Source organism: Cinclus cinclus, chromosome Z, assembly GCF_963662255.1.
Source record: "Cinclus cinclus chromosome Z, bCinCin1.1, whole genome shotgun sequence".
Lineage (NCBI taxonomy): Eukaryota > Metazoa > Chordata > Aves > Passeriformes > Cinclidae > Cinclus > Cinclus cinclus.
Genome location: NC_085084.1, coordinates 84,844,074 through 84,900,280, shown reverse-complemented (window position 1 = coordinate 84,900,280; position 56,207 = coordinate 84,844,074). Strand labels below are relative to the sequence as shown.

Genomic DNA, 56,207 nt, shown 5'->3' with positions numbered 1-56,207 from the left:
TCCAGCAGGAAACAGGTCCAGCACTATCTTTACAGCAACATTTCGGATCTTCCGAACATATTGACACAAAAAACACAGCAGAATTTCAATTGTCCCCAGGCCAAAATGGTCCCAGTGACTGGGAACAGAAACTTAAGTTGTGGCAATAAAACCCACTTGGATTTGCAAGATATTTAAACCCCACAACAACCCTCTGTTTATGGTAGCAACATTCCCAGCTTGCCAAGCACTTTCATGATTTTAGAGCTGAGGTTTTCTTATCGGTGAAAAGGTCGTGTTAAATAAATAACCAAACACTCCTTGTGGATTATCCTGTGGAGCTTTATGCTCTGAACTCACCCCAGCTCAAACCAGAGCTCTGATTTAGAGGAGCATGAACACACGAAAACAGGCAGGATTTGTGCAAGAACTATTTTTAAATATATGCGGTTTTGTGGCGTATTTTATAGTTATACACACATTCTTCTACCTTGAGGTACCCAGTAATATTTGCATTTTTCACCAGTCTCTAAACCTATTTCACAGCACTTCAGAGGGAATAAATCTGAATTAGGATAGGAAAATAAAGGTCAGCCTGAATGGGAGTGAGGTTCCCAACTCCACTTGCGATGGATACAAGGAACCAACAGGCAAACCAAACAACGGGGAGGTTTTCCAGCCCTGTCCATCCAACCCCATCCTGGCAGTGTCCAAGGCCAGGCTGGACAGGGCTGGGAACAACCTGGGATAGAGGGAGGTGTCCCAGGTCCCTCCAGCCTGGACACTTCCAGGGATGGGCATCCACAGCTTCCCTGCGCAACCTATTCCACCAGAAATTCCATGTAAAAACCACGGGATTTGTTATTCTGTTTTATGAGTGCTGCCACCCTCTGCAGCCAGAGAACTGTGGAAAAAAGGGGGAAGGGAGGGAGCAAGAGCAGGATAATGAATGGCTAAGGATTACACACGGCTCCCGGGAGGCTCCCGATGAGTCAGGGATCAACTGTGGGGTTTGCACAAAATCCACATCACAAAATCGGTAGTATCTCATCAAATGACCCTTCCCACTAAAGCAGCTCACTTCTGGCAGCCCACTGGTCCATCTTCATTAAAAGCCATTTAATTAAGACCTCAGATTTAATGATCAGGTTCAATAAAGACCAAAAATCTGCGCTGTAAACCACACCTGGCCCTGCAGAGTTAATTGTTATGCAATGCTGGATCAATTGCTCTGTCTGCACCATCACAGCACAGAAAGAGAAATTAATTCAGCATTTTAAAAAACAGGGTGACAAACAAAGCACTACAATTAAACCAGGCTTGATTTGCAGGGAAATCATCAAAAAAAATGGAATAAAAGCAAGAAAAAAAGTGTCCAGATGCGACAGAACAAAATGCAAATATCAACAAGAACAAAACCACCCACAGCAAACAGAAATACCCATCCATTTTTTGTGAGGAAACAAACCAAAAATGACTAAACCAGAGCTGAAAAATGCCAATAGGCAACACAAAAATCCCTTCCCACTCCTCTGCTACCCTACTGGTCCCAGTTTAAGGAACAAGTCACAGTGTTTCTGTGTCCCCTGGCTGTCAAAAACAGCTGCATTTTTTAATAAATACAGAAACTCCTCTACCGGGGCACAGAATTACTGCTTGAGATCCTGCATTTAATGATTCTGCATTTAAAGCTACTTCTGAACACTTCCAAACCCACAGCACTCCGATTAAAGGGAATTTTCAAAAGGAACATATAGGAGGATATTACAACATACAAGAGCATTAGCACATAACTAACTTAAGAGATTCCAGATTTTCCATGCAGAAAACACATTATCACCCCCCTGATAGTCCCATTTCTCAGAATATTTCATAGCAAAGCTCTGGGAGAGAGAGGAAAAAGAAAAACTACCTCTTTCCTTCTAGTTTTTGACTATGGCAGCGCAAGGCCTTCATAAAAAACTTCATTTTCAGGAAAAGCCACATTTTAATTCCCCAGGAATTTGGATTCCAGAGCTTAGCCCCGGCAAACTCCAACTGCAGCCCCTGCCAGCACCAAAATCCCTTTTTGTCTGAAAACAATCAATAATTCCATTTTTTGACATCAGTGATGACAAAGTACAGGAGCAAATCAACACTGTGCCAGTGCCAAACGGGCCCAAAAACAGGCAGGGAAATCATTCCGCACCAATTCCTACAGAACTGCCCCAAACCCACTATTTCCTGCAGAAAAAGGGAACTTGGAAGTGCAAAATGGAGATGCCACGAGCAAAGCTCTTCCTGCTCATACTTCTGCCTCCATGGGGTAAATCTGTCTCTATCACTTCCACAAGTGCCAAAATCCTGGTTTTCTTCCCAAAACACGATAAAGCAGATTATCCTGTGATTCCATGTACGTAGGGATATACAGACATATCGATCTATCTAATCATCTTTGTATTTATTTCCTTCACTTTAAATTTTCTAACATAAAACCTTGCAAGTAACACGAAATAAAGAACACGGAAATAATTCTGATTTTACACATACAATAAGTGCAGGGATGTGGGAATGCACATAACACCATACAATAAATAGAACAAACACAGGGATGTGGAAAAACACCTTCCCGAAAACAGGATTTTTATAATATTTAAACAGAAAGCAATTATTTAAATGAGGAAATGAACCAAAAGAATGTTAAATAATGTGTTAACCTGACAGAATAATCCAGTGACTCTTTGAACTGCTCTGCTTAAAGGTGGGGTTTAGGCACATTTAATAATCCCAGATCAATCCTATTTCAGTCAAGCCATTAAACTGATTTTTCAAGTACAAGCTATTAAATACTAAATCCAAGACTCAACTAAACACCTTTTCAAACTGTCAACCCAGAAATCCACAAGGTGGATTTTTACAGTCAGAAAAGCCCCCAAAGAACAGATCCATGAGAGGAAGAGGTAAAACAAAGCAACTCTTCCCAAAAATTTGTATTAAGTAAGGAATTTGTCTCAGGATATGTGTGCACCCTCCAATAATCTGCCCCAAAATACTACTAAAAACCACAAAATAGTGTTAAGTAGTATAAAATAGCTACAAAGGAGCTATTTGTGCATTTTAGAAAAATCAAATTATTTTATTATTTTATAATTACAGGTTAGACTTTCTATTTATTATTTAGGGATGGAGAAAAGGGACCATCGAGGGAGTGAGAATACAACAAAAACACCTTCCCTGGGTATGCAGGAGGTTCCAAACCCAAACAGAGAAGGAAATAGTAATTTGGGACACGAGATTGGAGTTAATTAACACCTTTGGAAGCCACTTGCAGGTTTCCCTGGTGCTTAATTTGATGACACACTGAACCCAGTGTAATTTTTCCTGTTTCAAGCTGTCACAAAGAACAGTTACCCAAAGCAGCTGGAGAGCTCCAAATCCCATCCCGGGGTGCCAAGAGCACCGTGTCTAGCACAGGAAAGGGTAATAAAAGTGCGGAAGGCTGCGAGGTAGTAAAAAATTGGCATTAAAATGAATTTAAGCCCCCCCACATGGGGGAGGGCGAGGAGCCTGTCCTTAGGAAAGATGGAAACCAACGATAACCGGGTGCTCGTCTTGAGGTGAAACCTGATGAAATTCTAAACCAAATCCTGCTCCGTTAACAGCGCGGAACCGGTCCCGCTGTCCCGGGATACCTGGGCTCCTGGCCCCTCGGGCTCCTGGCCCGCCGGGTCTCGGGATCCCTGCATGCGCCTCCCGGTGCCGCAGCCTCCTCAGCACTGATGCTGAGGGGGCCTACGGAGCGAGCCCACCCCTCCCGCCGGGAGCCAGCCGTTCTCCCGCCCCGTCCCCGGTCACACCTTTTCGTTGCCGGTACTGGTCCCGGTGCTGGTCCCGGTGCCGGTCCCGGTCGCCCTCCCGGCCCTTCCGCGCCCCGGGCGCCGCGGCCCCGCCGCGCTCGGTGCGGCAGCGGCCGGATGACACCGCCTCTCGCGACACTGGCGTAAAGCGCCGGCCGGCGCACTTGACGGCAGGCGCTGCTGCCGTGGGAACTGCTGGGTTCCGCTGATTACTTGCTTATTTGATTAGCGATCACCGTGAGGTTTTTAAATTACAACAGGCGGGAGCAGAATGCTGGGGATATTCCTGGGTTTTATTGCGAAAAGCGGAAATATGGGACATCTTGAAGTGACATTACGTTGTGTTATAAAGTACGTTGGGAAGTTGTCAGGAATGACGCTGCAAATGGGGTTAGAGAAAGTCCTGGGTTTAATTTCGGGTTTATTTTGTGGTTATTACAAGCATTTGCTCGTCTCTCATTTCCCCCCTTTTTGCTTTTAATTTAAAAATTAATTTTAATTTTGTCAAAATTATTCTCAGTGTCGCAACAACTCAGCTTTACTAAGAAGCATGATTTAAGTAAGGTTACGAAAATTGACACCAGTCCTGCCTGCAAGACAGAAGGGTCATGCCCATAACATCACTAAAAAAACGAATTCATGACGAAACCAACACTAAGTTTTTATTTTCAAATTTCAAGGCGCGTCTCCCCTCACGGAATTCCCGCGCTTGCCCGTTCCCAAAATGGCCGCCGGCGTCGCGCCCTCACGCGCTGCCCGTTCCCAAAATGGCCGCCGGCGTCGCGCCCTCACGCGCTGCCCGTTCCCAAAATGGCCGCCGGCGGCGTCACCGCATCCCCGCTGCCCTGCCCCAAGATGGCGGCAGCCGGGCGGGAGCGGAGCGGGGCGGCCGCGCCTGCGCCCGTCCCAGCGGTGCATGCCGGGCGTCCTGCCCGCCGTGACGCTGCACATCGCACCCGGCACCGCCACCGGGGCCCGCGGCCATGGCGGGGGTGAAGGTGATCGCCAACGACACCGAGTTCCAGCCCGAGCTGAGCGCCGCCGGCTCCCGCCTGGCCGTGGTGAAGTTCACCATGAGGGGGTGAGTGAGGGCGGGCTGCGGCTCCCTGCGCGCCGGCTCCCGATAAGAGCTCCGGTGTTTCCGCGTTTTTATTCGGGCTTCCTGCGAAGGCGCCGAGCGCGGTTCCCCGGCGCGGTTTGCAGCGTTTGGGGCGCTCGGTGTAGTCACAGCATCTAAGTTACATTCTTTTCAACACTGTTCCCAGTTGCTGGAATAAATTCCCATTTTCCCGCCGATCCCACTGCCCTGCGGTCCAGCCAGCCTTCAGGCGCTCTGAGGGAACAGAGGCTGCGCTGGTTTTAAGGGGAGGAAACCGATGGGAACAAGGCACGGACAACCCTAAAAACACCTAAAAGCTTGGGAAAACATCTTTTGCCCCCGTAAAACTTGGCTGGATCCGCACCCATTTGCCCAGGACAAGTCGATAATCCCCTTTCCCCTCCGCAGCAGGGAGGTGCGCCTGTGATGAAATCGGGATGAGTCTGTCACCGAAGAAACCTCAACATGTGAATTATCGCCATTAATTTGTGAAATTGGGGAGAATAGTGATGATCTCGGGAGTTCGGGGCTTCACAGGGTACCTCATCATTGTCTGGCTGCTGCCTCTTAGTTGTGGGGGAGTTTTTTGCCAGTTTTCTACATCGGGGTTTTTTGGTTTGACTTTTCATTTCTCTTTCCCAATGAGAAACTCCCTTTACGGGAATTGGTGCAGCTGAGCACTTCCTGCACTTTTGCTGACGCAGAATAAGTAAAAAAATCATCCAGGGCAGTGCAATTAAATCAAAAGAAGCCAGCTCCGTCCTCATAAATAAATATGGGAAGAGGTTACAAGTGTAAATGAGATTTATTGTGGGAAGAATTTTATGATCCCTGAAGCTTTGATGCATCTGGACCATTAAAGTTATGCGTAAATACAGTTTTTCCCCAGGAAGGCGGTAACATGGACTAATGATACGATCTTTGTTAATAGTGTATTTTTGCTTATTTTGCCCTCTTTTGTGAGACTTTATCAAACAGGACTGTGGTAAAATGCTGCAGGTGGAGAGTTTGTTTTTACAGCGGGTTATTGGGAACCTTCTGGTTCCGTTTGGGGCAGGCATTGAGAAATAAAAGCAAAGTGGAATAAAAAGTGTCACTTTTTGCTCAGGTGTGGCCCTTGCTTGCGGATCGCTCCCGCCTTCAGCGCACTGAGTAACAAATACCCACAGGCAACGTTCCTGGAGGTGGACGTGCACCAGTGCCAGGTCTGTGCTCCAAAATCCTGCTGCTGTCCAGGGAGGGGCTGGGGAGGGAGCAGGGAGTGGGGAGCTGTGCTGGGTGACTTAATTAAAACCAGCCCTCCCGGCCAAACATCGGTGCAATTGTTGAAGTCAAAAGGCAAACGTGAAATGAGTGGATTTCTTGGTGGGGCTGGATAGCTGCGGGTGGTGCAGGTGGGAGTGACCCAAAGCAGTGACCGGGACTCGTTTGTGCTGCCAGGGCACGGCTGCCACCAACAACATCTCGGCCACCCCCACGTTCCTGTTCTTCCGGAACAAGGTGCGCATCGACCAGTACCAGGGAGCAGACGCCGTGGGCTTGGAAGACAAAATCAAACAGCACCTGGAGAACGATCCCGGCAACAGCGAAGACACAGACATCCCCAAAGGATACGTGAGTATCTCCCCAGAGTTTTGTTGGGATGCTTGTGTAGCTCAGCTGGTAAAACACCCTGGTTTTCAAATGTGCTTCAAGTCAAATCACTGGGTTTTAGGCAAAGCTGCCCGAGAAAATCACACGTCTGGGTTTTCTTTTCCAGAAAAAAATCAAATATTGACACGTACGCATTTGTTAAGAATGTAAAATCTCCCTAGTCATTAAAATGAATTTTTCTGGGCCCCATGATAGACGTTTTCCTTCTCAGCCATCCCAGCCTGTGTTCCCAAACATTTCATGAAGTGAAAGAAGCCTCTTTCCTTCTTTTCCTAATGTTTGCCAGGGTAGGATGGTCCTGAATGCATTCGCTTTGTGTTTCTTTGTGCCTTTAAAAGAACAAAAGTTAAAAATGATGGCACAGGAATACTTGGGAAAGGTGATGTGCCTGCCCTGAGTGGCACACAGGAATTACTTCCTGCTGATCATGACTCGATTTATTGCTAATTCATCCCTCTTTTATGAGCAATTATTATTGCTAATAGTTCCCTCTTCAAAATGCCTTGGAGGGCTGTCAAAGTACGGCTGATAGGTCACTGAACCTGTTCAGTGTTGGTACCACCTGAGGGTTTGTGTGTCCCTGATCCCAGTGGGGTGTGCAGCTCCCCCATTCCTGTGCTCTCCCATGGGAGCTCTGTGATCCCAGTGGGGTGTGCAGCTCCCCCACGCCAATGTTCTCTGTCCCCAGATGGATCTGCTGCCGTTCATCAACAAGGCTGGCTGTGAGTGCCTCAACGAGAGCGACGAGCACGGCTTCGAGAACTGCCTGCGCAAGGATTCCTCCTACCTGGAGTCAGACTGTGATGAGCAGGTGCTCCAGGGCAGGGATTGCCTGGGGAGCTGTCAGTGCAGGAGCTGCAGGGCAGGGATTGCCTGGGGTCACAGGGAGCAGCTGTCACTGCAGGAGCTGCAGGGATTGCCTGGGGTCACAGGGAGCAGCTGTCACTGCAGGAGCTGCAGGGATTGCCTGGGGTCACAGGGAGCAGCTGTCACTGCAGGAGCTGCAGGGCAGGGATTGCCTGGGGTCACAGGGAGCAGCTGTCACTGCAGGAGCTGCAGTGCAGGGATTGCCTGGGGTCACAGGGAGCAGCTGTCACTGCAGTGCAGGGATTGCCTGGGGTCACAGGGAGCAGCTGTCACTGCAGGAGCTGCAGGGATTGCCTGGGGTCACAGGGAGCAGCTGTCACTGCAGGAGCTGCAGGGCAGGGATTGCCTGGGGTCACAGGGAGCAGCTGTCACTGCAGGAGCTGCAGTGCAGGGATTGCCTGGGGTCACAGGGAGCAGCTGTCACTGCAGGAGCTGCAGGGCAGGGATTGCCTGGGGTCACAGGGAGCAGCTGTCACTGCAGTGCAGGGATTGCCTGGGGTCACAGGGAGCAGCTGTCACTGCAGGAGCTGCAGGGATTGCCTGGGGTCACAGGGAGCAGCTGTCACTGCAGGAGCTGCAGGGCAGGGATTGCCTGGGGTCACAGGGAGCAGCTGTCACTGCAGGAGCTGCAGGGATTGCCTGGGGTCACAGGGAGCAGCTGTCACTGCAGGAGCTGCAGGGCAGGGATTGCCTGGGGTCACAGGGAGCAGCTGTCACTGCAGGAGCTGCAGGGCAGGGATTGCCTGGGGTCACAGGGAGCAGCTGTCACTGCAGGAGCTGCAGGGATTGCCTGGGGTCACAGGGAGCAGCTGTCACTGCAGGAGCTGCAGGGCAGGGATTGCCTGGGGTCACAGGGAGCAGCTGTCACTGCAGGAGCTGCAGGGATTGCCTGGGGTCACAGGGAGCAGCTGTCACTGCAGGAGCTGCAGGGCAGGGATTGCCTGGGGTCACAGGGAGCAGCTGTCACTGCAGGAGCTGCAGTGCAGGGATTGCCTGGGGTCACAGGGAGCAGCTGTCACTGCAGTGCAGGGATTGCCTGGGGTCACAGGGAGCAGCTGTCACTGCAGGAGCTGCAGGGATTGCCTGGGGTCACAGGGAGCAGCTGTCACTGCAGGAGCTGCAGGGCAGGGATTGCCTGGGGTCACAGGGAGCAGCTGTCACTGCAGGAGCTGCAGTGCAGGGATTGCCTGGGGTCACAGGGAGCAGCTGTCACTGCAGTGCAGGGATTGCCTGGGGTCACAGGGAGCAGCTGTCACTGCAGGAGCTGCAGGGATTGCCTGGGGTCACAGGGAGCAGCTGTCACTGCAGGAGCTGCAGGGCAGGGATTGCCTGGGGTCACAGGGAGCAGCTGTCACTGCAGGAGCTGCAGTGCAGGGATTGCCTGGGGTCACAGGGAGCAGCTGTCACTGCAGGAGCTGCAGGGCAGGGATTGCCTGGGGTCACAGGGAGCAGCTGTCACTGCAGTGCAGGGATTGCCTGGGGTCACAGGGAGCAGCTGTCACTGCAGGAGCTGCAGGGCAGGGATTGCCTGGGGTCACAGGGAGCAGCTGTCACTGCAGGAGCTGCAGGGATTGCCTGGGGTCACAGGGAGCAGCTGTCACTGCAGGAGCTGCAGGGCAGGGATTGCCTGGGGTCACAGGGAGCAGCTGTCACTGCAGGAGCTGCAGGGCAGGGATTGCCTGGGGTCACAGGGAGCAGCTGTCACTGCAGGAGCTGCAGGGATTGCCTGGGGTCACAGGGAGCAGCTGTCACTGCAGGAGCTGCAGGGATTGCCTGGGGTCACAGGGAGCAGCTGTCACTGCAGGAGCTGCAGGGATTGCCTGGGGTCACAGGGAGCAGCTGTCACTGCAGGAGCTGCAGGGATTGCCTGGGGTCACAGGGAGCAGCTGTCACTGCAGGAGCTGCAGGGCAGGGATTGCCTGGGGTCACAGGGAGCAGCTGTCACTGCAGGAGCTGCAGGGCAGGGATTGCCTGGGGTCACAGGGAGCAGCTGTCACTGCAGGAGCTGCAGGGCAGGGATTGCCTGGGGTCACAGGGAGCAGCTGTCACTGCAGTGCAGGGATTGCCTGGGGTCACAGGGAGCAGCTGTCACTGCAGGAGCTGCAGGGATTGCCTGGGGTCACAGGGAGCAGCTGTCACTGCAGGAGCTGCAGGGCAGGGATTGCCTGGGGTCACAGGGAGCAGCTGTCACTGCAGGAGCTGCAGGGATTGCCTGGGGTCACAGGGAGCAGCTGTCACTGCAGGAGCTGCAGGGATTGCCTGGGGTCACAGGGAGCAGCTGTCACTGCAGGAGCTGCAGGGCAGGGATTGCCTGGGGTCACAGGGAGCAGCTGTCACTGCAGTGCAGGGATTGCCTGGGGTCACAGGGAGCAGCTGTCACTGCAGGAGCTGCAGGGATTGCCTGGGGTCACAGGGAGCAGCTGTCACTGCAGGAGCTCTGGGAAAGGAAACCTGGGGTACAAAGCTGGTAGTGTCAGTGCTCTCCCCACAGAGCATTCCCAAGGGAGAAGTCCCTTTTCCCTGCTGGCGTGCCAAGGGAATTCCAGAATGTGTGTGATACATCCCTTATCCCTATTTCCTGTGCTGAGGTGCTTTCTAATGGTGAAACTGTTACGTAAATGTGTTTTTTTCTCTCCACAGCTCCTTATCACTGTAGCTTTTAGTCAGCCTGTCAAGCTTTACTCTATGAAACTGCAGGGGCCAGACAACGGTGAGTGCTGCAGACAGAATTATTTATTTTTGATTGATAGGCGAAGATTATAGCTTGATATACAAATAGAAGTGTTTATTATACCTTGATGCACAAATAGAAGTGTTTCTTGTCATTTGATACACGAATTGAAGTGTTTGTTATACCTTGATACACAAATAAAGTATTTATTGTAGTGTGATGTCCAAGTATAACTCTTGATACTTTGATCCCCTGCAAAGAGGCACTTGGGTGTAACTCCAGGCTGAAGTGGGCCTCGCCTCTTTCCTTTTGCATTGACTCAGCTTACATTGCACAGTGGCATTCCATTTCCTCGTGACACGGAATTCTGCAATTCCCTGTGCAGTAATGCACACAGGGAACCCCATCCCTCTCTTTTATCCCAGGGCAAGGACCAAAATACATCAAGATGTTCATCAACCTGCCCCGCTCCATGGACTTTGAGGAGGCAGAACGCAGCGAGCCCACCCAGGCCCTGGAGCTGGGCCCCGAGGACATTAAGGAGGATGGGATCATCCAGCTCCGCTATGTCAAATTCCAGAATGTCAACAGTGTCACTGTGAGTGCCTTTACCCCGAGGGAGCACGGGGAATTAATTCATAGGGACCTGCCCAGGAGGTGTCTCAGTCAACACCAATAAATCGATGTTCATTCAGTTCCTGGTCGGATCCCAGTGAAGCTGTGACTTCTTAGTGAATGTGGGAAAATCCCAGCTGGGGGAGCTTGAGCACACTGCCAGGACAACAGCAGTGTTCTCTAAATGATCACTGAAATGAGCACAGAGATGTAACTGTGATTGGGAATTACAATTCTGTTAACAACTGCAGCAGCTGATGCTTTAGGTATTAATGCAGGGGTGAAACTCAAGTAGTTTTTTGGTGTTTTTTCCCTCTGCAGTTGTTTGTGCAGTCCAATCATGGTGACGAAGAGACGACACGAATCACGTATTTCACATTTATTGGCACTCCAGTGCAGGCCACCAACATGAACGACTTCAAACGAGTGAGTGCCTTGCTGACCCCCCCCAGGGAGCAGCTGGAGCCTGCCAAACATGGGGGGACACAATTCCACTCTTGGGGTGCTTGGGGGAAAGGTGCAGCTCTGTCCTGCATTTTTCTGAGCTTTCTGTGAGGCTTTAATCATCAGCTTGGTCAAAAGAAATGGTAAGGACTGAAAGCATGAGGGCCTGGCCAGTCATATGCACCATTTTTTAAATAGCTGTGAGATTTAGATCTCGGCTTTGGGATTCTCTTTACTGGCAGCTTTCTTGTAAAGAGTCCTAATTTAAAATAAACTGCTTCAATAATGAGTTTATGGTACAAATACCCTCTAATTTCAGAAGGTCAAAAGCACTAACACCAACATGGCACCTACTTAATTTTTAGCAGCAAAACTTGATCTTAACTAAACTCAAAATTTCATTTATCTGCTGTTAATAAGTTAATAAAGGAGCTTAACAGCTTTTACTGCCCTTCACTGCCACTCAAGGTCATTAAAAAATTGTTTTACAGTCCTAAAATAAATACAGATTTTAGACCCCCTTCGTTCTCCTCAGACCAGAAACACTTGAATTGAATTTTTATCTTTTTCCTTCGGGCTTCTGTGGCTTTTTAAGCTGCCCGGAGAAGGTGTCAGGGAATGGTGCTGGGAAGGAAAGTGCAGGAGCAGCAGTGGATTGGGAGCTCAGTCACCCCCTCATGGACAGTGTGGAATGGTCATATTCCTGTTTTCCTCCCTGCACATGGAGTGTGGGGAGAAGGGAGGCCTTTGCCTTGCTGGAGAGCCTGCTGCTGGTGTGCTCAGAGAGCAGAGATCAGTACTGGCTGAGGGATGCTCGTGTCCCCTCTGGAGTCAACCCCTGCCTTCTCAGAGCTGCTCCTTTGCAGCACACTTTGGACACGTCCTGCTGCTGCTTTGGTTCTTGGAACGCTCCTTTTGTTTGTTTTCCAGCTTAACTCCCCATTCCCAAAGAGCTAAGCAGGCAGAAGAAATGAAAAGTCATGGTGGCATTGGTGTGGCCCCGCTGTCCTCCCTCCCTCTGCTCAAATCCTGCAGCATTTCACCCCCTGACTCACCAGCTCAGCTTCCCCCTCCTCTCCCTGCTCAGATCCTGCCTTCAGTGCTCCTCTTCCCAAATCCTGTCCCGTTTTTGTGCTGCCTTTGCCATTGGAAGGTGCCACCAGGCACCCGGATCCTGCCTGGATCCAGCCTGGGCTGGACCTGTGGGACCAGCAGTGCTCTTTTAATGTCCTGCTGGGAAGGGAGGAGCATGGATCTACCTGGGGGTGGGATGGAGAGTTTGGGGTGGGATGGAGAGTTTGGGATGGGATGGGGTGGGATGGGGTGGGGTGGGATGGGGTGGGATGGGGTGGGATGGGATGGGATGGGATGGGATGGGATGGGATGGGATGGGATGGGATGGGATGGGATGGGATGGGATGGGATGGGATGGGATGGGATGGGATGGGCAGCAGTGGTGGGGGTGAGCTGAGATGCTGAAGTATCCATACCCATATCCATATCCGTGTGCTGAGTTTTCCAGATAATACACATGGGCCACTTGTCCCTCTCTGCCTCCGACTGGTACAGAATATTTCTGTTGATGTTCCATACTGGCTAACACCTAATCCTTAATCCTTTAACTCTGGTGTTCCTTTCTTCCCTCACTCCTTCACCTAATCTGTGTGAGCGCAGTTTGGAATCACACCGGGAATAAACAAATTCACAGGAATGCCAAATTTAACTCTGGCAGCGGGCTTTAAAAGTGCTTTTCCTAGCAGCTGCTAATGATTATGGGGTGGAGAACTCAGCTGGACAGGGAGGGTCCTCCCTCCCGAAGGCTGAAGCGAGGAAGGAGCAGAGCAGAGCTTCCATGGTTACGGTTATTGCGCGCTGCTGCGGTTCCAGCAGCTCCACGAGGTTCAGGCCCGGGAGGGTCGGGTGTTTGTTTTGAACACCTGAAGTGCAGGCATTTCCTCAGGCTCCCCCAGGAGCCGCACGGTGAGGCTTTTACTCCGAGGCAGGCCCTGGCAGAGATGCCAAGGGGAAGGAGCCTGGAGCGGCCGGGGGGTTGTCCCCGTTGTGTCTGTCTGTCTGTCTGTCTGTCTGTCGGGCTGGTTAGGCGTTCAGCTCTCCTGGGCCAGCCCCTGCCGTGTGCCAGCACCGAGGCACTGAGCAGCTGCGTGTGCTTTTCCAGCCCCGCGCCCCGCAGCGATGGCGGGTCCCGGAGCTCTGCCTGGCCGAGGGCGTCCCGACCCGCGCGGGGCCTTTATTCCTGCTTGCTTTTCTTCCTCTTCCAGGTAGTTGGCAAAAAAGGAGAGAGCCACTAGGAAGCAAAGCCACTGGAAAGCCTTATCCCAGTCCCAGGTTCCCACTTTGCTCTCCGACTCCTGGATGATTGCTTGACCGTAACCAGAGACTGTCCGTTTGATTTCCTGCCGTTTCCAATAAATCATTGCTTTCAGCTGGAGTGTGTTCCTGGTGTCATCCTCCTCCTCCTCCTGCTGCTGCTGCTGCTCCATGGATTTGTAAATAAAATTCCTGACTTTTGCCAAGTTGCATTTTGTTATTCCAGGAATCGAGGCTCTTTCGTTCCATTCAAAGTTCCCAACTCTGCTGAGAGTTTCAGATGTCAAATACAAGTAAGATTAGAGTTTCTTTGGATTGTTGTTCCCACAAAATACAAAATACTCTTGGGTAGGAGTAACTTCACATGTTTAATTCCCACTTCCCTTTAAAATCAGAGCAGAGGAAGCAGATTTGAAATCATCATTCCATGAATTTCCACCAAATTCCTGACTGTTCCAACAGTTCGTGTAACACATTCCTTGTTTTCCAGGCAAGCTGGAATTTGGATGTTATTCCTTCCTTTTATTGCATGTTTTTCCTCTCTCTGATTTTAGTAAGGGAATATTTAATTTTCCATCCTAATTGGAATTTTTGTACTAGTTAGGGCACATTTCCAAGGAGATTGACCAAATTAATGTTGGTAAATCAGGCACTGATCAGCACCATAGCCACAGAATTCTGTAAATTCCCAGGAAAACTTGCTAAGTGTTTAATTGCCATAATTAATCTCTTAGTAAAGTTACATTTACTGCGTTTTCAATTACATAAATCCCATTAAAAGGTCAATCCTGGCCTAACTGCTGTTCCTTGGACACAACGGGGAGGTTCTTTTCTGCCTTGCCACGTTTGGGTGTTCGTCCCCGGCACGTTTCCCGCTAAAACCAGGATATTTTTCCCAACCAAAAGTGGGAATAGTGCGAGAATCTTCCTTTTTTGGGAGGCAGGAGCTTTGCCATGCCTGCGAAACCTGGGGCGCTGCGGGCACGAGGTGAGAGCCCCTGGTTGCTCCCCCCTGGGTTCTGGAGTCACAGAATAAAATCAGTGTGACACAAACCCCTGTGGAGTCACGGAATGAAATCAGTGTGACACAAACCCCTGTGGAGTCACGGAATGAAATCAGTGTGACACAAACCCCTGTGGAGTCACAGAATGAAATCAGTGTGACACAAACCCCTGTGGAGTCACAGAATGAAATCAGTGTGACACAAACCCCTCTGGAGTCACAGAATGAAATCAGTGTGACACAAACCCCTCTGGAGTCACGGAATGAAATCAGTGTGTGACACAAACCCCTGTGGAGTCACAGAATAAAATCAGTGTGACACAAACCCCTGTGGAGTCACAGAATAAAATCAGTGTGACACAAACCCCTGTGGAGTCACAGAATGAAATCAGTGTGACACAAACCCCTGTGGAGTCACGGAATGAAATCAGTGTGACACAAACCCCTGTGGAGTCACGGAATGAAATCAGTGTGTGACACAAACCCCTGTGGAGTCACAGAATAAAATCAGTGTGACACAAACCCCTGTGGAGTCACAGAATAAAATCAGTGTGACACAAACCCCTGTGGAGTCACAGAATGAAATCAGTGTGACACAAACCCCTGTGGAGTCACAGAATGAAATCAGTGTGTGACACAAACCCCTCTGGAGTCACAGAATGAAATCAGTGTGACACAAACCCCTGTGGAGTCACAGAATGAAATCAGTGTGACACAAACCCCTCTGGAGTCACGGAATGAAATCAGTGTGTGACACAAACCCCTGTGGAGTCACAGAATAAAATCAGTGTGACACAAACCCCTGTGGAGTCACAGAATGAAATCAGTGTGACACAAACCCCTCTGGAGTCACGGAATGAAATCAGTGTGTGACACAAACCCCTCTGGAGTCACGGAATGAAATCAGTGTGTGACACAAACCCCTGTGGAGTCACAGAATGAAATCAGTGTGACACAAACCCCTGTGGAGTCACAGAATGAAATCAGTGTGACACAAACCCCTCTGGAGTCACGGAATGAAATCAGTGTGTGACACAAACCCCTCTGGAGTCACGGAATGAAGTCAGTGGGGATTTTTTTTTTGTTTTGTTTTGTTTTCTGGGGTTTTTTATTCCGTTTGCTTTTTTCTTTTTTTTTTTTTTTTTTTTTGCAATATTTTTTCTTTTTTGTCTCTTTACAGGCTTGGGTTGCTTTGGTGGTTTGGTTTTTTGTGGGCTTTTTTGGGTTTCTTTGTGGGTTTTTTATTTGGTTTGGGAGTTTCTGGTGCCTTTTTTCTTTAATTTATTTATTCCTTTTTCTCATTTTAGGTCTGGGTTTGTTCAGAGGGTTTGGTTTGTTGTTCTGTGCGCTTTTTATTTTGGATTTTTCTTTGTTTTGGGGGGCTTTTCCTTTTGTTTTCTGTGATTTTTGGGGGGTTGTGGATTTTGGGTCTGTGATTTTTTTTTTTGTTGAGGTGGGGTTTTTGTTTGAGGTTTTTTGTTGGTTTGGTTTGATTTTTATTTTTTTGATTTTTTGTGCGTTTTTTTAAACTATTAATTTAATTTTTAAAATAATTTAAACTTTTTTCTTTTGTTTAATTTTATTATTTTTTAACTTTATTATTTATGTAATTTAAGATTTATTACTTGTTTAATTTATTATTTTATTTATAAAATATATATTATTAGTTTTCTTTAATTTAAAAATTATAATTTTATTTTCAATGCAATTTTTAATTATGGTAATTTTTCTTCATTTTATTTAGTTTAATATTTAAATTATTTCTTCCCTTAAAGTATATTTTAAAATTATGTTTAAATTAAACAATTATACTTATTTGAAGATCTAATTTTTCGTTTATGTTAATACATTTATGTTTTATTTTCCCTTTTTTCAGTTTAATTTTATTTTGTTCCATGTTTGTATTTTCTGTTCTGTTACTGCGAGGTGTTTTTCCAGCAGCTCCGTCCCGCGGGACACCACGAGGTGGCGCTGCGGAGCCGCGTTTGTGTCACCTGCGACCGGGTTTGTGTCACCTGGGACCGGGTTTGTGTCACCTGTGTTGGTGTCACCTGTGTTGGTGTCACCTGTGTTTATGTCACCGGGGACCGGGTTTGTGTCACCTGGGACCGGGTTTGTGTCACCTGTGTTGGTGTCACCTGGGACCGGGTTTGTGTCACCTGTGTTTGTGTCACCGGGGACCGGGTTTGTGTCACCTGGGACCGGGTTTGTGTCACCTGTGTTGGTGTCACCTGGGACCGGGTTTGTGTCACCTGTGTTTGTGTCATCTGTGTTTGTGTCACCTGGAACAGGGTTTGTGTCACAGCCGCTGTCACCTGTGGGACAGGTGACAGGTCCCACCAGGGACCCGTGGTTGTGTCACACCCTGGCTGCAGGTTTGTGTCACCTGTGGTTGTGTCACCTGTGGTTGTGTCACCTGTGGCTGTCCCTGGCTGCAGGTTTGTGTCACCCGTGGGGTCACAGCCACCGCCCCGTTGTCACCTGCCCGCAGGACCGAGTTCAATCCAGGATCCCAAAGAAATGTGCAGGTTCCTGATGGTTTTTCCCATTCGTGACTTACCTGAATCCTGAGTTGTAATTGAATTAAAATTAATCCTTCCCCTGGTGTCCCCTCGAGCACCTTAGGGAATCTCTCCCGAAATTCCTGCTTGTGTTGGCGGCTTGGGAATGTGTTGTGGCCTTTAACAACCGCTGAGCACTGATTAATTAGCACATGATTACCTTGGGGCTATTATTAGGATTAGGGTGATATTTAGGGAATACATCTGGGGAAAGGTGAGCCCCTACACCAGTGGCTCCACGGAAATTCCCTCAGTAAAGAAATGAGGTTTTGGAGATGCAGGGATGGATAAAATGCCCCAGAGTCTTCACCCCAGGGCTGAAGCTTTTGGTAGTTTTACATTTTTAATTTATTGGTTTTATTCTTTTTTTTTTTAATTAATATCAAAATTAGCACACGGGGTAATTCACACAGAAAAAGAAAAAGAAAAAGAAAAAGAAAAAGAAAAAGAAAAAGAAAAAGAAAAAAGGAAGTTTGAGGTGGTTTCTCTCTTTTTAATGTGGATAGAAAAAAAGGAAGAAAAACGATGGCATTTGGTGAAACTGCCCCGCTTCTGACCAGCAGAATTTAAAATGTTTACCCTCCCCAGGCAGCTCCAAGGGGAGTAAAGACGTTTTTTCCTCCTCAGCTGTGCTCAGAGCATGGAATGGCTCCAGGTGTTCACGGAAAACAACGCGTTCTCCCAGGTTGATTTTCCTGGGAGAAATGGCTTTTTAGGGGCATTCTTTCCTGGGAAATTTCCGGGGAAATCTGAAATATCCACACGCAAATGCTCCAGCCTGCATCTCTTGCACGGCCCCAGGTAAACGCGAGCCAACTCCTCGTCTTCCAGATCAATTAGCCCTCGATATTTTCTCCCAGATCAAACCTGCCGTGCAGCGATCACCGGTAGCCGTTGAGGTACGGGCCGGATGCCGCTCTCCGGCGGGGACGGCGGAAGGCTGGCAGCAGAGGGGCCTTTCCTTTGGAGCGTTCCGGGCCGGGTGCGGGCGCCCCGGAGGGCTCATCCCGCAGCCGGAGCGGGACAGGGTGACGGGCGCTCCCGGGAGAGCCGCCCGCAGCAGCCGGGGCCGGGCCCGGGGCTGTCAGCTCCGGCTGCGGGAGCCGGGCTCGCCCTGCAGTTTTCCTGCAGTAATTGGTCTCTCTGTGAGTTTTTAGGCTCCGGGTCGTGTTGTGAAGGCAGCGTGTTCGACAGCGGTACCTGCCGGGGGAGGATCCGCGGCGGCCGCGCTTTTCATGCCGGCCGCAGGAAAAAATGGGACGTGGAGCTCGGGAAGGGCGGGGGGCAAGGCGACGTCCGGCGACAAGGAGGGGCCCAGCCGGGTGGCGAGCGCCGCTGCGGGCCCTGGGAGCCGCGGGCAGGGCGGGTTTCCCGGCTGGACTCACCTGCGGCTGCTCCGGGCGCGGTGAAGGTGCAGGGAGGGATGGGAACAAACCTGCGGTGCCGTTCCCTGAGCGATTCCCTGCTCCTAACGCTGCCGCCGGAGTCATCCCACGTGTTTGGGACCTGTTCTAGTGCTGAGGGAACGGGAGCTGCTGCACGGACACCGGCCCTGGGCTGCGCAGGGACGGAGCGGAGCCCACGCTCAGCTGCAATTCCCATCGGCTGGAACTCAGAAATCGTCTCGGAGCGTTGTCATCCATCACCCCCAAATTGCTCAGCGACTTGCAGGCCGGCGGGAGGGGGAGCGCATCTGCTGTGCCAAGGCTGGGATGTGGAGTGCGGGCAATGCAGCGTCCCAGAGACGTGCTGCACGGAAAATCGACTCCCGAAGGCGTCGCAGCACGCTGCAACTCTGCAAGCCCCCCGTTTGTAGGAATTGTAACCAAATACCGTTTGTGACAGGAATGAAAGTAACAGCTACAGCTCCGGGGATTTCACGGCTCCAGAGCCGTTCCATAAAAAATCTGTAATCCAGGCGGGAATTCTGCTGGCTCTGCGCTGGGATATTCAGGGCAAACGTGGCCGGTTTTTTTTTCCCAGAGTTTCTCCTGGCAGGAGCCAGCAGAGCTCCCTGGAGCCCTGAGGAGAGGCCGTGCCTCAGTTTACCTGCGGGCCGACCTCGGCGCGCCCTCTGCCCTCGGAGCACCCCGAGCTGCCAGCTGGGGGCTGCCGTTCCTGCCGCGGGAAATGCCAGCCTGCCCGCGCTTCCCATCGCTAGGCAACGGCTCCATCCCGCTCCCGGCGCTCCCAGCTGGCACCTCCCACCATGTTCTTGCCGTGCCGGGGATGCAAAGCCCGGTTTCTATCTTTGGGCACCGCGCGAGGACAGGGAAATCGCTGGCACCGAGCGGGCGGGTGACACGGGCACCCCGCGCCTGGAGCTCCTCGGAGCGGGGCCGGGGGCTGCCGAGCCCAGGCCAAAAAAAGTTGGGAGGGTTTTTTATTTAATTTTTTTTTTTTTTTTTTGTCACATCCCAACTCGGAGCTGCTCAAAGAAACAAACACTTTTAATGGAGCATATGCGGGCGCCGGAGAAGGAGAAGCCTCACAATGCATCTGCTGCGGGACCAGAAGGCTCCGCCGAGGTGTGAAGTGGGAGGAGAAAAATTCCGAGTGGATGATGCCAGAGAAGATCGCAGAAATATTAAGCAGAAGGAATGTAAACACGTGGAGCTGGGAGGGCTGGCACAAAGAGCCACGGGGGGATGGCCCCCGTGCCAGGACACCTGCGGGGTGCTGGGCTCCCACGCTCGGCTCGTCCAGCGCGGACCGGCGCGAGGCCTCCCTTCCGCGGCAGGGCTGGAACAACGCCATCCTCGAGATCCCCGCCGAGCCAGAGCACCCCCAGAGTCCGGGAGCCTCGCAGATTGATTCCCATTTCCCGCAGGGAACAAGGACTTCGGCGTGGCATCGATTTCCGTGCACACAGAGACCCTGGGCTCCTTATCGGCGGGGCTGTCTCCTCACCACCCCTGCTCGGCAGGCAGAGCCTGCTGGCCTTCTCTCCCCCGGCCACCGGCCACGCTCTGCTCTCCCTCGAGCCTCGGAGAACCCAGCGAGGCTGCGTGCTCGGAGCCGGGAGAGGGACCTGCAGCTCTCATTCCTTCATTCTTGGGAATAAAGGAATATTTCCCAGTTTCAGAGCTGCCCTCCTGCCCCGCTCTGGCGTGAGCAATGAGGCAGCACCGGGGTGTCCTGGAAGGGTCTCTGCCCCTCCTCGGGTTCTGGTGCTCTTTTTGGGAACTCCAGCACGGTTTTTGGGGCTCAGCCTCTGAGGCTCAAGCCCAAACTGAGCCGAGTTCAAAAAGAAAGCCGAAGGGTGGGATTGGAGCTCCCGAAGTGGAGTTTGCCCCAGTCAACCAGCAGTGCCATGGCTGGCTGCCGTCCCAGACCCACCCTCGGTCAGGAGTGACTCCCATCCCCGCGGCTGCTGTTTCCCATCCCTTCTCCTGACACCCCCGGGCCGAATTCCTGCTTTTCCCTGTGCTGGGAAAGGTGACTGTCTCCTGCTGCCATCCTGCTGGGGCTGTGGCTGCTTGAGGTTCTGGCCACGGAAGAGCCAGTGGCATCTGCCCAGGTGGCCAGGAGACAATTTAATGTATTCCTCTGACCTTTCCAGGCGCTTTCCAGCTGCCTGCTGGCCCAAGAGGGAAAGAAAGGAGCAGCTTCCCAAATGCTCCGAGGCACCTGGAATATTTTCAGTGACCCCCCACCCAGCCCACCGCCTGTGGATCAAAGGTGGCTGGTAACTGGGATTAACTGGGATACAGATATTCCAGTGTGGTTCTCCAAGGTCACACGTGCAGTACAGACCTGGCTTCCCAGCGCTTTGGGGAAGGAAAGCTAAAATTCCCAGAGGCAGGATGCCAGTGGAATCTGTTTCCCGTGTGCATTGATCCCATAGCGCGTGGCTGGGGCTCCCAGCTCCCCCCGCCAGGGCTGGGATGGCTGCAGCTCCCACGGGCACATCCAGCTCTCCTGGCTGTGGATATCACCCCGGGTTGCACCACGAAGCTGCAGCACGTTCGCAGAATTCCAGAGGAATAATGAAGGGAAGACGTGAGCCTCATTAGGAATGAGTTCTGAGCCATCAGGAGCGAGAGGTTCCCCAATTCCTTTAATATCCATCGTGGGCAGCTCCTGGAGAGTCATTGCAGCACCTGCACACGGTGATGGCTGCTGCAGGCCCTGCTCACACCACACCCCAGAACCGTGCCCCTCCCTCCAGAGGAGCCAATGGTTTTGTGGGAAGCAGGTAATGACTATTCCCATCTCAGCAGCCTCCTAATGCAAGCTCATCCTGAGAAATATGACACATCCACCTCCTTTGGAGGCAGCTCATTAGAGGAGGAGGCTTTGCACTCCCACTGCTCCAGGAAGATGGTGCCTTTTTCAAATTTCATTCCTAAACCAATTAGTTTTCCATCCTCTAAATGCCTCCTTTATCCCCTGCACATTATCCGTCTGCTTTAATGGCAATCATTATTTGAGCTGCGCTGCTGGGGCTGGGGTGTGTCAAGTACAAATGGAGGTGGCATTTCCAGAGGGGGCCCAGCCCTGGATCCCACGGGATCTGCCTCAGGGTGCCCAGAGCAGCCGTGGCGCCCCTGGCTCCCCGGCAGTGCCCAGGGCCGAGGGGCTTGGAGCAGCCTGGGGTAGTGGGAGGCGTCCCTGCAGCGGCAGGGCGTGGGATGAAGCATTCCTTAAGGTCCCTTCCCACCCAAACCACTCTGGAATTGCACAGCCCCACGAAAACAGAGCCCTACCTGAATCCTCATTAGCAGCGGACGCTGAGTCTGTTCATTGGAGCCCTGGAGTCAGATTTGAGCCAGGAGCCAGATTTGCCTTCCCTTGCTGCCCTCGGGAATGGTGTCCAGAATGTCATGAATAACTCAAGCAGCAGTAGGTGCCTGCGGAGGGAAAATTAATTCCTGAAAGCAGGACACACATGGCACCCCGTCCACCCCCTCGGAATTGTTTCTGTGCTCAGCTTTAGCTGAACTCAGCAGGTCCCCGCTAAAAACCAAACTCCACTCGGATTGATGCTTCCCTGACCTACAGCCACAGTTTCCTGCTGGAAAAAGAAATAACTCATAATGTAATAATGAATATAAACTCGTAATACAGAGTTTTATTCCATATAACTTCATGGTATCGATAACATTTTACATAACCATACAGAGACACCTTACTACCCCTACACACACACACACCATAATTTGATGAATTCCAAACTCTTTCGTTCGAACTGCTGCTCACCTGGAGTTGTCCATTTGGAACAAATCCAGGCACTGAAAACCCTCTGGAAAATCCTCCTGGGCACAGGAAGCTGTTGGTGTGTCCATACCTGATAAATCCATATTTTAAAGGGCTACTGACTATTTCTGGGGCTCAAAGGTTCCCAAACACCTCCTGCACTTCCCAAAATCAGCTCCTGCGAGCGTGTCATGGAAGTACCTTTGGGAAAGCTGGCTTCAGGTGGACATGTACAAATATTTTGCTTCTCTGCTGTTTCATTCATGGACACAGACAAACCCAGAAGCGGGAGCAGACACGGGACAGGATATTGGGACATCCCAGAAGTCATGCTGCTTATTCCCTGGAAGGTGCCAGAGCCAGGAACCAGGTGTAAATAAAATCCAGGTTATTAAAGCACTGTAGTGTGGTGGTAAAGAGCTGAGAGGCTCTGGAATTAAACGTGCCGGCAGCGGAACACCGTCCCAGCCATGGAGCAGGACATTCCTGGAGCAATCCAGGAGCAGAGGTGCTCTGCCCAGGACCATCCCTCTTACTCAGTAACTCCCAAATCCCCCAACAAGGCAACAACTCCCCCCTCTCATCCAGAGCACCCTTTGGTCTCCAGGTTTTGTGTCCTCCTTGTGCCACCCGACCCAGGGAGCCAAAGCCGGAGCGACTTTGGGAAGTTAGTGCTGGGCTAATCAAGGACTTGGCAGTGGGATTTCTGGGAGAAAACCAGATCTTGAGGGACCAGAGATGATGGGACTGGAGATTATGGACTGGAGATTGTGGGACTGGAGATTGTGGACTGGAGATTGTGGGACCCGGAGATTGCGGGAGCGGAGCCTGCAGGACTGGAGCCCGCTCGCGCTTTGCCCCTCGCAGGACCGGAGCCCGCTCGCGCTTTGCCCCTCGCGGGACCGGAGCCCGTTCGCGCTTTGCCCCTCGCGGGACCGGAGCCCGCTCGCGCTTTGCCCCTCGCGGGACCGGAGCCCGCTCGCGCTTTGCCCCTCGCTGTCCGAGCAGCTGCTGCCGCTCGTCCTCCCTGCAGGTATCGCACTGGGATCAGTGCCGCTTCGCCTGCTCGCGCGGCACAAGAAGCGATGTGCAATTGCATTACCCACGGCTCAGCTCCCCGCGCTCCCCGGCCCCCGTGGCTGGCTGTGCCCCCATCCCGCGCGTTTGCTCCCTCCCCGCGTTTATTTTCCAGCCCGATGTCCCCGTTCTAGGTAGGAAGCCGTACACCTGGCAGCACCTTCCAGCTTTCTTGCCGGGCGCCCCGATTTGCAGCCTGCTGGTTCCTCTTGCAGAGGAAATCTGCTGCTTTTCCAGCCCATCTGGGACCGTTTCCAGCACGCACCGCAGCGCCTGGGACAGGGAGGGGGTTTTGGGTGATGCCTGCTGCACCTCAGGAGTCTCTGGTGGGTGAAAATCTTGGGATGAAAACTTTGAATGAGAACCTCGTGCCCCTCACGGTGAGTCACGTGCGGTCACCCCCCGAAATCCACAAAATTTTGCGCGTTCCCGAACTCGCCCCCACGCTTCCCAGTCTGCGTTGCTGAGTGTCCTTGATTAAATCAGATTTGTTTCACAGCTCCGTCCTAGGAAACCCGGGATTTGCCTCCATCAGAAGCAAACAAGTCTCAGACCTGGGGATTTGCTGCGAGACCGTGTTAAGTTTTCCTAGGGATGATGCTGGATTCCGAGCACAGCTCCCAGAGTCTGAGAGGCCTTTAACCAAAACAAACGCACGGCCCCGCTGCCATCCCCACCCCGCTGGCCGGGAAGCAGGGAGAAGCCCGGACCCGGGGGTCTCTAGCCCCCCTCGCTGGGATGTGCCCCCTGCCCCCCAGGCTGGCAGCAGGAAGGAGCTGTGGAGCCGCAGGGCAGCTCCCAGCTGAGCCCAAACCACGGCGGCTTAAGAGACTTAAAGGCCTTGGATCTCCCCTTTGGAGCGGGATTAGAGCGTGTTTGTCCTCCAGATTCACACCAGAAGGAGAGAACTTTAATCTCCTCTAGGGCCTTGTTATCCTCTTTTCTGAGACTCATCCCATTGCATGGGAAGCATCTCCAGAGGTTCCCGGCGGGGGAGCTGGGCTGTGCCCCTTCAGCTGCCCATGGTGGAACAGGGAGATCTCCCAGGGCAGGCTGGAAAACCTCTCCGTGGCCCGGATCTGCTCTCACGGGAGCTGTCTGGGGCCACACACACCAATTAAATCCCCATCATCCACATTTCCTGGGGGAGCTGCAACGCTCTGAGCAGTTTGAGAACACCAGGACAGCCTGTGATAAAAGGTGCTTCCTTCCCCCCTCAGCTATGGCATGCCATTAATTTTTCCAACGATCTGGTACTTCCAACGGATAACGGACAAGGGGAATGATTAACTCCCATTTTTTTTGGTGGAGGGAGAACAGAAGATCAGGAGAGAGTGAGGAAGGAAGGGAAGCTATAATGAGACACATTCCCGTGCAGTTGTGTTTGAAGAATCACAGAGTGCGCTTCTTTCACCCTCTGCAACGCCACAGAACGTTTCAAAGGGACTTTCAGCCGGGAGTATCGCAGTTCATCTCCTCCTTCCACCATTCCCCAATGAAAAATTCCAAGAGCAATAAAGCAGGGAACTCGCTGTGCCAGTGGCAGCCTTCGAACGGATGGCTTGGCGAGGGAGAGGAGGGAAGGAAGCACTCAAAGCTCTCATCAGATGCTCCGAAAATTATTTCAGCTGCTAAAAATGCTAAACAAATTTGGATTTCAAAGGCCACATTCCAAACCCTTCCCCTTTGATAATTGCTTTTTTGGTTTTTTTCAGCCATCTGTCATCTATTTCGTTCCAGTCTCAGAGGGCCGATGTTCCCCTCCCCGGGATGGGGGATGTGGCAGCTCCCCAGGGAGACTTTGGGACCCTTCCAGCGGGCTCCGGGAGAGCTGCGGAGGGATTTGGGACAAGGCATGGAAGGCCAAGCCAAGGGGGAGCGGCTTCCCCTGGACACGGGAGGGCTTCCATGGGATACCGGGAAGTAAGGCTGGCTCTGAGGGTGCAGCTGTGGCTGGCCCGGACCCCTGGAAGGATTGCAGGGCAGTTCGGAATTACCTGGAAGTTCCCTGGGGAGGGAGGGAGGGAGGGAGGGAGGGAGGGAGGAAGGAAGGAAGGAAGGAAGGAAGGAAGGAAGGAAGGAAGGAAGGAAGGAAGGGAGGAAGGAAGGAAGGGAGGAAGGGAGGGAGGAAGGGAGGAAGGAAGGAAGGAAGGGAGGAAGGGAGGAAGGAAGGAAGGAAGGGAGGAAGGGAGGAAGGAAGGAAGGAAGGGAGGAAGGGAGGAAGGAAGGAAGGAAGGGAGGAAGGAAGGGAGGAAGGGAGGAAGGAAGGAAGGAAGGAAGGAAGGGAGGAAGGAAGGAAGGAAGGGAGGAAGGGAGGAAGGAAGGAAGGAAGGGAGGAAGGAAGGAAGGAAGGGAGGAAGGAAGGAAGGAATGTGCCCCTCCATCCCGAGCCGCTCCCCATCCCGGGCTCTGCCGTTTCCCGCGCTCGCTCCGTGAGGGGAAAGCAGGGGGAACAGCGCCACCTTGTGGGCACAGTGCTGCTGCGGGAACGGGAGAGGGAACGGGAGAGGGAACGGGAGAGGGAATGGACGGGAGAGGGAATGGACGGGAGAGGGAACGGGAGAGGGAATGGACGGGAGAGGGAACGGGAGAGGGAATGGGAGAGGGAACGGGAGAGGGAACGGGAGAGGGAATGAACGGGAGAGGGAATGGACGGGAGAGGGAACGGGAGAGGGAATGGACGGGAGAGGGAACGGGAGAGGGAACGGGAGAGGGAACGGGAGAGGGAACGGGAGAGGGAATGGACGGGAGAGGGAACGGGAGAGGGAACGGGAGAGGGAATGGACGGGAGAGGGAACGGGAGAGGGAACGGGAGAGGGAACGGGAGAGGGAATGGACGGGAGAGGGAACGGGAGAGGGAACGGGAGAGGGAATGGACGGGAGAGGGAACGGGAGAGGGAACGGGAGAGGGAATGGACGGGAGAGGGAACGGGAGAGGGAACGGGAGAGGGAACGGGAGAGGGAACGGGAGAGGGAATGGACGGGAGAGGGAATGGACGGGAGAGGGAACGGGAGAGGGAACGGGAGAGGGAATGGACGGGAGAGGGAATGGACGGGAGAGGGAACGGGAGAGGGAATGGACGGGAGAGGGAATGGACGGGAGAGGGAACGGGAGAGGGAATGGACGGGAGAGGGAACGGGAGAGGGAATGAACGGGAGAGGGAATGGGAGAGGGAGAGGGAATGAACGGGAGAGGGAATGAACGGGAGAGGGAACGGGAGAGGGAATGAACGGGAGTGGGAATGGGAGAGGGAACGGGAAAGGGAATGGGAGAGGGAATGGGAGAGGGAATGGGAGAGGGAATGGGAGCAGGGAGAGCCCGGACAGGCCTGTCCCGGGATAACCCACCGGGGCTGTCCCGGGATAATCCAGCCCTGCCGTGGCAGTGACACCTGCGCTGTCCCGGGATAATCCAGCCTGGCCCCAGGTGCTCTGGACCCGCCACCCTCCCACAGACAATTCCTTCCCCCGGGCCCCTGTCGCCCCCATCCGAAGGCCGTCAACTCAGCTGGGTTGTGTTTGATCCCCAGAACGACGCGGTGGCAAGGCTGGGGATGCACAAAACGCTTTCCATGTGCTGATGTTGTTGGAAAAACATTTGCAGAGGGTGTTACACGGCTTGCTGAGGAATGAGGAGCTGCCTTTTCCCACTGCTGGGCAAGTGGGACGCCGTGCACGGAAAACAGGATGTTATTGCCTGACGGTTTTCTTCTGGGGTTAGCATTTCAAATATCACTCGCAAATACCAGAGCTCGTGCTGCTCCTTGCCAGACTGATAGCCCACACTGCGATGTGTAATCCTTTGGTGAACATCTTGGAGCACTTATGTCACGGCTGAGGTACCGCGAGGGGAAAGAAATCAGCGCCTGCTTCTGTAGGGTTCGGGCAACGTTGGGATTTCTGCTGATGCCGAGTGCGTCGCTAACCCAAACACGAGCTGTGCCAGCTGCTGGCACCGCCCCGCTCCCAGGCTGGCCCCTGGGACCCCACATCCCTCGGGGGGGCCGCGGTGCCCCTTTGGGGTGACCCTGCTGCCTCGGAATGGCCCCACAGAGGACTCGCACCCCGCAGCGTCCTGCGGGCGCCGTTTTGGCGCTGGGGAGGGATTTATCCCCCTTCCATCCCCAGCTCTTTCCATTCTGTGTGCTGAGGTCCTTGGGCTTTATTTTTTCAAGTCAGGCCTCTGAAATCTGATGGTCCTAAGGGTCTCTTCTGACATTATAGCAACATTTGAAATGGGAGACAGACAGACAGGGAAAGTCTGGCTACCGTAGCGAGGCTCCTGCGGCGGCAGTGCCAGAGAAGCCAGCGGGGCTGTCGCTGTCAAAAACCCCAAAAACGCCGGGGAAGCACCTCCTGCACCCCTCTGCTGGGACGAGGCATCGCAGCAGCCCTAAAACCTCCCAGCCGCGTCCCCAGGCTCCGTTCCCTTCTGCAGAGCGGGATGCCGTGTACAAATCGGGAACAAACGCTGAGGAATTCGGGCAGGGCCAGCCCCGGAGCCGGCGTGGGCCGGGCCCCCTCCGTGCCAGCAGCCACAGCTCAGCTGCTGGCAGCCGGGAATGCGCCGAGGGAACGGCGCGATTGGATTAAAAAAAGGCTATAGGGTGACCAGATGTTCTGGGCACCAAACCAGAACAGCGAGGGGGGGCCGCGGCTCCCCGGCACAGCGCATTAGGGACTGCCTGGAGGCTGCACCGGCGTCTGGGATGGATGCAGGGATGGATGGATGGATGGATGCAGGGGTGGATGCAGGGATGGATGGATGCAGGGATGCAGGGATGGATGGATGGATGGATGCAGGGGTGGATGCAGGGATGGATGCAGGGATGGATGGATGCAGGGATGGATGGATGCAGGGATGGAGGAATGGATGCAGGGATGGATGCAGGGATGGAGGGATGGATGCAGGGATGGATGGATGCAGGGATGGAGGAATGGATGCAGGGGTGGATGCAGGGATGGATGGATGGATGGATGCAGGGGTGGATGCGGGGATGGATGGATGCAGGGATGGAGGAATGGATGCAGGGATGGATGCAGGGATGCAGGGATGGATGCAGGGATGGAAGGATAGCCGAGGTACCCCTCCTGCAGAGCCAGCCCACTCCTGCCAGCCCGAAAAGCCTGGCAGGACAGCAGCAGAGCCGCCCGGGGTTTGGGGATGCGCTGCATCCCGGCTGTTTGAAAGGGATTTTATCCTGCTCTGGGGTCTCTCCTGTCCTGAGGACAGGAGCAGCTCATCCCAGAGCCAGCTCCGTCTGCGGCAGAGCTGGGGCCGTGCCAGGCTTTGTCTGTGCAGCAGGAGCTGCTCTGGGAGCAGCTCCAGGGCACCGAGATCAGGAGAGGAGCGGCTGCCCTGAGGAGTGCCTCGGTTCCAGGCTGACACCGGGGTGTGACAGGGGGAGATTGCTGGGGTTACAGGGACAAATGGAATTTTCTTACAGCTCCCTCTTCCTCCAGACGCTGCGGGAAGGGCAGGGATGGTGACAGCAGCACAAACCCCCCAGTTCCACTTCGCAGTCCAGCTCAGCCACTTGGCACCTCCCTCCTTCCTCCTCTCCCCTTCCCAAATCGTCCGGAGCTTTGCTGCTTGACCCTTTCCATCCCCATTCCCGTATTCCCATATCCCCATTCCCAGCAGCCCTTCCCAAAGCACATGCAGGAGCCTCGCCTCGCCTCGCGTGACTCCTGGAATGGCAGCAATCCCAAGAGCAGGAGAGATTCCCACTTGAGATGAATGCAGATGGTGAAGAATGGTGGGAAACCAAGTCAGAAGTCCTGGAAACTGTTCCCTCCTGCTGGAAGTTTGGGACTGTACAAGAGCCAAGTCCCCAGACATCAAAGTGTTCACAAATTCAAATAAAGTCAGCTCTTGTGGTGCTGTAGGAAACGGGATGGGCTGGTGGAGAAAACCCGGTGTGGGGCTCTTCCCAAGAACAGAACTCATCTGGGGAGGAACTTTCCCCAGAGGAGCTGACAGGGAATTGGGGTGCGGAACACCCAAGCCATCAGGAGAAAGCAGAGCCTGGATTCTGGAGGGTGAATTCCTCCTTTGTTCTTCATTTTGCTGGTATCAAACAAGCAACTTAAAAGTGCAAAGCTCCGGGGCTAAAAATAGCTCAGCTGTGATTTGGTCTTGGGGAAAAAAAAAATACAAAAAACAAACAACAAAAACTCTATTTCAATCAGCTCTTTTTAACAGGCATTTGAAATTACAGTTTGTAAAATAAACTTTTGGTGGGTTTTTTTTGTTGTTTTTTTGTTTGTTTTTTTTTTTCAGTGGGCAAAATGCATTCTTCAAACTTCCCAGTCCTTCCCTGGTTGTGACAAGTGGAGATTCCAGAGGATGGTGGAGAACAAGTCTGGGGGAAGCAGGCAGGGATGAAGTCCTTCATGCTGTAATTCCTGCACTGGACCAGGGCTCTTTCCCTGCCTGGGACGTGCCCCTGCTCCTCACCCCACGCTTTGGAAGGCAAAGTTGGTGCTGCAAGGTTGACAAAAACCCCCAATTTTCCTGCATGGTGATGTCCCTGGAGCCAGAAGGGATGGGACTGGCAGAGAGGGAACCCTCTTCTCCCTGGGAATGAGAGCTTGTTTTCCAGAACTCTCATGTCAGCTCATTTCAAATGCATTAAACTCCCAATTAAAGAAATGAATCTGCGCTCACAAATGCAAATAAGAACCCAGCCGTTCTTCCAGCCTGGATCCAAGAGAAAATTCCCGTTCCCTTCCCTCTGCTGGCCCCCTCAAGGCCGGGCAGTGCTGGGTGCAGGGACATTATCCATAAAGCCTGTAATCCAATCCAGCCCTTCCTACAACAGTTTCACAGCACGCCGGGATTTTTTTTAAGGATATTTTCTATTTTCATCCCATGATCCCATGTAATACATAGTCTTGGCATTTCTTATCACTTCCAACCATGCCTTTCGCAATTTTTTTTATGTTTGTTCCAAATTTCAGGGCTGTGCATCCTTTTTGCCTCAGACCAAAAGCCTATCGCGCGTTCTCATCATTTTAATTAAACGAGGGCCAAGGCAGGGCAAATGTTTGATTTTGACTCCAAAGGTGCATGCAAATCACCAATTCCATTTGATTCAGGATGGAAAAGGCTCCCTGCTACATCCTTCCTGGATACGGAATTAAGCTGCCTGCCAAACTCCGGGCTGAGCAGCGCTGTGGGCTGGAAATTAAAAGCTGAATTCCCACATTAAATGGAAGTTGTGCATGCATTGTCTTTAAGAATCCGCAGCGAATCCGACGGCATCAAACTCGGATATTTTCACTCGAGGCGAGCGCCGTTGGAATTCATCAACTCCCAACAAGCAAAGACTGAAATTTGCATTAAATGGCTCCGGAAACAAAATTTCCCAGCATGGGAATGATCTCCAAATGACTTCCTCTTGTAATGGCTTCCCATTAAAGGCACTTCCAAGCGCAGCTGCGGAGATGGCGCCCACGGAAGGGATGAACCCGCACCCCGAGCTGGAACACGGCCCCGGTGAAATGTGCTGTCGATATCCACACCAGGACAATTCCCAACTTCTTGGGAATGGCTGGGAACAGCTGGGACAGCGGCTGCCCCTTCCTGCTGGATTTAACCACGGAATGCTTTGGGCTGGAAGGGCCAAATTCCCTGAGGAACGGAGCAGCGGGAGATCCTCCTTCCCCGCCTGCTTTCTTCTGGATCGAATGTTTGTTCAGACCAAGAGGATTGGAGTTATTTATTGGGAGCGCGTTTTCCCTGGAAATAAATCGGCGGGGCTGTAATTTGGATGTAATGTTCCCCAAAAGCCATTCAGGCAAAATCTCTTTTTAACTGTGGCTAATTACGGATCCGCACCAAAACCGGGAGCAGCCGACGGAATGTTGATTATTTCCCTCACAAAGGGGAAAAATCATAAATTCTTTCTAATGGGATCTTTAATAATAAAAAAGAACATAATCATTACTATCCAAAGACGGATGGCTTCCATGGGGCTTCCTCACCAGCATTTTGTCTGATTCCATCTCCATTGCACTCGCAGCATTAATTATTGGAGACTAATTAGGCAAAATTGCAATGGAAACCCTAATGAAAAAGGGTCTCCCAAACCCAGAACTCCTTTGGCTTCTCCCTTTCTCCCTGAGTTTTCTCGGAGCGTTGTGGGGACCCCAAGGCTGACGCTGGAGCGACTCCTGCGCCCTGGGAATTCCCAGAAATGCTTTGATTCCCAGTGCCTGGCCCCAAGCTCCCGCGGCTGGGCTGGAAGTGCTGCCTCAGCTCCGCAAGGTCCCGAATTCCAGCCCCCCGAGGGGCAGCTGTCCTGGGATCCAGCCTTCCTCAGGAGAGCCGGGACGCTCAGGATTTCTGCTCAGCCCTGCAGCTTTTCTGGGGCAGCGGGGAGAGATCAATCCTGCTCCACGCTGCAGCACCACGGGGATAAAAACCGGGGAAAGATCAGGAAACGGTGTTCTTTCTTTTGCTGGGTAGCAATTGCCAGGCAACGCCCCCGATCTGAGGCGTGCTCAGGTTTGTGGCACCCAGCGCTGCCTCTGCCCAGAGCAGGGAAGCTCAGCTCTCAGATGTCCCCTCCCCGTCCCTGGTCCCGCGTGGGACGCTCCTGGCTGCTCGGGCTGGCGCGGCTCCAGAGGCTGAGCCCGGCTCTGCAGCTGAGCCTTTCCCATATGACATTCCTGCCCGGCCATCCTGCGTGCAGCAGCGGGATGACATGCTGTGCTCGGCCCAGACACAACCCAGATTGCTTTCCTTGGAAACAGGCCCTCGGATCGTGTCTTCCCAAATAAAAATAATCATTACTTAAAGCTCTGTCCTCTCCAGTTCTCCCAGCAAGGCACAGATGAAGTTTGCTTTACCCCCTCTTTTTTTTTTTTCTTTTTTTAAACCTTTTTCCCCCACCATCCCTGCTGTGGATTCTCCATCCCTGCAAGACGATATCGTGTGCGATTGTCTGCAGCTCGCGCTCAATAATTACTTCTTAATCATTCGATTATTTGCTAACGATTATCTTGCTAAAGGCAGGATCTCGTCGGGCGTTGTGTTTCGGGAATGGCACTCTCCGAGGGCCCACAAATCCCTTTCCTCCGGCTTCTGGAGAGCAGAAGTTGGAATTAGGGAGGCTTTTTCCAGCGGGATTTCTCCCGGCGCCTGCTGCCAGCCCCAGCTGGCTCTGTCCCAGCACCCTTTGTGTGCCAGGGCCGCCGTTCAGCCCCTCCTGCCCCCGGAGCATCCTCGGGATCTGCCGCGGCTTCCCAGGATCCACCTTCCGCCCCGCACCTCCCCGCTGCGATCCTTGTGGAATTAATTAAAGGGGAAAAAGGGAAGGGAAAGGCCTTGTCTGCCGGCTGCTTCTCTGGGAGCTGCTTTTCCCCTTCCAGCGGGCCGTTTATGAACGGGGGGGTGTTACAAAGAGAACGGGAGTTTTCCTGCAGCCCCCAGTCACCTCGGAGAGCCGCGGCACCATCTCCACCGCTTTCCTCCTCATTACCTAAGAAGATTAAGGGCTTTGGGTTTGAAAAGTCCACTCTCTCCTCCGCGGGTATTTAGAGGGTGTAATTCCCGATTAAGTTTCACTGCAGCTTCCCGGGGAGCAGAGATCCCTTCAGGAGCGAGCGGGGTGAGATGGGCTGCCAGATATCCCCGTCAGATGTGTGGCACAGCTCCGGCGGAGCCTAATGGGATTTGCATTCAGCGACTGCCGCAATAATCTGCCCCCAAAGCTGTTCCCATCACACTTGTTAAGCGTCTCTAAAATAATAAGGAATAAAAGTAAAGCGCTGGGAGGGGGAGATAAAATCACTGCGTGTGGAGGGAAAACCCTGAGCAGCAGCTGGGATGTGCTGGGATCTCGGGAACCCAGGAGCAAATCCGGGGGTTTTCCTGGGGCGCACCTTGATCTTACAAACCCCGTGCCTTTTAAAATTTGATATCGCCACGGCCCAAAACTTCCCCAAGTCCAGGGAAGATGAAAATCCAGCCGAGGAGGGGCAGACCCCCCGGCCATCAGACTGGATCTGCTGGGGAGGAAATCCCACCTGCGAGTCCTGATCCCTCCAGCTCCGCCTGGCAAAGCCCAGCACCACGAATTCCCAGCTCACAAAACCGCACATGAACGTTGGTATGAAAACTCTTGGAGGAAACAAGAAGCCTGGAACCATCAGGAATTTTCAGCCCACACCCAGGAGATGAGAGTTAAACCTGTTGAGTTGGACTGGATGCTTTTGCTAAGGAACAGATTTTGGGGTGAAAAGGGAGCGAGGCTGAGGTGACACTGCTGGGGTGCTCTGTGGGTGCCCGATGCGTGCGCGGGGTGCTACACGCACCCTACTCCCAGGTGTAGTGCTACTCAGGGTGTGCACGGGCAGCAGAGAGGATCGGCCACGCTTAAGGAGATTATTCTCCCAGCTGGGAGACGAGTGTTGATAGCATTGCTTTCCCCTCCTGATCCTTGAGCCCTTTGCTTTGGCTAACAAAGCCCAGAGCAATCCCCAGGGAATTACTGCAGTAATTTCCCTAAGACCATCCTGTTCTTGGATGGCAGGATATAAACGAGGATTTCTCGGCACCGTCAGCAATGTCTAATCCGCCCTCTCTAACCTGTCTGGAGCGTGCTGGGAACAGGGAGCAGTGTGGAGTCAGCAGGAACTGGGAATGTGCAGGATGGGAAAAGAAAAAGAAAAAGAGCAGGCAAAGAGCTTTCAGACTTGGTGGTGCAGATGGAGGCAACGCTGGGAGGGCACCGGAAGGTGTGGGATCATGGATTGCTTCGAGCTGGAAGGGACCCAAAGGGACCCAAACCAGGGAAATGCCACCCACCCATCCAGGCTGCCCAACCCGGCCTTGAGCACTTCCAGGGACGGGCCAGCAGCTCCACGGAATAGCCTGGGCAGGGAGGGACCTTCGAGGCCAGCTGTGCCAGGCACTGCTGTGTGGCTGGGTGACACACGGATGGTTCTGCTGGTTCCACTGGTTCCACTGGTCCCGCTGGTTCCACTGGTGCCACTGGTCCCGCTGATGCCACTGGTGCCACTGGTCCCGCTGGTTCCTCTGGTCCCGCTGGTGCCACTGGTCCCGCTGGTTCCACTGGTGCCACTGGTGCCACTGGTCCCGCTGGTTCCTCTGGTCCCACTGGTGCCACTGGTCCTGCTGGTTCCCCTGGTCCCGCTGGTTCCTCTGGTGCCACTGGTCCTGCTGGTTCCCCTGGTCCCACTGGTTCCACTGGTTCCACTGGTGCCACTGGTCCCGCTGATGCCACTGGTGCCACTGGTCCCGCTGGTTCCTCTGGTCCCACTGGTGCCACTGGTCCCGCTGGTTCCACTGGTGCCACTGGTGCCACTGGTCCTGCTGGTTCCTCTGGTCCCACTGGTGCCACTGGTCCCGCTGGTTCCTCTGGTGCCACTGGTCCTGCTGGCTGGGTGCAGAGCGCCCATGGGCGCGGCGCTGGGAGCCGCGCTGTTGCAGACACAGCCAGATTGGCCAGCAGATGGTACATCCCACTCTCGGAGAAATATTTGAAAGGGCAACAAAATACAGCAGAAGCCATTTGACAGCCCACATGGCTCGGAAGGAATTAGCCAAACTGGATCCTCTGGAAGCACAGCCAGCGCCCGGCAGAGCTGGAGCCACCCAAACATTCCCAGCTTTCCGCGCTGGGCTCTCCTCGCGTCCCTGGCGCTCCTTCCTCTCCCACAACGCTTGCAAAGACCCACTCCTGAATCCCAGTGGCCACATCTGGACCACACGAGCCTGCAAAATCCCTGGATTTCCCTTCAGTCTCTGCTGCAAGAGGGAAAGAATACCAGGCGCGATTCCTCCCCCGGCTCCGGAAGCCTCTGGCTCCTCACGCAATCCTTGTGGAGGAGAGGAAATTTCCCGGCCCTCCTGCATCTCCTCACCCACCCTGGCAGTGCCTGAAGGGGCTCCGGGAGAGCTGGGGAGTGACTGGGGGCAGGACAGCACACTGGGAATGGCCTCCCACTTCCAGCTGGGATTTTGGGTGGGGAGACCCCAGCACTGGGTGCCCAGAGGTCCTCGAGAGCCAGCCCGAAGCAGTCCGTGGTTGTGCAAAAAAAGAGAAAACCGCTGTGCCCAGCAGGGCTTGTGGCAGGCCCGGCACAGCCCCTGTGGCACCTGGTGTGGCAGAGCAGGAGCAAATCTCCCCGTCTGCCTTTTCCCTCTCCGCTGCCCACGAGCGCAACCCGGCAACTGCTGACTGGAACGTTTCTATTGTGGAGTTTATGCTAAATATGCATATCTTAATTGCATTAGTCAAAATAATTAGCTAATATATTTTTGCATAATGACGAGGTAAGCAAATATCACCAGAGCTCAGTGCTTCGTGCCTGAGTAAATTTGGGGAATTAATAGACTCCCAATTTCCTAATTATCTGTCTTTTATTCCAAACTCAAACAATGAAACGCTCCGGCGTTTCGTCATCTAGTTTGCGCCTTGGAAAATTTCAAAGCACCTGTTTTTCCATTTTTACCCTCTTACTTTAACAAGGAAATAGGAATGATCCTTCCCCCGCTTCCCTGTTTTAGGCACCCAAAGTGGAGGATCACAAAGTCCTGAGTTTCCTGATTTCCAGGGAACCACCCAAAACAATTTCAGAACCAGGCAGTTTGAGAAAAAATCCAGGAAATTCCTTCCCGGGGCAGGTTCAGGTTGGCTATTAGGAAAAAAGAAATCCTTGGATGAGGCAGGATGGAGTCCCCATCCCCAGAGGGATGTGGCACTTGGGGACAGGGGGCAGTGCTGGAATGGTCTCACTTGGGAGGCTTTTCCAAGCTGAAAAACTCATCCCCAGAGCAGGAATCCTTCCCCAGGCCCCTCGTGGCCTCTGGCTGGGGGGATCCAGCTGGGTTTTCCAGCTTCCTGCAGGAACCTGGGGCCGCTCTCCTCATTTGATGCAAATGCTCTGCAGGCCCATGTTTGGGATATCGCTGTCAGGAGCTGTCTGGGGAAACTTCTGCAATATAAATGAACCAGCTGGTACTAGGGAAAGTGTGAAGCTCTGCTTTCCCTCCGTGGGGCTGGGGGAAGGGAGGGAAGGAAGAAGGGAAGGGAGGAAGGGAGGAAGGGAGGAAGGGAAGAAGGGAAGAAGGGAGGAAGGGAGGAAGAGAGGAAGGGAGGAAGGTAAGAAGGGAAGGAAGGAAGAAGGGAGGAAGAGAGGAAGGGAAGAAGGGAGGAAGGGAGGGAAGGAAGAATGCAAGAAGGGAGGAAGAGAGGAAGGGAGGAAGGGAAGAAGGGAAGAAGGGAAGAAGGGAAGAAGGGAGGAAGGGAGGAAGGGAAGAAGGGAAGAAGGGAGGAAGGGAGGAAGGGAAGAAAGGAGGAAGAGAAGAAGGGAAGAAGGGAGTGGGTGTGCTGCAAGCTGTGTCACATCGAGCCCAGCGATTCCGTGCTGGGGAATGTGGCTCCGGCTCAGCCCGGCCTACCCTGGTGGATTTGATTTGATTTGATTTGATTTTTTTGCTCCACCACCCTGTTGCAGGAAGTGTGCTGATCTCGTGGCGCTGTGCCGCTCGCTCGGCAGCTGCTCCTCGGCCCTGTGGCACATTTCCATCTCGCGAGCTCTCTGCTGGGAATTCCTTTGGGAAGTGGGGCCTCACTGCCCCGAGCGAGTCCAGGGACGCTGGGTGTGAACCTTTGGTGATCTGGGAAATCTGGAATAGTCAACGTGAGCACAAGGTTCCCGAGAGAAACCCAGAAGTGAGGATGTGATCTCACACTGCTCCAAGGTGGAGAGCTGGGACGGAGGCGGGCCCTGCCCTCCGCAGGGGCGCTCCGTGCTCTGGATCTGCTCTCCCTGCTGGGATGGAGAGATGCCGGATCCCCTGAACCCCAGCCGCTCGCTCCTCCTCCAGCACGGGGCTTAAAATGCTCAGCAGTGCAGATCCTTGTGATGCTCCTGCCACGCTCTCGTCCCTGCCCCTCTCACAAGTTCCTCACCCCCTGGGGACGCTGGCTGTGACACTCGCAGCCTTTCCTGGTGGCTTTGCCAGGTGCTGGGTGGGCCGGAGCCATCCCCAGCCCATCCTGGCAGCCCCGGCCCCGCTGCCTCGCGCCGTCAGCAGCGTCGCACGAGCGGTTTCTTTATCAAAGGTCATTTCCAATTATTTAGTAAAGAACCGACGCTTCGCTAATGAGCTGATTTGATCTGGTTTTTTTATGTCGGTCGTTTATATTTCATTATTGTCGTGTTATGGCCTATCTGCTCCCAACGAGGCACCCATTAAACACTGCGGTGCCGCGCTTACGGCCTCATATTTCATCTCCCAGTTTATCTCCTGCTCTGGAGAGCGTCATTCCCTGTTAGTTAAAGTGCTGGATGAACACACACGCTCCTCCCCAGCACTTGCCCTCTGCAGTTCCACTGCATTCCAGTGAGGAATTTCCTATGGATTGGAAAGGCAGAGCTGGCTGCGGGTACCTGGATGCTCTTACATCACATCCCTGTGAGAGGAGCCCGGTGATTTATTTGGGATAAGCACAGGTAGACACATCCTGCATGCCCTGAAGTTGCTTCTCTGTTTTTGGGGTCGCTCAAACTGCTGCCACTTTTCTCATGGGAGCCCTTCCTTACAGCACAGAAGCAGGACAAGGACAGAGCTCCTTTCCCAGGCCTTTCTGTGTGTGACTCTGCGGCAGGGGAAGTGCTGTTATCTGCTACAGCATCCCAGTGGATGCGCAGAAAAGGAGGAAAATAGCTCCCCACACACATGAGTTCTCAGGCCCAGCTGGGATCTCTCAGCTAAAAACAACAGCGACGAACCCAAAAAATCCCCCCCAACCCCTCAAATCTCAGGAAAGACAGTAATTCCCACTGCAATCTGTTCTTTCCGTGCCGCCTGGTTTATTATTAACCACCACTACTCTGATTTCACTGAGCAGCAAGTCCCTGAAGCAGTGGCTGGGGTTGGAAGTGGTGTGTAAAACGAATTCCCACAACCAAGGGTGTCACAGACAGGGGTTCAGGACCCATTCAGTGTAGGAACTCCATCCTTATTAAGTCCTGCTAGGTTTTTAGGGATTGTTCTGCTGGTTCTCACATGGTTTTCCAGTTTATCCTGACTGGCTCATCCACGTAGGTGGCAATGAGTGTGCAAGGGAGAAAGGACTCATCCAGCCCGTAGATAACATTTCTGTGGGTACTAAATAAGCACGCACAGTAAAATGTATTTTTTTTCAGGCTCAAAGGAATGAGAATCCCACCCTTTCCTTTGGGCAGCGAGTCCCGGGTAGGGATGGAAGCAAGTGCCCATCTCCAGTGAGGCGGAGGGCGATGAAGTTCTCCCAGTTAATGACAGATCTGAGCAGAACTCGTGGGCTCATTCTGCAGCGGCGCTACCTTGGTGTCTGCATTTATCCCTCCCACGGCCAGCAGAGTATTCAAGAACCCACAGAGCATTGAATTGTCACTCCCAAGGAATTCCGGCGGGATCAGAGGAGGAGCTGGGATGGGGATCGTGTCCCCAATCCATCAGCACAGCCCCTGCTGTGGGGTGACAAGGGCTCCAGCTGCCATCCAGATGTGGCTCTCACAGCATTCCCACACTCGGAGAGTTAATTAATAACGATCCACGTCAAGCACGGGAGCACCTCAAAGAGGAGCTGTGCCAGGCAGGGCCATTCAGGAGTCCTGGCAAACAGGGCCATGGCTGTCTCTGCCAGATGTGTGACAGATGTGACAGCCAAGCCGAGAGCGCCGGGGACAGCGGTCCCCGTGCCACAGGGGCCATGTTGTGTGCAAAAACCAGAGAGGGTGAGCTGACAGGTGCCAGCAGAGGTCAGGGAGCCAGGCTGAGATGGATGGCGGTGCTGCTGGAGCCAGCAGGAGATGGCACACAGGACAGGGGCTCCGGGAAAGGTGACAACAGCCCCGGTGGTGTGGGACATGGGGACAGAGAGAGGGGAGAGGGGGGACAGGGAGTGTGGGACATGGGGACAGAGAGAGGGGAGAGGGGGGACAGGGAGTGTGGGACATGGGGACAGAGAGAGGGGAGAGGGGGGACAGGGAGTGTGGGACATGGGGACAGAGAGAGGGGAGAGGGGGGACAGGGAGTGTGGGACATGGGGACAGAGAGAGGGGAGAGTGGGGGACAGGGAGTGTGGGACAGGGCCAGGGACGGGGAGTGTGGGACAGGGACATGGGGACAGCCCCAGTGTGGCACAGGGGACACAGGACAAGGAACATGAGAAATGGGACACGGGACACAGGATATGGGACACAGGACAGGGGACATGGGGACACAGGACACAGGATATGGGACACAGGACACGGGACACAGGACAGGGGACACAGGGACACAGGACACAGGATATGGGACACAGGACAGGGGACACGGGGACACAGGACAGGGGACACAGGACACGGGACACGGGGACACAGGACACAGGACAGGGGACACAGGACACAGGATATGGGACACAGGACAGGGGACACAGGACACAGGACAGGGGACACAGGACACAGGATATGGGACACAGGACAGGGGACACAGGACACAGGACAGGGGACACAGGACACAGGATATGGGACACAGGACAGGGGACACAGGACACGGGACACGGGGACACAGGACACAGGACAGGGGACACAGGACAGGGGACACAGGACACAGGACAGGGGACACAGGACACAGGATATGGGACACAGGACAGGGGACACAGGACACAGGATATGGGACACAGGACAGGGGATATGGGGACACAGGACACAGGCCTGGCCGGCGCCCCGTGCCCCACACAAACCTCATGGTGCAAAAGCAGCTTTAACTCAGCGCCCCGTGCCCTGATCCCTGATTCTTGTGCAGGCTGAGCCCCTTCCCCAGCTCCGTTCCCTGCCCTGGACACGCTCCACGGCTGTCCTGTCCTCAGGAGCCCACAGCTCTCTGAGCTTTGCTCTCAGTGCTCCCTGAGCCTTCCATTTCCACAAGGCACCCCTAAAACACGCACAGGGCTGGAGATAACAACCCCCCCGTTCGGCTCAGGCAGGGCTGGCATTGTTCCACCTCCCCAACTTTTCCAATAACGCAGTAATTTCATACAAATGGGTCCCTGTTTGATAACTTCATGAAGGCATTTACCCAGCTTAATTAAAGCAGCAGCCCTGCCTTGTCCACCAAATAAGGCAAAGAGTTTTAAAATATTACACTCAATTATACTTATAAATCTTGCCCAGGTAATGAACATATTCTTTGGATTGCAGAAGAGCTGGACACTTATCTTACTCCTAAAGATAAACCACCACATCCATATAATGCATTGCTAAGCCTCCCTTTTCCCAGCCGCAGCGCCCGGAATCCCATTTTCTATTAAATAATAATCATTGTAATTAATAGACTGGTTATTTTATCTCCCTAATCTGGTTACAGCCATTTATCAAAGGTATGTAAATGAGGGCGGCAGAAAGCCGTTCATTATGATTTTCCAAAGGGCCCGTGTCTCTCGCTGGAGCATGGAAAATGTAATTCTCTTGAACTTAATAAGATACTTGACTTCGTGTCATTCCCGGGAAGCAAATCCAGTCAAGACTTGCCTTTTTTTCCTGTCACACTCAATTTGTTTGACTCACAATTCTCCATCAGTTCGGGCTGTTTTCCACGTGTGCTTCCCAGGGATGGGACGGGGCCCAGGGGCTGCTGCTCTGACACTCCCTGCATTGTGCCAGGATGGCACAGGCTGCCAGGGAATCCCTGCATGGCTCATCCCTGCAGTGTTCCAGGCCAGGCTGGACAATCTGCTCCCCACCCACGGCAGAGATGCTCCTTAAAATCCCTCCCAAGCCCAGTAAGGCCCTGGTGACCACTGTGTGTGTGTGAGAGAGATTTCCAACGCTGCTAATTCCAAAGCACCTGGAAAGGAGAAGGAAAACATTCCAAGGTGTCACACAGCTCCGATGAAAGGGAGCTGATTAATGACAGCCCCGGAGATAAGTGGCACTTTAACCAACTTTCCCTGTTGATGTATGATGATATAATGTCCCCTCCAATTAATGACAGGGACATAAAACACCTGGATTGAGCGGAGCAGATGTTGCTTTCCTGGTTAAAGGCATGCAGAGACTGGCTTATAAAGGATCAGAGGGAATGTGGCTGCTCTTTGTCCTCCTGGGTTGTCCCACCCGGGAGGGGAACGTGCTCCTTCCTCCCAGGAGCAGCTCTTGGGTCACCTCAGAGCATGTCTGCACCCCAGGGTTATCTGTGCTGCCAGGGATCTCCCCCAGAGGAGCTCTGAGCCACTCGCAGAGGCATGGAGAGGGTCCGAGATGTCTCCAGGAGCGGTGTCCCCCAGCCAGGCAGGCTGGGAGAGCTGGGAATGCTGAGCCTGAGAAGGGAAGGATGCTCAGAGGAGCTTGCCTTTGCCCCTTGCCTTCGCAGTGTTTGCTCTCATGCTGCTTTTCACCTGCCTGCTGTCCCCACGTGCTCCCAGGCGTGGGGAGGAGCTCCCCCAGACCCAGGAGCTGTCGCTGCCCTCAGCTAATGAGCAGCTCACACTTGCAGGACTGCCCGCTCCGTGCCTGCAGAGCCTGGGAAGGCAGGAGCTGCAGATGGGCTCCACGAGGAGTTATTTATAGAGCACAAGTGTTCCCAACCCTCCCCATGCACTGCAAGCTTTGCAGTGTTAGGCTCAGCTCTTAAAGGCCCAGGTTCTGTGACTCCCCAGGGCTCGGAGGGCGAGTCAGGGAGCAGAGCAATGCTGCAGGACATTTCCTGACCGTGAAATCCACGGGGGTCAAGGCAGTCGCCCCCGGGGCTGTGGCACCCTCAAATCCGTGCTCACAGAGCTCCTGCCAGGCCCATCCTTTCAGCATCACTCCCTGAGGAGCTCCGAGGGCTTTTCCTCAGTGCCACTGCCCCACCAGAGAACTTCTGTAACACCAAATCCCCCAGAGCTACCCACCAGAGGATTTGCCCTTTTGCCTTGGCCTCTGCCACAAAATTCAACACCAAAGTTAAAAACTTCTTTTCCTTCACTCCTCCACTGGATCCAGTAGATAAAGTCACAATTTAATTTGGGGTTTCCCCCGTTCTGCTGCACTTACCCTTCGCAGAGCCCGGGGAGGGCTGATCCCACTCCAGAGCTCGGGGAGGCCGGAAAGCACAGGAACAGCCCAGCTCCTAGACAAGGAACAAAAACCGTGTCCAATTATCACAGCTTTCCTAAAGATCCTAAACTATTGCTTCCACAAGTCAGGTTGAGGCAGAGAATTACATTCATTTCAGCCTCCTGAGATTAGAGAAGAAGTTCAAGTTTCTGGTCGAGATAAATAAGATTTCCTTAAAGCAGTTAAACAGCTGCACCAAAAAAAAAAAAAAAAAAAAAAAACCTGGGAGAAAAAAAAGAGAGAAGTGAAGACATCCATTTTCTGCAATCAGTGGCAGGTGCAAGTCAAGGGCATGGCCTTTAGCAGGACCCAGGGCTTGGCCAGAGCTCTGCCAATTAATCATCCAGCAAAATGCACTTGACAGCTTGGAGAAGGCTCCGATTCCTTCTCTCATGATTGCGCTGCTAATTCGGCCTTGGAAGTTACAGAGAGCAGCAGAGACTTGGGGAAAAGCTGTCAAGGCTTTGGGGTTGCAGCATTTTGAGCTGGTTCAGACACTCAGAGCTCACTGGGGAAGGATTTCCCCGGAGCTGGGAGCTCTCCCCAGTGTTAATCTCTGCCTGGTTTCTCTCAGGAGTGACAGAATTCCCTCCTTTGTTTCGTTGCAGGCAAAGCTGGTGAGGGTTGATTCCCAAAGGCACAACTGGAAAGGGGACACGCTGCGTCCAGGAGGCGCTCAGGTGATCTCACGGGTGGACTCCATGGAATTGGAGCTGCCTACAGACCAGTGGGTGTCTAAAAGCTCCTAAATCTCCTGGAAAAAAAGAGGAAGCAGCCACTGGTGTGTGTGTGTGAGTGGTCATTATTACACTGGGGGTGAAGAGGGACACTGAGAAGGGGCAGCTGAGGGGTAAAACTGGGATGCAACTGGGTGGGATGTGGCAGGAATATTTGTGAGGGCTGCTCCTACAGTCCCACAGCCCCTAAATCACACGTTCTCTGCAGGGAAAACCCCCAAGGGCAGGTCAGAGCAGCTTCACCCCACGTTGCCCCGTTCCCCCAGTGAGGCTGTGTGGGGCTGGCGTCTCCCAGGCTGGAGCAGCTCTCGGGGGACTGGGCCAGGGGCTGGCACATGTCGCTGCTGCTTTATGTAAGGGCTGGCTGCACTTGCTATTTTTAGGCCCGTTAATAAAAAGGATTGTTCATCATTATAGAGGCTTAGCAGGCACAAATCACAGCCCTGGTGAATCTTGGGGGAACTGAGGTGATTCATCCCACTAATCCCCTAAATCCCAGCTCCACTAAGTGGGTTGGAGGCCGAGACCTCTGGGTTCCTCTCTCCACTTGCTTTTTGGGATGCCACATTTCCTACTTGTGTTCCTATTTCCCTCCCAAACCTGGAACCTGAGCCCTACAGCACCACCTAAACCTCAGCTTAACTGAGTCAAACATTCCTAAGGTGCAGCTAAATAAGCTTCTTTTTTCCCCTCAGAAATAAAAACTAAAGATGAAAAATGCTTTGTGAATTATCCCAGCAGCTGGACAGGAATGGCAGGAGGTGGGAATGGGACTCCCTCCTTCCAGGGCAGGAGCTGGGAGGGCTCAGGGAGGGAGGAAGCACAGCTGGATGCAGAATGGAATTTGCATGGACACAGCTCCTGTCCAGCACTGTGGAATTTGGAACCTGAATGAGCGAAGGAACTACAGAATCTGCTGAGCTGGAAGGGACCCACAAGGATCAGCAAAGTCCAGCTCCTGATTTATTCTGTCTTCTCAATCTCGATCTGTTTTTGCCACCAAAAAAAGGGATGAGGTCTTCAGTGAAAAAGGCGGATAGGGACAAGGAGAGAAAGTTCTTGGAATATTCTGGGTATGTCAAGCCCTCAGAGACCTGAGGATATTTACTTTGGCACCAGGGCAGGTCGGTGATTTAATGACTGGAGGTTGTGTCTGAGGATGTGCTTGGTGGAGATATCCAAGTTTCCCACCCCACAGGGAATGCCAGGGGGAAAAAATCCACCGGTGTCCCTGCAATTCCCTTTCTGCCCACCCACCCAGCAGGGCTGTGGGGTCACTGCCTTGACCTTGGGAATACAAAGGGAATTTCTGGGAAACCCTTTCCTACAGAACCCCCTGGCTGTGCCAGCACCACACAGAGGTCTTCTCACTGCAGCCCTGCCCCTCCGGCTTCCAGTCAGGATTAAATTAGGATTACGCTTCTCAGCATCTAAAAAAACCCCCAAAACCCCAGCAAAGGATGAAATGTGGGATTAACAGTCTGGGGAAATCTGTTGGTTGCTCAAGGATCTTGACCGGGTAACATGGAGATTTTGGGAAATTAGGAGTTAGAAGTGCTGCAGAGCAGCCTGAGCTGGGTTTACAGCTAAACCCCCTAATCCCTCGGATTCCCAAAGTCCCAAGTCCACGCGAAGAGCTGGAGGGTGCTGCAGCATTCCCTTTTTTCCAGAGCTGTCTATCTTTAATGGGATGCTGCATTTCCCAGCGTGGTGGCTGTGAGCAGTGGGGGTCACCTGGGCTAGTGAAAGGTAGATGGAGGAGGAACGAGACAATCCTTAAGTGAAACCGTAGCGGGGTTCCGTGGCTCTGTGACCTAAATCCGTGCCCAGCCCACAAAGTGGTTAAACCCTCCTTTGCCTCATTTCCAGCCGTTCCAGGCACCATAGCGGTACAGAGCAGCCCGGCCAGGGCGGGTGTCGTGTCTCAGAGCAGAGCAGAGCAGAGCAGAGCAGAGCAGAGCACAGCTGGAGGCAGGCACAGCCATGCATCTTTATTAGCAGGCAGCTGCTGCGGCCGCTGCAATCGCTCACCTACCTGTCCTGTCCCTGTCCCTGTCCCTGTCCCTGTCCTGTCCCCGTCCCTGTCCCCGTTCCTGTCCCCATCCCTATCCCTGTCCCTGTCCCTGTCCCTGTCCCTGTCCCTGTCCCTGTCCTGTCCCCGTCCCTGTCCCTGTCCCTGTCCCTGTCCCTGTCCCTGTCCTGTCCCTGTCCCTGTCCCTGTCCCTGTCCCTGTCCCTGTCCCTGTCCTGTCCCCGTCCCTGTCCCCATTCCTGTCCCCATCCCTATCCCTGTCCCTGTCCCTGTCCCTGTCCCTGTCCCTGTCCCTGTCCCTGTCCTGTCCCTATCCCTGTCCCTGTCCCTGCCCTGTCCCTGTCCCTGTCACTGTCCCTGTCCTGTCCTTGTCCTGTCACTGTCCCTGTCCCTGTCCATGTCCCTGTCCCTGTCCTGTCACTGTCCCTGTCCTGTCCCTGTCCCTGTCCCTGTCCCTGTCCCTGTCCCTGTCCTGTCCCCATCCCTGTCCCCGTTCCTGTCCCCATCCCTATCCCTGTCCCTGTCCCTGTCCCTGTCCCTGTCCTGTGCCTGTCCCTGTCCCTGTCCCTGTCCTGTCACTGTCCCTGTCCTGTCCTTGTCCTGTCACTGTCCCTATCCCTGTCCCTGTCCCTGTCCCTGTCCCTGTCCCTGTCCCCGTTCCTGTCCCCATCCCTATCCCTGTCACTGTCCCTGTCCCTGTCACTGTCCCTGTCCCTGTCACTGTCCCTGTCCCTGTCCTGTGCCTGTCCCTGTCCCTGTCCCTGTCCCTGTCCCTGTCCCTGTCCCTGTCCTGTCACTGTCCCTGTCCTGTCCCTGTCCTGTCCCTGTCCCTGTCCCTGTCCTGTCACTGTCCCTGTCCTGTCCCTGTCCTGTCACTGTCCCTATCCCTGTCCCTGTCCCTGTCCCTGTCCCTGTCCCTGTCCCCGTTCCTGTCCCCATCCCTATCCCTGTCACTGTCCCTGTCCCTGTCCCTGTGCCTGTCCCTGTCCCTGTCCCTGTCCCTGTCCCTGTCCCTGTCCTGTCCCTGTCCTGTCCCTGTCACTGTCCCTGTCCCTGTCACTGTCCCTGTCCCTGTCCCTGTCCCTGTCCTGTCACTGTCCCTGTCCCTGTCCTGTCCCTGTCCCTGTCCTGTCCCTGTCCCTGTCCCTGTCCCTGTCCCGGGGACAGGTGTGCATGCTCTGCCTCGCAGCGCTCACGAGATGGATGGACATCATTACATCCCTGCCCACTCAGCATCATCCCCTGCTTTTCCAGGGGGGAATACGGGCCAGGAGCATGTGGGACAACCAAGGGCACTGCTCCACAAATCTCTTCCTTAGAGATTTCAAGGGGGTGGGGTTTGTATTTCTCCACAATTTCTCAGCCTTTTCTAACCCAAACCACTCCGTGATTCAATGATGAGACTTTGTCTACCCAAAAGTTAATAGGAATTAGGAAAAGGTGGGGAATGAGAACAAATCAGTTACATTAGGCCCCTGTAGAAACAATTCCACTGAGAATTAAAGTGACATTCATGGGGAGTAACTTGATTTTGTGAGAGTGGAACAAAATTAAAGCCATTCCAACATGGAGTCAGGATGTGCTCAAGGAAATATTGTGGATTGGGATATAACAAATTAATACACCACAACCCCACAATTTGCCTGCTGTTTGGATTTCTGTGGTCATATGTTTTATTGTTATTCACTTATCCAGGCACTGGGTGGATATGGATGGATATGGATGGATATGGATGGGTATGGATGGGTATGGATGGATATGGATGGATATGGATGGGTATGGATATGGATGGATATGGATGGATATGGATGGGTATGGATGGATATGGATGGGTATGGATGGATATGGATGGATATGGATGGGTATGGATGGATATGGATGGGTATGGATGGATATGGATGGATATGGATGGGTATGGATGGATATGGATGGATATGGATGGGTATGGATGGATATGGATGGGTATGGATATGTATGGATGGGTATGGATGGGTATGGATATGTATGGATGGGTATGGATGGATATGGATGGATATGGATGGGTATGGATGGATATGGATGGATATGGATGGATATGGATGGATATGGATGGATATGGATGGATATGGATGGGTATGGATGGGTATGGATGGATATGGATGGATATGGATGGATATGGATGGGTATGGATGGATATGGATGGGTATGGATGGATATGGATGGATATGGATGGATATGGATGGATATGGATGGATATGGATGGGTATGGATGGATATGGATGGGTACGGATGGGTATGGATGGATATGGATGGGTATGGATGGGTATGGATGGGTATGGAATTCATGGGGCAGGACACCTCCAATTTCCTGGTTTCCAGCACTGAAATCTGGATTTTTTTCAGTAACTATAAGAAAAGTCCCCTTAAAAGCCGAATTACAGAAAGAAACCTTAGAGTCCAGGAAAACAACAACCATTGTGTTTCTCCTTGGAAGTTCCCTTGAAGGGTTTAATTCATATTTTTGATGATGAGCAATTTTTTTTTCCTTAAAAAAAAAACCACAATTAATCAGCTGTCAGTGCTGCAAATTCAAATTCTCTATTCACTAGTGTTTAATAATCCCGTTCCAGAATAATGTGTGGAGGAGGAAAAGAAGCCAACGCGCTCCATGTGGCTTTGGCGTGCCTGGAGGACTGGCACTTGAATCCCCCAGATGAAAGGCTCCCACTTTTATCCCCGCAACGACAGCGGCAGCCCCTGAAACTAAAGGACTTGAAGGGGAATAATTGGCTCTTTAGAGGAGCAGAGCTCAACAATGTCCTCGCTGCCTCTCGAGCTCTCTCCCGCATCTGTCTCCTCGCTCCCTGCTTTGTATAAATAAATTAAATAATGAGACCTACAGGACTGCACGGCAAAAATGTTCTCCCTTTACACTTCGCTCCAAATTGATTTCCAGATGGCTCTTGCTGCCTGAGGGGAAGGAGGAGATCCCAGCAATGGGACGGGGACCCCTCCCTACCTTTGTCCGGATTAATTGCCCAGACACCACAAGGTGTTTTCCCGAAAAAAAACCCCTCACGGGAGGAGCGGGCTGCCCTTTCTTCCCGATATTCTGAATGCGCAGGGCAGAGCGGGAACGGGAGGGTCTGCGGCTGATTTTCCTTCCCGCCCGGGATGTGCCGAGGATGCTCTGACCCCGCTCCTGGATCCGGGCTGGAGCAGCCAAACCTTGCCCACGGCTCGGAGCCAGCAGGGTTCCAGCGGGCCGAGCAAGAACTCGCTGCTCACTCGAGCTGAAAACATCCCCGCGCTGCCGGCTCAAGTTTACCGGCACTTCTGGCCTACTTAAGCCCTATTTTAAGCCTGGAAATGGAGCTTCAATGTCCTAAGGGCTGAGTAAGGCCCCGAGGACAGAGGTGAGCTCCAGCCCAGGCCACTGGGGGTGATGCAGCGATTTTCAAACTCCCTTTTTAATACCCTGGGCGCACTCTTGGTGCATTTGCCCCGTTTAGCTGCGCTCCACTAAGCGCTGGGTCTTTCTGCCGTGACACTTTTTGAGCTCACGAGTGACTGAGGCCGCTGATCCAGGGGAGCTCAGTTCTCTGCTGACACCGAGGCGCCCCGGGATCTGTGTGTGTGTGTGTCTGCTTTTGTTGGGGAGCTGGAGCTGCTCTTTGCGGCCACAGCCCTCCAAACAGGAAGGAGGGATAATCCGAAAAGGATGCTTCCCCTCCTCCCTGCCGAACGGAAAGCAGGCTGTGTGCGAGCGAGAGAGTGACTGGGGAATCCTGATGGCTCCCAAATGTCCTGCACCAAAGCCCTTCCTACCTGGGCGTGGACATCAAAGGGCTCTGCGGGGCCGGACCACCCGTGTTCGGGGGCTGCTTCCTCGGCATGCACTCGGCTGCACTTCCAGCACATCTGCTACAGCTTGAGCTCAACCTGTGTGCACAGCAAACATCCACGCTAAATGCTCACAGAGGATCCTCCCGGTCCCCTCCTGCTCTGCTGGGAGGCTCCAAAGGGGTTTGAGGTCCCTGCCATGGTTCTGGGACCAGCTCCTGCTGACCCAGGGCTCCTTTCTGACAGACCTGTGCCTTTAAACGCAGCTCGTAACCAACACGAGAATAGTTTTGTTGTATTACCAAGAAGTAGAAACTCACAGATTTCAAGAGGTCTAAATCTGAATTCCCTCTGCTCCAATGCTTCTAGAATATCCCTTGAATTCTCCCAAGCAATCTGATGGCATGTGAAAGTCATTCTTATTTTTACCCTCCTTCTCCATATGAAAAAGGAAACACAGTCCATTTGCTGCAAGGCCCTCAGCATCTGCCGATTTGTCAGTTTGATTTAGCTCAGAAGCATTCACGGTGGCTGCAGAGGGGCTGCTCAGGCAGCCTGGCTGCGCAAAATTCCTGCTCCTCTCTCTACCAGCACGAGTGGCTCCAGCGGGGCACTGATCAAGCTGCGCTTTGCCACGGCTGCTGTGGCCCAGAAATGCTGGGGAGCTGGGCAGTTTGGACCACAATTCCGTGGACAGCCCCTGCCAATTCCTGAGCACCCTTTCCATGGATAAATTCCTGCTGCTGGCCACTCTGATCCTCCCCTGGCCCAGCCTGGGGCCGTTCCCTCTGCTCCTGTCCCCGATCCCTGGGATAAGATCCCAAATCCTCCCCGGCTGTCCCCTCCTGTCAGGGAGTTGTGCAGAGCCCCAAGGTGCCCCCTGATCCCCCTTTTCTGCAGGCTGAGCCCCTCAGGAATTCTCCAGCCCCTCCATGTCTTTCCTGTCACAAGGAGCCCAGAGCTGTCCCCAGGACCTGAGGTTTGGAACTGCCCTGCTCCTGCTGCCACAGGGAGGTGACACAATCCAGGTGCCATCAGCCTTCTTGGATGCAGATGAGTTTTTATCACCCTTATCCCACCCTTCCAGCCTCTCCCTTGTCACAGCTCTCCCTCCCTCTAGCTGCAGTTTTATTTTCGGGATGCTCCGCTATTGCTCGTGCCTCTAATCCTGGCTGGGATTCTCCCTCTCCTTATGGAGTGTGGAAAACAGAGCTGCAGGACAGCCTGGAAGTTCCCAGCAGGTTGTGCTGCTCAGCTCCAGCTGCTGGAGGCTTGCAGAGCCTTCCTTGGACAGTGCTGCTCCTGAGAGCAGGCAGTGAGGAGCTCCTGGCCAGCATCCCCTCTTTGGAGCCTCCCAGAACATTGGATCCGCTCCTTTTCTCACAGTAAGCAATTCCAAGCTGCTTTTCCCACTGCAAATATTTACCCTGAGCATCCTCTCCAAAGCTCCTTTTTGCAACTGGCTTGGAAAATGCCAGTGTCCAGCGGCAAGAAATTCAGGATGTGGCAGCCCTGGGCCCGGGATCAGCTCCCACAGATGCTTCTCCTGCAGTTCCAGCCCTTTGCCATCACCTGCCCGTGAACACAGGCAGCTGAGCCAGGAGGTGTTTGCAAGAGACATAAAAATAGTGCTCAGACCTTAAAAGCAGCTGTGGAGCATTTACCCCAGAGAAGAAATAGATATAAAACACACAGGGAATTTTACTTCCCTTTGCATCTGTGCTTTTCAAAGCCAAAAAACAGAGGGAGCTGGCCTTTAAAGCCTTCAATTAATTGAACAAAGATTTCAAAATTGTTCAATTGGTTTCATTAGGAAGTGTATAATAGAATAATAAAGTAAAACAAATGATATAAAGCAGACCCACTAATTAGCTCTACATGATTGATACAGCTTTGGACGAGGCATTTGATCTCAAACAAAATGCAGTTCCTTGTTAAGAGGATTTTTAATTGATGTGCAGAGAGGTATTAGATGATGTTGGAAAATAATTACTCCAAAGCTACTCATGCATTTGGCTGAACATAACAAATGAAGTTTGGGCTCTGGATCTGGCGGAGTGGACACGTGCTAATTAATAATGAGAGGAACAAGCATCTTCCAGGGGCTTTAACCCAGTGTTTACCAGGAGATTGCGTCGCAATTATGCTCCATAATGAGCTTGTCATCCAAGAGAAATCCACATTACTCACACGTCGGCGGGACTGGGAGTGGCACAGCCCGGCTCCGGTTCCGCTCCTCCCACGGACGGCAGTCCTGAGCCGGCCTGGATCCACCTGGGAATGCTGCCACGGGGACACTCGGGTCCCCTCCATCCCCAGGTGTGCCCCTGCAGCTCGGCTGCGGATCCTTGGGGAGGGCGATGCGGGATCAGGGCCCAGGGCGAGCTCTGTGGCATTTCCAGTGGGAAGAACACACCTGCTGGGAGCTGGCTGCTCGTCACCCGAGGAGTTCCGCTGCGGATTCCCCGGGGTGGGCTGGACAGGGCTCAGAGCACCCTGGGATACTGGAAGGTGTCCCTGCCCTGCCCCAGCACAAAGCGCGATCCCTGGGGACGGCTCCTCTCCAGCCCCGGCAGCAGGAGCAGCCAGAGGTACTTCCACCCCTGGAAGCTCAGGGCTGAATCCTCTGGCTCCTGCTGGCCAGTAGAAACTCTTCAGTCTTTGCTGCTTTACGGGCATAAACCCGTTCTGGTTTAGAGTGGAACGAGGAATGAACAGCAGCAGACTTCATCCCAAAAATCCCTTTGGCTCTGGGTGCTCCGTTCCCAGGACGCAGGGCAGGCCGGACTTGCCACCCTGGGAAAAGATTATCTAAGGCAAACGGAGCTCCCGCATGCAAACGTTCCTAATTCACGGGCTGGCCAAGTGTCACTCCTCTGTCATGTGCCACATTCCCCGCAGCTCCAGACAACCCGTCGGATTCTACGAGCGATGCCAAAAGTCTCACTTTTCCTCCTTCAAAGCAATGCCTCTGACACTTCCCCGCCATGGCTTTATATTTGTACTGAAATGTGTGTTTGGTGGGTGAGAGCGCGGCGTGGTTTGAACAGTTGTCAGAAGTTTTATTTTTGGAAGAACACAGAAGAGGATTTGGTGAGCTAATTAAGAGTTTGCAAAGTTTCCTGGAGAAACGAGAAAGGCCCAAACCTGCTCCGAAGCGCATTTTCCACTCCATTCCTCGTTTGCCACCTCCTCCTCCTCCTCTAGTTTATAAATCTGTTAATTAATGGTGTTTATTCCCCTCCCGGCCCCGCCTGAGCCATGGCTTGGTGATTATATGATTAGGCAGCGATGATAACGCATGTGGGAAAAGGTATTTATTGTGTGTGTGGGCTCCCCATCGCTATGGAAACAGGCAAATATTTGCAGACCTCCACTCCTGATTAATACCTCCCCTATTATATAAAGTCTGGATGGGGAGAATTCCCGGTGACAGTTTCCCTACGTGTGTAGCAGGCTCATCAAGCTCCGGTAATTTAAGGCTCCGTCACATCGGAGCCGTTTCCCGAGCAGCCATTTCATCAGCGGGCGCCTGCCGCAACGCCAGTACTGGCAATTATTTGTAAAGCTCTTGCTTCCCATGGCAGGGAGAGAGAGGAGTGTTATTACAGACAGGTCTCTCCCTGGAGGGAGGGAAGGAGGGATGCACGGCAGCTCTCACAGGATCAGTCCTGCGGGATCACCCCTGGAATGGGAAATGCTTCCCGCATTCCGTGGGCGCCTGGACAGTGGCACAGAGGAGGGACGTGCGTGCTGTGGTGCCCCACACTCTGCACGCTAGAACTTCCTAGAGGATGGAACCTTCTTCCACCTGGAATTCCCTACTGCAAGAAAATCTTCAGGAGAATCTCCCTGCCCTGGCCTTGCAGCTCATAAACACGGCCCGGAATTCTCTCCAGGAGCTGGGAGGCATCCGGGGGTCTCCCAGAGCTGAGGGGCTGTGGCAGGATGGGAGGGAGGATGGCAGCAGGTGGGAGAGGGAAGCTCTAGGCTTCCAGGAAGGATTCCTTGGGATGGCAGTGAGGCAGAAGGAATTCTGCAGGAAGTGACTGGGGCCCCTCCTGGTGATCTGCAGGGCCTTGGGGCATCTCTGGGAACATCTGCAGGCACCTCGGGCAAAATCCTCTCCCCGCTGAATGGAAAATCGGCCGTGGCCTCGAAATGGCCACGGTTCCATCCCAGAGCTGCCGGGCTGTGGCACAGGGACGTGGTGGGGAACACCCCAGTCCCAGGCTGGAAAGGGAAGAGAAGGGCCCGAGGCGTGCACTTTTCCCTGAACTCTTCTCCAGGGATTCTCTTTCAGTCCAGTTGGGTTTCACAAGTGGCTGCTTTAACGGCTGTGCTCAAGGTCCTGAGCCAGGCTTAAATGTGTGTTACAAACCCAGCAAATGTGGGTCCAGAGGTCCCCCAGCTGCTGCCAGCCTGTCCTGGGGTGCCAATTCCAGCTGTGTGGAGCAGGTGCCCGTCTGCATGTGCTTTGCATGCCCCTCTCCCTTTGGAGAATTTGGGAACAGAGTCATGGAGGTGCTGGCCAGGACCGAGTTCTTGAGAAGACCCACAATTCTTTGTAAAGAATGCTGAAATGGCATCATAAAGTCACGGAATCACACAATGTCCTGAGCTGGAAGGGGACCGTTTTCATCCTGAATGATTCTGTGAGCCTGTGATTGGTGTCTGGAGTGCCAAAAGGATCAGTTCTACCCGGCGCTTCCCCCAGAGTCTGGGCACGTGCATCCCACAACTGATGCTGGGCCTGGCGCCCTTGACCAAGGAACCTGCAGCTCTTTCATCCCCTCCTCCGAGGAACCCCAGCACTGCCTTTGCAATCTGTCACGTGCTAGAGGTGCGCTCCTGGATGGGAAATGTTTAAATCAAGCAGCAATTAATGCATTGTGAAGCACTTGAGGTAATTGTGTAATGAGCACGGCATTACCTGGAGTAGAACACATTTCCCAGCGAACCCAGCGGGGAAACAATGGGGGTGATTTTGGGGTGTGAAGTGCTGTTGCAGCAGGGCACTGTGAGCCCAAATCCTGCAGAAATCCCATTTGGCTGAGCTGTGTGACCAGAGCCCAGCGCTGTTCCCAATCCAGGCAGCTATCCCAGCTCCATCCTGCCTGGACTTTGTTCCTTCACAGTGCCAACACCCAAAGAAATCAGCTCCTCGCCTTGGAGAAATCCTGCTGGACCGCCCCAGGGAGAGGGGAATCAGGGGTGTGAACCCAGGAGTGGAGGAGTTTCCCAGTGCCCAGCTCTGGAATCCTGCTTTTCCAGGAGCTGGCAGTGACAGGAAGCAAAGCAGCTGCTCCAGGGGCCCCAAAAGCTCCTCTGTGTGGGTCACACCATCCCTCACTTCCAAAACATTCCACAGGGAATCACCTGAACCCTCCCAGCAGCAAATACTCCCTGTGGGAAGGCAAAGCACCACTCACTCCTTCAGTTTTCAAGGAAAAGATTCTTTTTCTGAAAATTGGGCTAGGGGAAGGTGCCCCTGCCTAAGGCTTGGAATGAGATGAGCTTGCAGGTCCCTCCCAAGCCAGGATTCATTTGCTGATTCTCCAGCTCCTCTCTGGCCTTCCCAAGAATCAGCCCAGCTCTGGGACTTTGAGAAGAAAGAATCACCAGGACATCAGGTCTGTGCTTTTCGTGGCGCTCCCAGAGCTGCTGAGCAAGGCAAGTCCCGCCAGTGCTGGAACCTTTACCTTTGAAAGATGCTGATCCCATTTTCTCCTTCAGCCTGCTCCTCTCAGCTGCCCGCTCCCGGAGTTTATTCAATTCCTGGCGCTGCACAATAAAAATCAATAAAAAGCATTTATTATAAAGTACCAGAGATTCAAATAACTGGCAGTGCAAGGATGCACACTTCACACAAAATGTGATTTATGCTCTGCAGAGGGGAAAACATCCAGTAAGCAGAAAAGGAACTTTTATTGTCTTGCCAATGAATCGCTGTCCTGCTTTAGCTACACTTAACAGCCAGGAAAATGCTATTTAATAACATTCATTTAGCAGTTTATTATCGATAGGACCGAGGTAAATAACGAGATTTCCTCCTCATAGCAGGGGCTTTAATCAGGTCAGCACAGTGGCTGCCTCAGTTTCCAGGGCTTCCCAAAGCCCAGAGCAGCTGGGGCTGTCCCATCCATCCATCCATCCATCATCCATCATCCATCATCCATCCATCATCCATCCATCCATCATCCATCCATCCATCCATCCATCCATCCATCATCCATCCATCATCCATCATCCATCCATCATCCATCCATCCATCATCCATCATCCATCCATCCATCCATCATCCATCCATCCATCATCCATCCATCATCCATCCATCATCCATCATCCATCCATCATCCATCATCCATCCATCATCCATCCATCATCCATCCATCCATCATCCATCATCCATCCATCCATCCATCATCCATCCATCCATCCATCCATCCATCCATCCATCCATCCATCATCCATCCATCCATCATCCATCCATCATCCATCCATCCATCCATCCATCCATCCATCCATCCATCATCCATCCATCCATCCATCCATCATCCATCATCCATCATCCATCCATCATCCATCCATCATCCATCCATCCATCCATCCATCATCCATCCATCATCCATCCATCCATCCATCCATCCATCCATCCATCCATCATCCATCATCCATCCATCCATCATCCATCCATCATCCATCATCCATCCATCCATCCATCCATCCATCATCCATCATCCATCCATCATCCATCCATCATCCATCCATCCATCCATCCATCATCCATCCATCATCCATCCATCCATCCATCCATCCATCCATCCATCCATCATCCATCATCCATCCATCCATCATCCATCCATCATCCATCATCCATCCATCCATCCATCCATCCATCATCCATCATCCATCCATCCATCCATCCATCCATCCATCATCCATCCATCCATCCATCCATCATCCATCATCCATCCATCATCCATCCATCATCCATCCATCCATCCATCCATCATCCATCCATCATCCATCCATCCATCCATCCATCATCCATCCATCCATCCATCCATCCATCCATCCATCATCCATCATCCATCCATCATCCATCCATCCATCCATCCATCCATCATCCATCCATCCATCATCCATCCATCCATCATCCATCATCCATCATCCAT

At 53.2% G+C, this 56,207-nt stretch overlaps 1 protein-coding gene across 2 annotated transcripts; it reads left to right on the top strand.

Moving 5' to 3' along the window:
- The first annotated feature begins 4,746 nt into the window (after positions 1-4,746).
- Positions 4,747-13,698, top strand: TXNL1 (thioredoxin like 1). Of its 2 annotated transcripts, none has more exons than XM_062513536.1 (8): positions 4,747-4,896; positions 6,023-6,119; positions 6,355-6,528; positions 7,256-7,378; positions 10,075-10,144; positions 10,531-10,703; positions 11,042-11,146; positions 13,444-13,698. In XM_062513536.1, the coding sequence occupies exons 1-8, from the start codon at positions 4,799-4,801 to the stop codon at positions 13,471-13,473; spliced, it is 870 nt and encodes a 289-aa protein (XP_062369520.1). In that variant the 5' UTR covers positions 4,747-4,798; the 3' UTR covers positions 13,474-13,698. The 2 variants fall into 2 exon arrangements, with proteins under 2 accessions (XP_062369520.1, XP_062369521.1); XM_062513537.1 differs by lacking the exon at positions 13,444-13,698 and adding an exon at positions 12,095-12,434.
- The last annotated feature ends 42,509 nt before the right edge of the window (positions 13,699-56,207 follow it).

Bases quoted from the DNA above. Each gene is read 5' to 3' on its own strand.
- TXNL1 (XM_062513536.1), top strand. From the start codon at position 4,799: ATGGCGGGGGTGAAGGTGATCGCCAACGACACCGAGTTCCAGCCCGAG. The intron at 6,120-6,354 runs GTCTGTGCTCCA...TTGTGCTGCCAG, and splicing joins TGGACGTGCACCAGTGCCAG to GGCACGGCTGCCACCAACAA. The intron at 7,379-10,074 runs GTGCTCCAGGGC...TTCTCTCCACAG, and splicing joins AGTCAGACTGTGATGAGCAG to CTCCTTATCACTGTAGCTTT.